At 34.9% G+C, this 57,950-nt stretch overlaps 1 protein-coding gene across 1 annotated transcript; it reads left to right on the forward strand.

Moving 5' to 3' along the window:
• Window positions 1–1,704: 1,704 nt before the first annotated feature.
• Window positions 1,705–55,766, forward strand: LOC123868858 (homeotic protein Sex combs reduced). Its single transcript, XM_045911499.1, has 3 exons — window positions 1,705–1,924; window positions 5,666–6,576; window positions 53,729–55,766. The coding sequence occupies exons 2-3, from the start codon at window positions 5,820–5,822 to the stop codon at window positions 54,031–54,033; spliced, it is 1,062 nt and encodes a 353-aa protein (XP_045767455.1). The 5' UTR covers window positions 1,705–1,924; window positions 5,666–5,819; the 3' UTR covers window positions 54,034–55,766.
• Window positions 55,767–57,950: the final 2,184 nt, after the last annotated feature.

The following is a 57,950-nucleotide window of genomic DNA, read 5'->3' on the forward strand; positions in this document are numbered from 1 at the left end:
CTGCTGGAGTCGAGAGCTGCTGGAGTCGAGAGCTGCTGGAGTCGAGAGCTGCTGGAGTCGAGAGCTGCTGGAGTCGAGAGCTGCTGGAGTCGAGAGCTGCTGGAGTCGAGAGCTGCTGGAGTCGAGAGCTGCTGGAGTCGAGAGCTGCTGGAGTCGAGAGCTGCTGGAGTCGAGAGCTGCTGGAGTCGAGAGCTGCTGGAGTCGAGAGCTGCTGGAGTCAAGAGCTGCTGGAATGGACAGCGCGTATTTAATTTCAGAAGCGTCATCTGACCACCAGCACTGGTGCGACGATATCGAAAAAGCAGCGGGAAAGAGGCGGTGCAGCTCGCCAAGAGCAGAAGTAGGTACTTTTTGGCTTGCTATTGAAAAGACCTTAGTCCTGCTGTAGAATGCAATAGGCTGTAGATGATGATGATGGATTATACGAATAAGTGGGTACGGATAATGTGTCTACCTAATACCTAGGTATACAAATCCATAGATATTTAGTACTTGTAAGAATGGGAACATCTGATTGTAGAGCTACTTTTAATACTAATGCATAATCCTTCATATTGTCTTTAGGGTGCATAAAAATAGGAATTCGTTCGTGTTATTTATTGTGAGTAGCGGTTGGCAATTTTTATGCTTCTCTCCTGTCATGTTCCGTCACTGATGCATGGAGTGTGTCCGTCCGTTTGGACTTAGATTAAACTCTTGTTGGATGTTTTAATACAGTTTTTAATGGATTTGCCTTTTAAATTGTTATGCAAAGGTGTATGAGTGTCCCTTATTTTTAACTTTGGTCTTATATTCAATATAAATAATATGTAAATGGTAGATAGAACTGTATGTTGTAGACAACGTATTTTGAATTTCAATTCCACACATTTTTAACTTTTGAAAGAGGTTTTTGAAAAAATGAAATAATTTATCTTACAGTAAATACCTAGGTATTTTTAAATTTAAATAAAATCCACTATTATGCCTGCTTACCACCAAAAAAAATTATATCTTATAACAAATCATATCTAAGTAAGTAGGTATGTACCTAAGTACCAATAGGTATACCTATTTTCATTATGAAGAATATTTTGGTTGGCACACCAGTCTTCAAGCTCATGCTGTTTTTTTATATAAGTATTTACCTAATAGTTTGGACATATCAAAATACTTAGCTAACTTACCAAATTCACCAAATCGCATCAGCCCGAGCACAGAACCCATGAAAATGAAAGAAAATCCAAAAAAAGTTGCAGTCAGTGCCCCAGTGCCAACAGAAGTGAAAACTTAAAACTAACTAAGTATGAAATAACAGTGGTTTCTTTCTTAATTTTCAAATCAATTTTATCACCTACTTATGAATCAAAAATTAAAATTTCATAAAGTAAATTAAAATCATTGAATTTAGTTTAATTTTTACATCTATCGGAACTCTGAGCACTATTTACATTAGCAAGTCGGTGATGCGACCTTGCTAGAAGTTTTTAGTCATCCCAAAATCGCCCACCGCGCCTAAAGATATTTTCACTTCAACAAAAATGAAACCAATAACACTCATCTAAAGCTACCAAACTATAACAGACTGTTCAGTATAGAAACGCTGTAATTACGTAGCTCATAAGCGGAGCGGGAGCGGTAGCGGGCACGTGTCCAGGTGCGCCCCGCCCCACCCCGCCCGCTTCGCTCGCCTCACCTCGAAACGCTGCACTCGACGCCCGATCGCCGGGAAATCATCAACGGTTTTCCGCCGCGCGAGCACGTACGTCGCGTCGTACAAGTTTCGGAGCGACGTTAATCTCGTCCGTCTTGCGTCTTCGAACACGATTTTTAAAAAAGTTTCTCAACCTGTGTGCAGTGAACATTAAGAATTTACTTGTTTTGTGGGATGTTTGTGATTTTTTTGTGTTTCTCAAAAGTTTTGTTGACACTTATACTTATTGGAGTAAGTATTTTTCTTTTCGCGCTACCTGAACCTATTTACGCAAAAATAAAATAAAACTCTATCCTTTATTATATTTTCTTATAGGGAGTTTATTATTACTGCAATAAGCAAATAATAAAAGGCAATGCACCTATAAAAAATAAGTTTGGGACTAAAAGCCTTCGGAGTTCTGACCTAACAAACCTTGAAGCAATTTACGGTGCACTTACGAGTAAGCTGTGCGAGAAAATTTTCTTCATAGTCATTTATTGGAAAAAATGTACAATTTCATACAATCTTTTACTGTTAAAAGATCCTATGAACCTACCTTGGTCTCATACTTATGTACTGGTATAAAGTTTCTTGTGTACACATATTTTCAAGTCAAAATAAAACATTATTCTATACCGACGCTATTATAGTATTATTAGCCTGTATAATAGACAGTTCTAATAGAATCAAAGCGTGACGGAGTTAATCTTCTGAGATGCAGTGGATTTGATTGTCCATTTCGAGAGCTTAAAAGTTTATGCTAGTCCAAGAGCTTTTCATATCAAAGAGGTGTGATACTTCAATTGATTGGGCTTTTCATCTTAATATTTCAATTAGTTTAATAGTTATTTAGCAAAATTAGTTAGGTAATAGGTAGGTGATAGCACCTATGAGCAATTTTCACTATTTAACTTTATGAAAAGTTGGATTATATTGGTTCTTTTTCACTTAGGGTAGAAGCCCTTTTTTTACTTTAGCGAAGATCGTATACCTAGTTGTTAATAAGTAATTCTACTAAGTACTTAATTGGTAGAATTTATTATAACTAATCTTGGTATTTAAAATTTTAAATTAAATATACCTATACATTATACCATTTTTATAAACATGAACATTTTGCACCATTAGGTATTTATCATATAGGTACATGAAGTTAAATTTTTTAATGTTATGAAAAGTTATTCTGTTACAAAACTTTCTAACAAAATTTCAACAAATTTTACCACGTTTAGGTAGGTACCTATGTGATGGAATAAAATCCTGCGTGCTATGTGTTAGTTTTCTTTGATGTTTAAACCTATGTATGTACGAGGTACCTACCTAGTTGTTATTTCAAGTTTTCAAATAAGAGCATTACCTACTTATTCCCATAAAGAAAAGTTTTAACACTTCTAGTCTGCCTACTCAATAGATATCTGTACTTAGGTATCTATTTAACATATTTTGTACTCTGGGTAGAATTTTGACTGCGTTATATGCAAAACCTAGGTATCTAGTCATGTGGCTATACCTACCTAGTTATAATGCAATCAAAATTCCACCCGCGGAGGATATAGGGAAATATTGATAAATACTAGGTAGGTATAATATAAGCCTTATACCTACTTACATAATATTATTAAGTAAATCTTCATCTTCACATTTTAATATGAAAAATAAATTCAATAGATCATGATAAACTATTTAATGAAATGGAATACCTAAATATCACAATAAAAATATTAACTTTAGAAACAAAACTATTATTTCTCAAAACTTCATCAAAGGATGTCGAGGTTAAAGCACGGGGAACAAATAAAATATAAAACACAAAAAAACATTGAAATCGTTCGGGCCATTTAATGTGGACCGGACGGGAGTGACAAAAATTCTATACTGAAATAAACTAACCACATGTTGTCTGGATGTCACAAGAATAAGGGGATTAGCTACTCAGCATTAGATAATGTAGGTGTACATTATTGGAATATAATTTACATATTTTCTTAAATGATTTTTAAGCACTGAAAAAGGTTTTGCTTCATATATTTTATCTAAATAATGCTAGTTCAATACCTAGTTACCTATATTAAAGTGTTTGTGGTACTTATAGCAAATGTTTAGATATAATTTAAAGGAATTATTATATTGTTTGACCATCATAATCATAATGTTACTGATGATACTACACGATCCTTTGTGGATCCTGATGTTCTTCATAATTTTTTCCTTATTCTTTAACTTTTATTTTTACTTGTTTTTTCTTTGACTCTATTTTCTTTCTTCTTACTCTTCTTCGACACATTAGGTAGGAAATATGTTAGGATATGTAGGAAAATTCAAGAAGTCTCTTGCAGAAAATCTTTGGCAACAATAATATTATAATTTTTATGTAATTAATTGAACGCATCATCATGTAATGTAGAGAGTAGATTAGAGATCCATAATAGGTAGTCTAGGAATGTTAACTGGTATAAAGTAAATTAATTCCAAAGGATGTATAAATTACAATGACTTTTACGACTTTTACCATTGTTTTTAAAGCCCTATGAAGTAAAAATTATATTGTAGGTAAGTATATACCGATTCCAAAACATTATGTAACACTACTAAAGTGTGTTGAATTTAAGCTTTAATTTAAATTAAATAAATTTACACTTTTAATATAAAATAATCAAATTGGATGGCTCCAGGAACGTATCAAATAATGGATGTTATCAATTTATTATAGAGCTCAGTATCGTATCAAAAATTATCCAACAATTCCCATAAATCTACGATAAAAACAACTTTTCAGTGCGAAAACAGAAATTATGCAGCGTGAAAAATCGTCTGAATGCACAAAATTGCGACGAAATTCACACATTTGTCATTCGTTTCGCATACGACAAATAAATCGGATACACAATGACTGCTAATTTGCTCATAAAGATGTATGCACCGAGCCACGTACATAAATCCGGCGAAGTCAGATTCGGCCTACCGCTTACACCCATAAACCTCCGTGGACACTTTTATAGCCCGACCACGTGTTCGCCGAGATTTTTTCCTCACTTGACATGTGCACTCCGGTTTAGAATGTCGTGTATCAATTTATTGTTTTGTAATAGACCCCCTGTTGAAACTTTTGTGCCTAATTGTGCAACATTTTTGATAATGCACTTTGTCTACTGTTCATAATTACCGACGGTTCTCGTTTCATAGGGAAAAATTGGCAGCCAGTGAGAATGCCGACAGAGGTGAAAACTTAAAACTACTTAAGTATAAATATTAGTCATGCTAATCATGACTAATACTCCCCTTTCCCCTCCAATTAAGCTTAAAGCTTGTGTTAGGAGTAGGTACGACAATAATGCAACGGGTGGGGTTTGAACCGACTTTTCGGAATTCAGTCCGCTCCTCAACCGTTGAGCTATCGAGGCTCTGGCATTAGTAATTAACATTAGTTTACTTTTTACATCCATCGGAACTCCAAGCACAAATAACATGACCTTAAAGTATTTATTTATCCCAAAAAATCAGCGCTTAGGTATTAGGCTTGTTAATACTCAGATGATGATGATGATGGAGTCCTACAATTCCCTCGTGGAACTCAAGGATGCATCAGAACTTGTTTTCCATACCTACCTCCCTACCTTGGCTACTGCCTTGACATGGTTCCACGAGAGTCCACTCTTTTGAAATCTGCTTCGATGGACCTCGTCCAGGCGTTGGTTCGTCGACCAGGTCTGCTTCAACCGGCATATACTCTGATAAATACTTAAATACTTGATAAATAATTCATAAATACTTGTAACAAAATCAATTGATACTCCTACTTACTATTGATCGTACTTACTTAGACACTTACGTACATACACATCAGCTGTCTCGTGGTTTTAATTAGATCACGGTTACAGTATTATTTTCATTTCTGGTTTTTAGTTCGGATACACGATCCTTATAAAACACATTCGTCACCAGTAACAAGGCGTCCTACTTGACCAACTAATGTGTTTCATTCTATCACAGGTCCATCAATCAAGCCCCACTCTACGAGGACAATTGAGACAGGCCGCGAACATCTGTAGCACTTATCATGTCCAACTAGACTATTCAATGTCCATCTAAGAATGACAATCCCGGAGTAAACTTCAGGACAGAGATAGAAATAAATCTGTTATCAATGAACGACCTAAATTACAACGCAGGAATGAGTTCCTACCAATTCGTGAACTCCCTGGCGTCCTGCTATGGGAACCAGGTTCCTGGACGCACGGGTACGCCTGTGGAACAGTCAGGGCACCCTGGATTGCCAACGCCTGGAGCGGACTATTACAATCCAAATGCCAGCGCGTCATATCCAAACACTTGTTATTCACCACCGCAAGTTGGCCACCATTATCCTCAACATCCATATGCGACGCCAGCAGCAGGAGCTCATATGCAGCCACAAACTATGATTGATTACACACAACTACATCCACAAAGACTGGGTACGACAGCGAGCCATGTGCACCAACATTCAAATCCGAGCCCTGGAGCACTGTCTCCGAATCTTATGTCGACGCCACCCAGTCAAGCTACGAGTGCTAGTTGTAAATTCGCCGATTCAACCTCCACAACAGGAATAGCATCACCACAGGACCTTTCCACATCCTCGGGCCCTGGTAGAACATCACCGGGCTTTGGAAATGTTGGCAATGCAGCCGGCACTACGAGTACTAAGCTTGGTTTGACTACTCCAATCGCTTCTCCGGTTGAGCATAAAGCGAATATAAACCAAAACATTTCGAGCCCTGCATCTAGTACTTCTAGCAATGAGAGCAATGAAGCAAACAATTCTAGTTCAAGTAATACGAAGAACGCGAAATCTTCTGGCAGTACGCAAGCGAATCCTCCGCAGATTTACCCTTGGATGAAACGAGTTCACCTAGGCCAAAGTGAGTAATAATTTAAATAATAATTCTTATCGTTATAATCAATTAGGTACGGACTGTCAAGTTAATAGCACTTACATAAAGTATTGATTAAAGTATTGATAAAATTTAAAAGCAAGTTTCACACTTTTTTATTAGCCGCGTGAAATCGTAAATGGGCCTGCTTCCTTTTCAAATTGACGTGACCACGCCTTCATTAAAAACCAACATTTCCTTCTAACAAGAAACTATTCATCAACTAGATGCCAAAGTGGAGACAAAATAAATTATATATCTATCTGTTTATAAAACATTAGTATGCATTAATGTTGGATCAATATGGCAGTCTGATGGATGATGTCCATAATAAGGCATAATGGTTTGTTGGCGGGCGCTTACGACTGAACGGTCGAAGATTTTTTCTTCCTAGTTTCTAATGATGGGGAAAGCGCATCGTCAGTGTGACGTGTGATTTGACGGCTCCTTCTGGTATTAACAGGGCTCTCTCCGTCACTCGTTTTATACCATTTCATACAATCGTAGTTCCAATTTCATTTGAATATTAAGCAACCAACGTCCATGAAATTTTGCAGACATATTCTAGAAACTAATATCTGTGTCTGTGGTGTTTTAGATTTTTCTAAAAATATGTAGTTTTAAAATTACAGGGGCTCAAAGATTTGAATGAAAATTTTAAGACCGCGTAACTTTGAAACCGAATATTTTAACAGAAATCTGGAAAACCACAGACATAGATATTAGTTTCTAGAATATGTCTGCAAAATTTCATGGACTTTGGTTGCTTAGTATTCAAATGAAATTGGAACTACAATTGTATGAAATGGTATGAAACGAGTGACGGAGAGAGCCCTCTTAAGCATGAATTAGATTATATGATTGTAATAATTTTTAAATGGAATCTTACCCGTTTTACATTTTTTAAAGTAAGTGACCAGGCTCGGCTTCGTTTGGGTATGATTTCTGAAAATATTTCTTAATGGGGATCTACGTCGGATAGAGAAAACCCATGTACCTACTTACAAGCAAAATTTTAAGATTCTAGACCAGCCGGCTTACGTTTGATATATAATATTATGTCAGTCATTATGTATGTCATAGTCAAACAGGCCTAACATAGTTTTTTTAATTTGTAATAACCGTAAAAACAAACAGTATGAATTAAATTAATGTAGATTGTAGGATATTGCGAAATACGCTTTTAGGTCACGCGACAGAATTAATGGCTTAATTCACATTTCTGAATATAAGCACTAAATAAACTAATATTAATTATCTACGTAATAAACGTGGTAGTTAGATAGATACTAAAATAAATATTATATAAGTTGTGATATTAGAAAACAGTTTCAAAACAGGTAGGTTAGGTGCCTGGTTTCTTCCTAACTATCAAAAAGGTTTTTGAGGATATTACCACCGACATCTAAGTAAATAAGTAAAAAAAAAAACACCTAACGTCGCGAAATACGTCGGCTAAGCAACTTTATTCTACTCTAGATACCAGAATTTTTAACTTCGCCGTATTTTTGTAACAACAAATAAATTAAGTGTTGATTTTTTTGCTATAGTTATGACTAGGTATTATATGTTAATAAAACAATCTTTATTAACAACGAAACACTACCTCTTACACAGAACTAACTACTTTGAGCAATAATAAAAAACCTAATTTAATCCCTAATCGCTTATGTATAAGCAAGGAGGGCTGATGACCAATGATCATAATATTATTGTAGATTCTACTAAGATTTTTGTAAGGATTTATAAATGTATGTATTTTAATACTGAATCATCACAAACTCTATTGCACATATTCCGTGTCACATACCTATCTACATTCTAGCCCAATATTTTAATGTAGACGCCTCGAGATAAAGACAAGCCTGTATGTTAACGGTTCCTGGTATTATTGTATTGTTTTCTCAAAATCTCATCCCTCGACAAGGTTTCCACTACTTATTTGATTTTAATAAGAAACAAGAAAGTACTAAATTGATAATGAATAGAGATTTATAACTTTTCAACAAGAAATTAGATTATTATGTTGAGCTTGAAACTGTTTAAATTCATGCGCTAGATTTTTTAAGAGGGGTCTCTCCGTCACTCGCTCCATACAAACGTAGTTCGTCTCTCGTTGGAATACTAACCAATCATACTCAATGGAATTTTGTAGAAACGTTCCGAGAGTAATATCTAAGCCTGTGGTTTTCCAGATTTCCGTTAAAATATTCGGTTTTAAAGTTTCGCGCTCTTAAAAATTCACATACAAAACTTTGAGCCCCTGTAATTTTAAAACTACTTACATATGTTTAGAAAAATCTAAAAGGCACAGATATTAGTTTCAAGAATATGTCTGCAAAATTTCATGGACTTTGGTTGCTTAATATTCAAATGAAATTGGAGCTACGATTGTATGGAGTAAGTGACGGAGAGAGCCCTGTTAATGACAGTCGAATTGGCGTGAGAAAAAGAGAGGAGGTTTTCCATTCAATTAATCAAGCTGAAAGATGTCCACAGCTGGACATAGAGATTTCAACAATCCGCGGCCTTGTGAATAGTGATTGACAATATTATGAAGAATTTGTATAGGATAGTTTGAATTTATAGAGTCTCAGTCTTATTCATAAAAATTTGTAGAAGCTTTATTAGCTTGTTATAAGCAAAGTTCTCAAAAACATGATTCATAAACGTTCAATAGTGCTAAAAGTGTTCAATAACGGCTCCATAACTTATAACAGGCTGAACCCTACTATAAACCCTTATTAAAGAATAAGATGGCCGCCGTCTTGTCTTAACAGCTGATAATTTGTTTGGAAGTGAGGTTATTTTGTTTTGGTTGATTCTAGTGTCATTACATTGTCATTATTATTTATACGTTATTTATTCTGGATTCGAGAGGCTGTGGTAATTAACTAGAGTTGCAAGTTTTAATTGCCATAAGATGCTAGGGACGGACGTCGTGAAGTAGGTACCTAAAAGTTTCTACCTAATTTCGAAGTTTCTTTTCATGTAATCATTCTTTTACATAGGTATGTGATTTCTTCTAACGTAAGAAATATGGCGGTGATGCAGCTCAGTACCTAACTACATAAACCGAGAAGGATTTGGGTAAAAAAAGGGCTGGCTCATTTTTTGCGCAACGGATCAGCCTGGCTGTCAAGCGTGGAAATGCAGCCAGTATTCTTGGCACCATTCCACACGGGCATGATTTGTATAGTAATTAGATAAGGCTAGCTTTAAGTTTTATTGTAATATTTTCAATTAAAAAAAAAAAGGATTTTATTCCATGAATGTCCAGGTACTGTATCTAAATTCTAATACATACTTTTACCTAATACATCTTTTTTTTTAAAATAGTATAATAAAATCTAACGCTAATTTCTAAATTCCTTCCTGTTTCCATTTTTATAATTAAATAAATCGGAACAAAACTCCGAACGATAATACCTAACTATCCTCCAGAACTCAGACAATTGACCGAAATTCGAAAACAAATGTCACACCTGCCTCACTTTTCTGTGTAGAGCCCAGTTTTTTTGCAATTTTGTCTATGAATTCATCAGAACGACAACATAACAAAGCGAAACTAGCCTATAGCGAGAATTTAGTTGTGAGAGGTTTATTGAACCTTTATGAATAAAGAAAGTTATGAAACGTTTAATAGGCCTAATGAGCATTTTAGCTAATGAACGTTTTAAACCTATATTAAGGGATTTTTATGAATAAGACTGTAAGAGTAGAGTGAAATAATAAAAGAAAAGTAGGTATCTACTTATGTAAGTAAATAAAATGTGTGAAACTAGTTTCGTGAAAAATTGCTTTTAATAAGCTCTAGGTAATAAAGATTTTTATCAAATACACCTTCGTACGACATTTACTGACATTCATTCTTTCAAAGGTTAAAAGTTTAATTAAAGCTTTTAGATAAAAGCTAAAAAATAAAAAATATATTGCTATAAGTAGGTACCTACCTACCTTAGGTACGTGAGATGGACAATATTTTCATCTGTTTTCGAGGGTTTTCTTTGTATTTATTTTAATTTTTAATTATTAATTAATACAAGAGATTGTACTATTATATCTACCTAAGCAATTTATTAATTTTATTATTACGACCAAAGATAAGCAGTGAAAAGACTCAAATGAATGATGATAGTAAATTATTTATACAATATATAATTCATTTATTCTTTTTTCATTCATTCATTCATTGTCATCATCATCGTCAATTCATCACCCGGCTCACTTCTGACTACGGGTCTCCTCTCAAAATGAAAAGGATTTAGGTCATAGTTTACTAGGTATGCCGGCCAAGTACAAACTTTCCCACGCCTTTGAGAACATTATGGAAAATAGAATCGAGTAGAAAATATTTTTATCCAAATGAACTTTTACAAGTAAGTTTCAAAGGAACACTCTCAGGCATGCAGGTTTAATCATATTGTTTTCCTTCATCGTTAAAGCAAGATCACACTATGCACATAAGTTAGATGTGCGTGCCAGGAATCGTACCCCGGCCCCATGGCTGACGTCTTAACCACAAGACTATATCACCTATATTTCTATTCATCTTGGCCCAATTGGGCCATACAAATAAATAAGGCAAAAATAGGCCTTATAAGCTTTCAGTAATTAAGTAAGCATATCCTCTATGGATTCTCAGGCCAAGATACAGCAATATCGGCCTATCATACAAAATGCAAAAAACCGGCCAAGTGCGAATCAGACTCGCGCACCAAGAGTTCCGTACTCGGGTATTTTTTCCGACATTTTGCACCATAAATCAAAAACTATTATGCATTAAAATAAATAAAAATCTGTTTAAGAATGTGCGGGTAAAGCCCTTCCATAATAATATGATACCTCTCTTGACTTGGTATAGTTATCTTACTTTGAAAATTGAAACACATTTAAAAAAAAAAATTTATGATGTTACCACAAATCTACGATTTTTGGATTTTATCCTTTACTTGTGCTATAAGACCTACCTACAGACCTTCATAATTGTAGGTTAACGGGAAGTACCCTATAGGTTTTCTTGACAGACACAACGGCCGGACGGACGGACGGACAGACAGACAGACAACAAAGTGATCCTATAAGGGTCCCGGTTTTCCTTTTGAGGTACGAAAATTGATTTGGAAGTGGATATCCTGATAGTGTTTACTAGAGAGTTTAGTATATGTAAATAAAGTTATACACTTAGGTCGCAATTTCATGTTTGAAAGCAATAACTCAGTTTGGAGCAGCAGTATTCGTGCCGACTGCAGACTTCTTAGATTTCAATAGTTCTAATAGGTACGTACCTGCTTATTTTATGAATTTACAAAATATTATGGCAAGCTATGGTAGGTATTGTAAAAGGATATTTATTGTAAAGATTGACCTAGAATTATGAAATTCGGCAGGTAGGTAGGTCTTATAGCACAAGTACAGGAATAAATCTGATTTTTTTTAATAATTAATAAATAATAATTTTTTCACAAAATGGTACTCGGATACTTAATAATATAATATGCATATAATTGCACAAAAATAAACAAATAATTTTAATAATTTATAAGTTAATTAATAAAGTTATGTAGGTACCTATATAGAACTTACAGCAATACCTACTCTTAAAAGGGCTCTCTCCGTCACTCGTTTCCACTCGTTTCATACAATCGTAGTTCCAATTTCATTTGAATATTAAGCAAGCAAAGTCCATGAAATTTTGCAGACATATTCTAGAAACTAATATCTGTGTCTGTGGTGTTTTAGATTTTTCTAAAAATATGTAGTTTTAAAATTACAGGGGCTCCAAGATTTGTATGAAAATTTTAAGACCGCGTAACTTTGAAACCGAATATTTTAACAGAAATCTGGAAAACCACAGACATAGATATTAGTTTCTAGAATATGTCTGCAAAATTTCATGGACTTAGGTTGCTTAGTATTCAAATGAAATTGGAACTACGATTGTATGAAACGAGTGGAAACGAGTGACGGAGAGAGCCCTCTTAATGAGAAAAATGGTTAGTGGATGGGTCCGGTGTACCAACTTACAATTACAACTTATAATTAAGTACAACGAATAAGTACTTACCTCATTTCTAGGCACTAAGTAATTATACTGTGCAGTCAATACATATGTACATATTTTATTATCAACATCAAAGATTTCATCGATATTACACTCACTGGGTGTACCGTACCACCCATAGGTAATAATGAGACCCCACATCAAGCAATTAATACATAGATAATTGAGTATCTACCTACTTAGGTACTTACCTGTAGTACCGTACCTACCTAAGTAATTACTTACATTTTTTCGTAAAAAATTATAATTTTGCAATATTTTTCTTTCGATTAGGTATCTATCATATTTAAAGTTGATTGTTTCTTGCTCATTTTTGAGTAATATAATAAATATTTTTATAATATAGGTACTAGGACCTAGGTATAAGTTTCTATTTAACAGGAAAATGGGCAACTTTCAATAGGTAAGGAGTATAAAAATTACAGGAAGTTTTGATATTCTATCACCTCTAGAGTATATACCTAGGTAACTTCCTACATAGGTAGGTATAGCAGCTATACTCTAGATGTGCAACCCACATTTATAGAGCAGCTTAAGTTAATTGAGCATGATTATCCTTTATTTTGTCTTTACGGGAAACGTTATCTCAGAATATTGCTAAGGCACGGAGTATTTTGCATATTTATTGAAATTATAGTCACAAAAATTATAGTCCGCCATAAGTGATTCGATTATAATCGATGCAAATTGCGATCGCCATTTTGAAATGGCGAGACTGGCGCGGAAAATTACAGTTATAGTGATAGACTACAGGCCCATGTTTAAAAATGGGTGGGTCATATGAACCACCAGGTGACGTATACAGGACGATATAAGAGCATAAAATAATAAGTTTCAGCACTATGCCGTCACTTGTAAGCTGTCCAACAGAGTGCTGGTGAGAATTGAAAAGTGCAGGTAGAGTGAGTACATTTTGGTCATATATTTTTGTACGGCATTTTTACCATCGATAGATCCATGAAAAATAATAAGAAAGCGCGCAGTGCCGTAAAAAAATGGTGCGCCACAAAGTCAGTAAATGTTTTGATTTTCTGACAATTTCCGGGGTAAATTTGGTCATTTAATTCTTTACGGCACTAGTTTCATACTGTTTCAATACAGCCTCTAATCCATTATTCCGCAACGCCGTACAAAAATCATGCGACAAGGGGAAAAAATTGAGGGTAGCAACCCCCTCTCTTTCCGTGGTCCGGGGGGTGATTTGAGAAAGTACGGCTTTGGTTCCAAAACATTATCTAGCACTCAAAAGTACTATTAAAAATAATGCCGTAAAAAAATTAGTGTTCATTTGAATGTGTATCAATAATTATCTTAATTTCATGGTATACTTAATTTTTAAAGCTGTAAAATCATTTGACTCTGTACGGCAACTTTTTTTTTAACATGATAGTGTAAAATACTATTGTTATATAGTATTGCCGTTCAAAAGAAACTGTTCTAAAAAAAATTATAGATAAATACAAAACTGAAATTTTTCAAATTATTGCAAAAGTTTAAATATTCATAGATTAATAAAATATAGCAATTTTCTACGCTTTTCCCTTGTTTTAAATAGTATTAAGATAAATAAATTAGGAAAAAATTATGCCGTACATTTTAATGCAGACCATATCTTTTAGGCTGATGAAAATGACGCTACCATTTTAAGGGTAGTACTTTATGGCCATCTGATACTGTACGGCATTAACATATTTTTGAAGAGAACAATTGATAATATGATAAAATCACTATGCCGTCTAACTGAAGTGAACGGGTGTGTATATAATATCCACATCCCCTACAAACCTTTGGACCAACGAAAATGTACGGCATGTAAAAAAATATTATCTATGCATAAAACACTTTCAAAATAAATTAATTTTATGTTGTTTCAAATCACCCCCCGGACCACGGAAAGAGAGGGGGTTGCTACCCTCAATTTTTTCCCCTTGTCGCATGATTTTTGTACGGCGTTGCGGAATAATGGATTAGAGGCTGTATTGAAACAGTATGAAACTAGTGCCGTACAAAATTAAATGACCAAATTTACCCCGGAAATTGTCAGAAAATCAAAACATTTACTGACTTTGTGGCGCACCATTTTTTTACGGCACTGCGCGCTTTCTTATTATTTTTCATGGATCTATCGATGGTAAAAATGCCGTACAAAAATATATGACCAAAATGTACTCACTCTACCTGCACTTTTCAATTCTCACCAGCACTCTGTTGGACAGCTTACAAGTGACGGCATAGTGCTGAAACTTATTATTTTATGCTCTTATATCGTCCTGTATACGTCACCTGGTGGTTCATATGACCCACCCATTTTTAAACATGGGCCTGTAGTCTATGAAGGAGTGGAATTAATCTGCCGCACTAAGCTATGCTACCTAATATTATTATTGGTAATTTTACTGCCTGTAATTTATCAAAGTGTGCTTAATAGCTGGTATAGAAAATGTTTCGAAAGAATTAATTAGTATGATAAACACTTAAGGTAAACATTATTAATTTATTTAGTAATTCATTAAAAATTAATATGCATAGGGAATATTTCATAAATACATACCTAATGGAAAAAGTAGATAATTTTTTTTTAATTACTTTTTATACTTTTTGAGAGGTCGGGGGTTCGACTCGCATCTAACTTTCGGATTACTTATACGCGCGATTTAAGCAATTAAAATAATATTACTTGTTTTATCGGTGAAGGAAAATATCTATAAACTGGACTGGGCCAGCAGACTATGGCCTAGGCCCTAGACCCAATGCCTAAACCGTTCTCATTCCGAGAGGCGGCCCATGCTCAGCCGTGGGCTGACAATAGGTTGCCAATGACATTACCTTCATTGATGATGAAGGATTTTTAAGTCTCCTCGATATTACAGTTAGGTACCTATACCTAAACAGAGTTAGACAGCAACCCCTTTTCAGCATATTTTTTGCCTCTGACAAAGCAGTAGCAGTAGAGAATATTTTTACAAAATTGCACCCCCAAGGGAGTCCCCTATGGCTTCAATCGTTCTCGATTGATGTTTTTTTGGGAAACCCCTAAGTCTTCATCGTAAAACTGTAGTCTTTTCTAGTGCGACAAATTATTATTATTATAATGTTAGGCAATGACAGAAGGAAGTTATACAGTATACCTACATATTACGTTCACATTACATGGTATATAAATAAAAATCGTACTTGCTGTAGAATAAGACAGAAGATGAAGAAGATAACAAAACGCATGAGAGTAGAAGAGATACTTTCTTTACGAATAAGTACCTAGGTACCTACTCTACGTAGGTATAACCTAAAACAGCTCTCTACCTACTACTAGACTCGTACCTATGTAAAGTTTCTCCTTCTTTTTTTATAAGTAGGTATATCTACAATATCACATTTTAGCTATTTTTATGGTAATCAGAGAATATACAATTTATCGGTTTCAAGTTTCAAAATTAAAAAGGTGCATATTATTTAGATTGTTCTATCGCAAAACGTTAATTTGAGACCATTTTATAGTCAGGATATCTGAGTAAGTAGTAATATAAAATCACGAACAGATCAATACTAACGATAAAATCACTTTATAATAAAAAAAATGACTAAGATCGAACCACGCGACTACCAAAAATTATTATAATATAATTTGTAAAGCAACTTTACATTAACAGGGCTCTCTCCGTCACTCGTTTCCACTCGTTTCATACAATCGTAGTTCCAATTTCATTTGAATACTAAGCAACCAAAGTCCATGAAATTTTGCAGACATATTCTAGAAACTAATATCTGTGTCTGTGGTGTTTTAGATTTTTCTAAAAATATGTAGTTTTAAAATTACAGGGGCTCCAAGATTTGTATGAAAATTTTAAGACCGCGTAACTTTGAAACCGAATATTTTAACAGAAATCTGGAAAACCACAGACATAGATATTAGTTTCTAGAATATGTCTGCAAAATTTCATGGACTTAGGTTGCTTTATATTCAAATGAAATTGGAACTACGATTGTATGAAACGAGTGGAAACGAGTGACGGAGAGAGCCCTCTTAAAGGTTTCAAAGAATTAAAAAATTATTGAAAACTATATTGATCTGGAAATAAAGATAAAAATATATTTGAAAAACCGAATCATGCAATCCCGCAACAAGTTCTGCTTAAATTAAAAGGCACCTAATATGCAAAAAATGTTAAACACCAGACTGGTTGAAATGAACGAAGGGTTAAATAAAATGCTAAAAGTTGAATGGTTAGAAATAAATAAAAAAACTTGGGATTAGTGAGCAGGCCGCGCGTGGTTGGCTGGTGTGGCATGGCGGCCATGACGTTGCAAAACTTCCTGCGAAACTGGTATCACTGGCATGTATTATGTGTACGTGTACCTATGTATCTCCTTTTCAGGGTAATAAGTACCTTAGGAACTTATAAGTTACTAGCCGATGCCCGCGACTTCGCCCGCGTGGATTTAGGTTTTTCGAAATCCCGTGGGAACTCTTTGATTTTCTGGGATAAAAAGTAGCCTATGTGCTAATCCAGGATATTATCTATCTTCATTCTAAATTTCAGCCAAATCCGTCCAGTAGTTTTTGCGTGAAGGAGTAACAAACATACACACACACACACACACACACACACATACAAACTTTCGCCTTTATAATATTATATAGTGTGATAGTTACGTCCAGTAGGTAATTCTGTCCGTCAATCAGCTATTTTAAAGATAAATTACTTACTTACCTATTAAAACTGTAAGATTGAAATCTTTTAATGAAATTTAAAAAAAATATCAATTATTGGAATCTGTTACCGCTACTAATCGTATAAATTGTAGCATTTTGGATACAAGCAATTTCCAGGAAGGAGGATAGGAAAAATTCCTGAACATGCAAAGCGTGAGTTGAAAAAGATTTACCCCCTCGAGTGATAAGTACCTTGTTAAATTGGTACCTACCTTACTTTTCTACAGAACCCTATGCGTTTTCTGACACGCACTTGACTTGGCAACAATCTTGCCTAAAAAAGTCTAGCTCTCTCTAGTAATGCGCTTAGTTTCAATTCAAGATAACTAATCGCTCTAATCAACCTACGAGTATGAAGCATATTTTGTGTTCAGATATCGTCAATCGACATAGGTAAATCTAATTAATTAGGTATATACATATTATAATATTCAGATTCTTACTTATACATCAAATACCTAATATTATAATTGATTTTATTAACCCCCGACCCAAAAAGAGGGGTGTTATAAGTTCGACGTGTGTATCTGTGTATCTATCTGTGGCATCGTAGCTCCTAAACGAATGAACCGAATTTAATTTAGTTTTTTTTGTTTGAAAGGTGGCTTGATCGAGAGTGTCTTAGCTATAATTGCAGAAAATCGGTTCAGCCATTTGAAAGTTATAATAGTTTTCTTATAGAGGTTTTTGTGTCGGGGGTTATCTTTGTTTGTTTAAAAGTAGATCCTTTTTGCTCCAAAGTTATTGATAGTTATGAATTAAGTATAATTCACTGAAGTTGGTTGATACGAAATGTCAAATTCATCAATTCACTATACTCTGTAGGTAGGCATTTAATATACCTAAAGGACTAGGCATATAATTAAACGCTACTTGTCGTACGCTACCTCTATGATTATTCTACATCTGATATAATATCCAATACTTCGATAAACATAATATGAACACTCTTTCACTTTGAAAATTATACCTGCAGCACTTATGCAGAATTACCGGCAAATTACCTGTTTAGTTCTAAGGATACTTGAATATCAAACCATTTCGAAACTTATGCCAATAACTTTAAGGTGCAAGTTTTGATGAATTGCAAAAGTACAGTCGGATCAAAATTCAAGTAAGCCCTTTTACTCCCCAGGGACTTTGCAACTTCAATTATTGATGGCAAGTTTAGCCTCTATAAAGTATAAGGGGAAAACCGCTATTTTTCATGGTGTTTACTTTTAAATAGCACGTAGCCTCAGCTTCGTCTGCATTTTATCGAAAACATGTAATTTATTAGTTAATTTTTGTACAAAAATTATCCGTGTTTAAAGGTAGGTGGTATGTGCAATTTAAATGCACTTGCATTTATAATGAGCTTATATGAAAGCTGGGGCGTATATGAATTTTTAAACAGCAGGTGTTATGGATTTAATATTTAAACACATACCTACGTGCTGTGTATAATGATCCTTTGTTTAAACATGCTAGGCAATAATTCTACCTATCTATAATCCTATATCCAGAGTTGATATTGTAGGAGTCACTAGCTAATCAGTTGCGTTCTATGAAACAAAGCCTCAGAGCTCAGAGCCTCAATAGCTCAACGGTTGAGGAGCGGACTGAATTCCGGAAGGTCGGCGGTTCAGACCCCACCCGTTGCACTATTGTCGTACCCACTCCTGGCACAAGCTTTACGCTTAATTGGAGGGGAAAGGGGAGTATTAGTCATGATTAGCATGGCTAATATTCTTTATAGGATAAAAAAAAATACTTTGGTATAATTAATACTTATACTTTCAAGTAAGTAGTTAGGTACCTAGGTGCTTACATTAAAGAAGAAAATTTAAGAAACTTGTCTCACCTTGTAGTCTCACCCAATGGACCAATGGATGTCCACTGATGGACAGAGGTCTACGAAGGGACTTCCATCATGCAAGCTTTTCGTGGGGAACTGATGCCTACTTTGTACCATAGCATGTAGCCATACTTACTCACGATAGGCCCTAAAGTTAATTGGTCTTCAGAACTAGTTACTACTCTACAATCATAAAAATAAACAAGAACTACAAAACAGAACTCCCTATAGTTATTAATGGTTAGATATTTGAGACATAGATTCAAGTTAGATAAACCGTAGCTTAGATCTTAATCTTTGAAAGGCATCTTATCGTATCAACCTACTCAGGCCTTAAGCGGATACAATAGCATCGCTCATACTTGTAGATACTAAAATAAGTACATAATTGTTTACTGAGTAAACAGTTGTACAACTAGAGGTACAAATTGTAGGTCAGGGATCAAATAAATTCGGTTTCATCCTATATCAAAGCGTATACAAATAATTATTTTGTTAATATATTAGTCATACAAGTGTAAATTAAAAATTTATAACACCCCCGACAAGTGAAGGTTACAGTAACTAGAAAATACCGAAAAGACCTGATAATTTTCAAACGGCTGAACTGATTTTCTTGGACTATTCCGCGCCTACGATCTAAAGTATCTGAGTTTTCCAAAACATCATTTTCAAATAAATAATTATGTATTTAGGCAACGTCCATCTTGACAGCTTGACATTTGTCAATTGACATAATATTATAAACCTAACGGTTATCTAACCTTCTTTTCGACAAGAAAACTAGAAAAGAGCTGATAACTCTTAAACGGCTGAACCAATTTTTTTGAATTATAGCTAAGAACACTCTCGATCAAGCCACCTTTCAAACAAAAAAAAGTAAATTAAAATCGGTTCATTCGTTTCGGCGCTACGATGCCACAGACAGATACACAGATACACAGATACACACGTCAAACTTATAACTCCCCTCTTTTTGGGTCGGGGGTTAGAAAGGGATATGATTAAAATTAATTAATTTATATCTATACGTACGCACCTAAAATGTTAATATTGTTTTAAAAGAACACATTTTTAAAGAATGATAATTAATTTTATTCTTTGAATGCAACAGTTCCCGGAATATAATCTCAAGCGTGCATCAGTTTATGAAAAACTTATGACCAATCTATATTATTGCAATCAGTCATTAGTGTTCCTACCTAGTAATTTGCAAGACAAGTACCTAAGTTTTGCCAATCACTAGCAATAAAACTTGCAGAAATTAGTTATCGGCAAGTAACTTGCACTATTTAAACTGCACTCACTCAAGAAATTGATTATTATTGAGTTAGATACTTTATATTTCAATGGGAAGAGTTGCAGAAAATGTCTTCTTGTCGATAGGAAAAGCATTCCGAATCAGTGGTTAGATCCTTTTGACGATTCAAAAGCTTTTTATAAAAGATTATTATTGAAATAAATGTTTCTATTTTTATATCTAGATAACTAACTTCGGCAAAAAATACCAGTGGACACTTACCTTTAACCAATTGACTTTACTCCATTCATGTTATATATATCACTATACAGATATTAGTGTAATGTATGTATATAAATAAATAAATAAATCTTTATTATCTGAACAGAACATTATTTACAGACTTTGGTGTGAGGCCCTGCCTCCTGATGAAGTGAAAACTGTGTTTCAGGAGGTAGTGTCTTCCCATAAATAGTGTACAGCACAATATAATATAACCACTTATAATAATTAAATTAAGTTTAAATTGAAAACACGTAATTAAAGGTATACTTAATATTTAAAGATAGATTGTTACAATTCTAAGAGATTTGTGTAGTGTGTGTGTGTGTGTGTGTGTGTGTGTGAGTGTGTGTGTGTGTGCGAGTTTGAGTGCGTTTGCGCGTGAAAAGAAATATAAAATACTAGCTGATGCCCGCAGCTTCGCCCGCGTGGATTGGTCAGATCCCCTGCAGCATCAGGATTGAGGAGTTGGACTCCAAATTTTTTATGAAACAATGTCGCAAAGTTCCTCTATCGATTAAAAAAGAAATGACGCAAATCGGTTCAGAAATCTCGGAGATTTCGGTGTACATAGGTAGAAAAACACAACTCCCTTTTTGAAAGTCGGTTAAAAAAGTAGCCTATTTTACGCCCTGGTCAATCCTCTACTTGCCTGTGAAAGTCCCGTCAAAATCGGTTCAGCCGTTCCAAAGATTAGCCTTTTCAAACAGACAGACAGACAGACAGACAGACAGACAGACAGACAGACAGACAGACAGACAAAAATTTTAAAAACGTGTGATTCAGTTATGGTATCGTTCAAATAACCATATGAGCTTAATATGAGGTAGTTATTTCGAAATTACAGACAGACACTCCAATTTTATTTATTAGTATAGATAATAATTACATTTATTTAATTTGTTAATCCTTTTTGCAGAATAATTTCTCGACATTCTCATAGTCGTATTTCTTCAGCCATGTTTTGACATAGCTTTTTAAGTCTCTATTCGTCATATCTTTCAATGTTCTTTTTTTTAGTAGGTTATATAAGAAGGGTGCAAGAAAGTCGTACTATATATATACCACTATACAAATTATAGCGAATTCAATTAACGTACATACAAGAAACATAATGGCCGCCGCATTCGCGTTTTAATTTCGTTTCAATAACCCATGTCGTCGTACAGCCACAGACACTGATTAACTTCCCCATAAGGGTTCGCGTATACACGCATACATTCATACATGCATCCTTTTCCTTACATTCATATTTCATACATACGTGGTACCTACCTACATAATATACTCGTACGTGCAAATGTTGCTTTCTCGGAATTAGCATAGGCATCTTACATCGTTTCTGCGAAACCGGGTGCATTTCATGAATTTTATTTTGTAATTATCACCAATCCATAGTTACCTACTTGGTAATATTATACAAATACGAAAGTATGGATATCTGTTACCATGCATTTTGCACTCTGTAGATGGGCATAGGCTACTTTTTATTACGGAAAATCAAAAACTTCCCACGGAATTAAAACAGCTAAATTTTTGAAAACTTAAGATGAATTCGTGGACGTCATTCATCTGAAACTAACTGACTGACATATTAAATTACCTATAGTTCAAACCATTAGGGCTAATTCGCACGAGAGCTTTTTAACGTCCGTTAAAAAAGCGTTCAAATAGAACAAACGCATTCCCAAGTATCTGTTCACACGTCAACGCTTTTTTATCGCGCATTTATTGTATTGTCCGCGCAACGCCGGGTTTTAACTCAATGCTTTTTTAATGCTCGTTTAGGGCTTAGACCGTCCTCAAACTTGAGATATTAGTAGTAGGTACTTTGATTATTTCTAGGTATATCTATAATATAGGCTACCACGGAAGGATTTGAGAGGTCCCATCGGTATCTTTTAAAATCCAAAATCCTCGTGGATGTAGTCGTGGAAAAACTAGATAAAATATGTTAGATATAAATGTATTATACAATGCGTTTCAAAATAGTGGAGCAGACTATAATTATTTGCCGATTATTATTTTACGCTAATTCGACATTTGCATGATAGTTATTAAATTATTCAATCCCCGTATTAGTATGCAAAATTTAATGTAGGCAAGTAAATTATACGTAAGCTAACCTTTAACGTCTATATCTACCTATACGCCAAAAGCTACGAAGGCAAAGAAATAAATCTCGAATATTTTGTAAACCTAGCTGCCTACCATATTATACCTAATAATTATTGTAATTATATACTTAAAGTACCTGCCTATATCACGGCTCAACTCACGTTTTTTGATGGAGTACGAAGATACCCGACTTTACCTTATAATTTAACAAGTGTAAATTAAAAATTTATAACATCCCCAACAAGTGAAGGTTACAGTAACTAGAAAAGAGCTGGTAACATTCAAACGGCTGAACCGATTTTCTTGGATTATTGCTAAAACACTCTCTATCAAGCCACCTTTTAAACAAAAAAAAAAAACAAAATTAAAATCGGTTCATTAGTTTAGGAGCTACGATGCCACAGACAGATACACAGATACACACGTCAAACTTATAACACCCCTCTTTTGGGTCGGGGGTTAAAACACGATCAAAACTTTTCGACTATCTTTGAAGCCATCCATACGTTCGGATCCGACACATAGACATCGTAAATTAGGCGGAACAGCGCGATGCTTACAAGTCTACAATGCATAAGTCTCGAGCACGGATGCAAAGGTCATCATAGTATTTTTAACACCAATGTACCTACCCGTACTATAGCTATTTAAAGACTAATCTAAAATAGAGACTTGTATTGACTTTGTATTAAATGAGATGCATGAGAATGCAAAAATACTGTAGGTATATATAGCACAGAAAAATGCGTACCTAATAGTTATCTGTGGAGCAGGACCTCTCCCAAAGGGGTGGCTCTCAATGATCGAGGTTTTAAACCGTTAGTTAAAGGGAGAAAATTATTAACTTTACCATGTCGGTACATTTTATAATTAGGGATTTTCGTTAAAAAAAACGATTGGGCTGCATATTGAATTTTTCAAAAAAATTATAGCCATGTCACTTGGGTTGATGTAAGGAGTCTAACAATACCCGATATTAATATACATCCAATCTGTTCAGCATTTAGAAGTTATGGTAGAATGAAGAATCTCACATGAACTCTGAGAAAATATTACACTCCTTTTTTAGGCAATCGTGTAGAAATAATTCCCAATTTTTGAAAACTTAGGAGAAAAAAGCAAGCACAAAAAAGAATGATAGGATCTAGTAGGTATAACACTACGCAGGAAAATCAATAAAATTAATTATTATTATATAATACAATAAAATTCCAAAAGTGGATTTCAACAATAAGCTACATTTAATTTGTTAACTTTGGAATGACAGATGAATTTTTAACAATTAAGTCATTTTGCATGCCTGATTATGTAAGGTAAATATTTCTACTGAAAAGATTGAAACGGGTTCAGCTTTCTGTATACCTATTCATAACGATTTAAAAATCTTAAATATTAAAATACTTAAAAACACGTGAGAAAAGTTCCCGAACGTTGCTAAGACAGCCCCATACATCAAGATGCGGTACATTGATATCGTAAATTAGCCGCAACAGCCGCGAAGCTCACAAGAAACCAATGCACAACTCTTGAGATGCAAAGGTTATTGATAGTCATTTTAAAACACTTATTGAGCTACTACGTACTAAATATAAATAAATAAGTCTTCTATTTACTGAATACATAGGTACAAGTGTACAAAAAGGATGATGCCTGCGACTTCGCCCGGGGGGATACACTTAGGTAATTTTTTTTAAATCCAGAGGTAACTCTCTGACTTTCCGGGTTAAAAAATAACCTATATCCATCTCCAGGATGCAAGCTGTCTCTATATTAGAAGATGTACTTACACGATAAGTCCACGTGGATTTATGTTTTTTTTAGTCTCTTGGGAACTTTTTGGTTTTCTGGTACAAAAATTTGCTGTCCCTGGGATGATAGTTGCTGTACGGAATTTCGTGAAAATCAATTAAACGAATGGCTCGTGAAAAGCTGGCAGACAGACAGACATACTTTCGCATTTATGGGTGTGATTGCACTCAATTCGCGCGACGGCAAAGTATTTTAGATATTATTATTAAGATTTAGTGACTAGGAAATGGGTCCTTGTATCATACAATACTTACTTAATCATAGCAGGAGCACCAGCATCTCTTGCTATTTTTAAATAGTGCATTGCTTATAGTACCAAATTTTAAAAGAAATTTTTAAAAGAAATTTTAAAAACTTTTTCCAAAAAAAAGTTTTTACACACAAAATAGTAAGTCCATTGAATTGCATTGAAGTTAACATCTTCATTTCGAGCCACAAAAACCCAATAATACAGCTATCGCTGTCACACATTGATATAATAGTAACAGTGCAATTGTTTTCAACTCCATAAATATCTCTTAACAAAGGATTTGCGGTTTACTCAAAAGCTGAACTGTCTGATAAACATTTTTTTTCATCTCAAGACCGCCTTTCCTGCGGCGATTCGATAGCTATAAATATTAATACAATCAAATGTTTTGACGTGGACCTTTTTTAAGCTTTTATCTTCTTTCGCTTATTTTTTGTGAGCATCGATTTCGTTTTTATTTCGTGTTAATTTGGGCAGCGAAGTTGTTCTTTTAACAGATCGTAAAGTAGAGTCTGTAGGGGCCTGGCGCCAGGTGCGTATCGGGGGTTTTGGCAAATTGTTACTCGGTATTGCATAAAATTGCGTCTAAACTGGAGATTTAAAAATACTATATTAATAATACAATTCAAAAGCTAGCTACTCAGTTCTTATTAGTACCTACCTACGAAAAATCAATCTGACTATTAATTTGATAAATAAGTACCTTTACCTTTTTATTCTAAAACGTCCAGCCAAAACTTTTAGTACTAAGTATATTATGAGTATGAACTAAGAAAAAACTAAAAACCTAATCTTTAGCGTCTAGTCTCTACAAATGACTTTTGTTTTTGCAGATTCACTCACGTTTTTTATTTTTATAACAACTTTTAGTTATAATAGATACAAAATACTTATTTTATTTTTATTTATTTTTACTTTTTACTTATCTTTACTTGATTTAAAATATAGATGAAATATAAGATCTAGAAACTCCAATGTGCAACCCTACAACAGATTTTACCTTATTCATATTTACGAGCTCAGATTATTTCAAATTAGCATAACGGCGATTACTCACACTATATCATTAATTCTTAAATAAAAACATAAATCTCTACCACGACTCTAAAGACTATAGAACAAACACCCACAATTTAGAGACAAATACAATCAAAATTGAACTTTAATTCATTAAAAATAGATATTAGATGAGCTTATTTTTGTTTCTGTAGGTTCGGTTTCGACAAGATCTGATCAAAGTATCTAAAATGGTCACAGTTAGTGGGTTAACCACTTTAAATTGTCATCTGTCTGATTTATTTCTGTATCTTTTGCGGTCAACATATTTTTGTGTGCGTCCTGTCTTTAATTTCGAATTTCTTTTCCGTTGTTTTTGTTTTAGTTAAGCATTTGATTTTTTCCAGTAATGTAAGGTTGTAGACTATTTTGTTCATATCGCGACCACGTTTTGCATTAAAGAAAAATTATGATTCGTATCGTTTCACCTTCTTCCTTCGGGCTTGTTTTCGCACTTGCACGATTTGCCGTCCATTGTGCGTCGATTTGTGCGTCGATTATTATCTTTTTGAAAACAACAACCAACGAAGCGGTGCAATGTGTTTTGCTTAGTTATAAAAGTTGATTGTTCAGATAATAAGTATAAATAACAGGAAACATAATACTCACGCACAATAATATTGTAGGTTGGTTGGTATGACGTGGTATCTACTACACATAGGTCTACCCATTGATTTTGAAAGAGCCACCCCTGGTCTACCTATATGAAAATTCGCAATAAGTACGAGACATATTTTGGCCACTAACTAGCTATTATCGCCAGGGGCGGATCCAGTCAAACGCTCGTAAACTATAATCATTTGCGGACCATAAATAATTGCCTGGTCCGGACCAGCTTTTTGTCGGTCGCGATGCGCGCACGCAGGTAATATAGTCATAAATTTCCATAACCGCCACTCGATCTTATCAAACACGATTTTAATTTGATTTCGGAACCACACGTGTTGAGGCCGCTTTACGAGTTACGATGGTAGGTATAAAATAAACATTCACTTTAGTAGCACATAATAAATTTGTGGAAATATCACATAAAACATCGTTATGGTTGTTGTATACTAATTTTATGGCTGCTTTATTGTTTTTAAAATGTCATTTAGATCTTTACTCTTTATTTTGTAAGACTTGATTGTATGTTTGCTATTATGAGTAGGTATTCTCGTAGTAAGTTACGCTTTTTAAGAAGGAAAATACATTTGATTTTACGCCACATTACCTCAACAAAATCAGATACATCTTGATTGTCAAGAATCAAGAATAATTAATAAACACCACGAAAATTAAAGGTGAAAGTTAAAGATCATCATTAGCACAGTTCACACGATATCATGAGTGAACTACAATTTATTGTCAAACGTAATCAATAATAACGTGAAATCGGTCTGTAATGACGTGTCGTAACAAACTACATCGCGCCTTAATGTACCGACAGACAATATATCATTTCAATGATAAGACTTGATATAAAATTAAAAACGTTTTAAAACTATTTTTGTTTTTGGATTCACTGAGTAATTGCTACCATAAGCTTAAAGTACGGTCACCATTAGTCTGACTTTCCACGGATTTGTCCTCTTTTTAAAAAGGTATGTCAGAGCATACTAGATTCTTTTTCCCCATGCCTAATGTTCTCAAAGTTGCGTGAAGTCTGCCAATCCGCACATAGCCAGCGTAAACTAACTATGGCCAAACCTAATTCACTTTTGATTTTGGGCAACCAGGGGTTTTGAATGACAAACTCATAGTACATATCCCAGATAGGGGCAAAATAAATTTAGTGCCCCACCATGACATATCCGGGGATATTTTATTTTCATTATGGTTACTAAACATAGCATTATCATATTTGTTTTTTTCATTGCACATGTTTTAGCTGTTATCGTACCATCGACAGACTAAAAAAATATCATAAGCGGCTCTTCCTACGGTTACGCTTACTTAAGTTTACTTGAGCTAGGACATTCCTAGAGTTTGTCGAAGTCTATGTACTTAAGTAGAAAAAACACGCGTCGAATTGAGAACCGCCTTCTTTTTGGAAGTCGGTTAGTAAAAACAAAAAAAAATGATTTGTATTTTGTGAAAGTGTGTTTGCTACGTCATTTTTGCTTAAGCAATCCTTTAATCCATACAGAATCTCTTACTCAATCCTAACGACAAGCATAACCTTGGTTATCAGTGTATGTTACATGTCAAGGTATGTGGGTGTTCATAATTAATACTGCCTGGTAATAGTGAAATTTATTCAGATGAACAAAATTAATACAAAATAACAATTTGCCTAGGTATTCAAGTGACTTCAATAATTTTTACATCATCATCTAGAACCTAGATTCTAGATGGTCCAGCTGGACTTCGTCCGCGTGGATTTAGTTTTTTTTAATCCAGTGAGAACTCTTTGATTTTTCTGGATAAAAAGTAACTTTAGTCTGTTTTGAGGATCCAAGCTATTTCTGTGCCGTAAAAATCTGTTAAAAGGATATACCTACCGTAAATAGCTAGCAGACAGACAGACATATTACCTACTTTCGCATGATATTATAAAAATCCAAGAACATGGGTATATTTTGTATCTACCTAATATTATATATTTTTTAATAAATGTAAAAGAAAGCAAATTATTTAGCACATGGCCTACTCATGACCAGGTCAGCCTGATTTGATAATCATTATTAATTCCGACTGAAAATTCCGGCTACTAGAATTCACGACGACAAACCAACTACTATTTCGATACGAATCGGTCACTAGCCGAAAATAAAGCACGTATCTACTGACCGCTTACGAAACGACGATTTACAACCCACAGTGCCTATTATCTAGTATCAGACTATAATCCATTTATCACCGCTTTTGTTTACGATCCTCGCGTATCATCGACTATTAATTATAATGCGTTCTTCACTTTCGAACTTTGACGTTCTCGCTGTGTGACAGACCTCAGATAAGAATGTTAATGTTATTTGATACTGACTGTACTCTTTCACAGAAGGTATTATCAAAAATGTGACCTATCTTTAAGCAATAAAAGTTCATTTTCATTTACCACGGAAACATTTGGTCTGTTAACTGATTATGAATTATAAGACCATGGTATAGAGTTCATTGTTGAATGATGGAGTACAAATTTCGAACACCTTCCTCGCGGATAGAATTGAGAATTTTGATGGATGCGGTTATAATTGTTTCTGTATCGATTATGCCATTGATAAATATTCCTTCTATTGCTCATTTTATTAATGATGTGGAAACGGAAGAGCTGGGCGATGCTCTAACGACACAAACGTCACAATTAATATTATGGCTGTCAAAACAGCTGTCGGCGATCATGGAGCGTCTGCTTTGCGGCTTGCTGTAATTAAATTTTCTACTAATTCAATCCTCTCCCTTTTGTTTTGAATCAATTAACCATTATCTGTATGCTCTTATTTAGGTATAATTCGAGCAAAATTCTTTTTTTATTCCCTGCAAATTGCAATATAATTATTTATTATATGAAGGTATATAAACTATTGATCTAAATGTAGATAAACATAGGTAACATAAATCATATTACGGTACTTACGATATAAAGTGTATTTATATCTGTCTGGCAGTGTATCTGCTAGATTACAGAGATAGCTTGCATCCCAGGGGTGGACATAGTTTTTAGAAAACCCAATTCCACGTTGATGAAACCCGGACTTAGCGTCGCATAAAAATTTGTAAACATTTTTATTTCACCCTGAATGCTCGCAAAGTTTGTGCGTCTCCAGAGACTTAGAAAATAATATCTAAAAGGGCAATCATTCCAATAGCTGATGCCGTATCAACAAAAGTTAATTCAATAAAACTTCAGACAGTTGAAACTAAGTTTTTTAACACAAACCCAAAGGACGAGCCACAAAGAAAATCAATAGCAGCCCCTAGTTCAATTTCTCTAAAATTAACGGCTCTGTATAAACCATCGAAGCAACGAACCGAACTGGAATTTAAATAGTCTGAAGACGACTTTAGCCCGCAGAGTCGATCAGCTGGAATCTTTCTATAGTCTACAATAACGAAATCAAAGTTTAAAACTTATGCTGTTTTAAAATGAAGGAGTCCTAGCTCGACGGAATTTTGGTTTACTGGTACTAAAAGTCGTACTTAATCAGTTTGTTTGTTTTAAACTCTTTATTTCACATTAGAGGATGTCTGTGATTTTGTCCGCTGGATTTAGGTTTTTAAAGATCCCGTGGGAACTGTTAATTTTCAGGGATGAAAAGTTGCGTATGTCAATTACCTGGACGCAAGCTACCTCGGTACATTTCATACAAATCGGTTTAGTGGATGGGTCTTTAGGAGTCCCGTGGGAACTCTTCTATTTTCCGGGATAAGAAGTAGCCTATATCCGTCCCCGGGATATGAGCTAACTCTGTACCTTTCGTCAGAATCGGTTAAACTAAACTATTGGGCCGTGAAAAGGTAGCAGACAGACAGACAGACAGACAGACAGACAGACAGACAAACAAACAGAAAGACAGACAGACAGATAGACAGACAGACAGACAGACACACCTTCGCATTTATAATATTAAAAGTATGGATGGATGGATAAGAAATAGAATCTACACAGGTAGAGGTATCTCTTTCAGTTAACCTTGGTATTAATCAGTGATGGTTTCAGTGACGATTTCGTAATTTTAAATTTTTCTTATTTTCTCTGATAGAGACCAGTAAGACGTAGGTATTTTATGAAAATTTCAACTGGCTAGCTATTATGGCTGACGATATAGATCCTGAGACCTGTGACAAGACGGACATATGGACGGACAGACAGGCAGACAGCGGAGGTTTCTTGTACCTGAAGAATAGAACCCTGAAAGTGATAAAAAGTTAATTTTAAATATTAATTTTGAAGGTCGTAGGTAAGGTAATTGACTGAAAATCAAGTAGCTAGGTAGGTAGATGGCTATGTGGGCACATTAGTATTAAATGCGTAAACGTTTGAGCATGTAGGCGCTGAACATCGTAGCTACAAGTTGGTTCTAAAATGGCAATATTAGAAAAGCCCACACGTTTTGCAGACATTCCTGCGAAAGGTCGTGGAGTCAGTCGACAGCGTGTGACGGAGGTCGACGTGGCCACTTCATTAATTCTTAAACGTTCAATACGTAGGTATTATTCCAGTATCGATTACGAGGAGAAACAAATTTTTAGCGCTTAAGTACCTATTAGTTTATTATGAGGGAGTGTCATTTACTTGTATTTATTATGATGTACCTACCTACTTTACTATGTAAAAAAATTCTATTACATAAGCTGTTCCAATCTCAATAGTAAAAGCTTAAAAAGAAGAGATGTTTAAGCCCCGTTGACACACCAGAAAGCTGTAAGCTAAAAACTTTTAGAGAATAAAGTTTAGACCCAAGTTAGAAAGAAAGTTTTTGAAAATAAAATGTGTCTGTTTGGTCAAGAGGAATAGACCGCGTTCCGTAGGGAAAAAATGTTTTGGATGATAATATTAATAACTAGCCGATGCCCGCGACTTCGCCCGCGTGAATTTAGGTTTTTTGAAATCCCGTGGGAACTCTTTGATTTTCCGGGATAAAAAGTAGCCTATGTGCTAATCCAGGAATTATCTATCTCCATTCTAAATTTCAGCCAAATCCGTTCAGCAGTTTTTGCGTGAAGGAGTAACAAACATACACACACACACACACATACAAACTTTCGCCTTTATAATATTAGTGTGAAGTGTGATATGTGAGTCAGCTTGGCTTAGGTTGGTGGAGAGGTAATAGTTGATAGGTACCTAATTCACTTCATAATACCTATGTACATAGGTATTATGAAGTGAAAGTTTGGATGTTTGTTGCTCATTCATACCAGAAAGACTGAACGGATTCAACTGTTTCTAATAGAGATAGATTATATGCTGAATTTGCATATAGGTTATTTTCTATCCCGGAAATCTAGCATACAGGCGATTTTTAAGTCAATTTCTCCTTTACTTAAGTATATAAAGATGAAGATTTATTTTTTAATCTTCACCCTTCGCTAGCTTATTATTGAGCACGGGTCTACTCTCAGAATGAGAAGGGTTTAGACTTTAGACCATAGATCGCCATTCAAACGTAGGTCAAGTGTTGATTGGCAGATTGGCAGACCTTTGAAAACATTATGGAGAAACTTCCGACACGTAGGTTTCGTAATGACGTTTTCCTTCACCATATTTAAAGGACTTAAAAGAAATGTAAGAAGTTTATTTTGAACTAGCCGATGCCCGCGACTTCGGCCGCATGGATTTAGGTTTTCAAAATCCTGTGGAAACTCTTTGATTTTCGGGGATAAAAAGTAGCCTATGTGCTAATCCAGGATATTATCTATCTCCATTCACCACACTCCACACACACACACACACACACGCATACACACAAACTTTCGCCTTTATAATATTAGTGTGATCGTGTGATTAACTAAACACCCATGGCAATTCTGTTACAAGTTACAACTACCCCAGACCTCGCAGTGGGGCGAACATCTCGACGGAACAAACGACAGTTATTAATGGTTATATGGAAAAAGTATCGTTGCGTTTTGTTTCCCTAGCCTTTAAAGCGTAATAAACAATGTGCAATTAAACGCCAATATCAGATTGATGGTTTTGATTAATAGCGGACTTAGTGGTTAGAATGGGTGCGGTTGTTGACTATCAACGTCAAATCTGTACAATACAAATTATATGTCACTAATGTATTAGTCAAATCAGTTTCATAATCGTAATTTTTTTCAATAATTCTTAATCTGAGTCAAAAAGGAAAAGAAGGAAGAAAATCGATAAAGTAGAGCTTAAAAAAGTTTTTTCGTTTAAAAATGTTGGTTGTAGGTACGTAGTCCTTCGAGCCGGATAACTGGACTTGAGATTGATAATTTTGTATTTATTAATCATATAGACCAGACGTTTGACTAATTGTTACAGTTTTTAACAGTTGACATCATATTTTTTTGGTTGAAATAATAGGTATGATGAATATAATGACGCTTTTCACTAGAGTTAAACACAACTCTTAATGATTTATTGAGAGTTATGTTTTGCATCCTGAAAAGTGTCGATTTAGAGTTGTTCCCTTCTTTACTGAACGATTAGAGTATCTATCAATTTTTATCGCAGAGCAGTAGTACCTAATTAAATCATGCTGTAGCTATTAAAGTGTAACAGAACAGGTATAGCTCCTTTAAGAAATCTTTAGATATAAAATTATATTACATATTTGTCAGCAAGGCGCACCGCTCATGGTAAACCCATAAATTTAGTATGTACTAGATCAACAATGACAGATTACCGGTGTTACAAAAAATGAAACGTAAATGTGTGCGTGAAATAGAGTTGTCCTGACTTTAGCATTTGTATTATCGATAGTCTTACTGGCGAAATCATAGGACACTAATGAGTTAGTTTAACGAAGTGAAGTAAAAAGCATCTTATAATTTTAAAAAAGTCAAATACATTTCAAATACTATATATAGCTCGATTACCACTCACTCACTGACTCATTGACATAATTGTTCTCCTAGAAAGAGAAGGAAAATGATATAATGATGTAGGGGAGATGTGTTCGGATTCGGGAACCCTCTGGGGAAAAATTATGACATTTCGGAAAAACAAGATGGCGGCCGACGTGATTTTTGCAACTCCGTTGTTTTCCAACTGATTTTATCGAATTTTACAATCTTTAAAGAAAGTAGTAAACGGTTAATAGAAAATGTGAAAAAAAATGGAAAAACAAGATGGCGGCCGAACCGTAGCGTTTTGAAAATTTTGAATTTTCGACCCCGAACCGCGGCGCCACAGATCCGAGACGGGATAGTCGAGAATAATTATTTTTTCACGTTTCGCCCACGATTATCCTGTATTTTGACAGAACGGGAGTGGTTTTTAAAAATTCAAGATGGCGGCTGTCATGGCGGCCGTTTTGTTCGAGGTATGAAAAAACGCAATTTTAAAAGTTAAATATCTCAAAGTTGGCAACATCGGAGCGATTCGGCTTCTATCAAGTGATTGTACGTATGAAATTGAGGTATAGATTGGTGGGGAAAAATTACCCCATTTTTCGGGAAATTTCAAGATTTTTGCGAAATTGTAAAAAATCGAAATACGGACTTTTCGCAAAATCCGAGTATGAGCGATTATGTGTTTTGATTGTACAAATGACATTTGGGTATTTTTGTCGCCGGAGACTGGCAACACTGGAATTTATCAAAGAAAAAGTGATTTTCGACATGGTCTTTTTTAGGGGCGATCGGTTCGCCTGGGTGCGAGCGAGATGAGAGATTGAAACGTCATCGGGAGCGGTATATCCTGTAGTTAATAGGAAAATTATGAAACCGTGTAAAATCTTTCTGTGAAACGAGCTGGCGGCCATTTTGTATTTTTTTTAACTTTTCGAAATTTTGATCACGTTTTTGAGGCAGTTGGCAACATTTTGGAAAGTCAATATGTATGAATCGATTGTGTATCTCGGCTGGCAGTATCGAGATGTGCAACCGGTGTTGCCACTTTTGGGGAGATTTTCGAGGTTTTCAACTAAGAAACTCCTGTAAAATTTTGTATGAAAAATTTTTTTTTCACTGATGGTGTCGTATAGAAAACAAAAAGTTAGTAAGCCAAAATTATGGAGAGAGCTGATGATTGAGGATATCGGAGACGGGTGAAGGGCCCGCTTAAGGTATTGAAGATAGGTGGGGGGTGCTCGAGCAAATGTCATTCATGACGTCATCCAATTGCCAAAAAGCTGAAAAAAAATTCAAAATGGCGAAGAAAAGATGGCCGCCATACAAATTTCGCCGGTGTCAAGCTCGGAGGGTATAAAAGATGGAGGTGTGGTTTCTTGGCAAAAGAGAATCAGGATCCGAAGGTCTACTCGATGAATAGAAAAAAAATTCAATATGGCGGAATTTATTTTTCCATACATTTTGTATGGCGATTATGAATGTCTCATTCTCCTAGAAAGAGACGGATAACGATACATTGATGTATGGGAGATATGTTCGGATGCGCAATATGAGTAGGGGAAAATTATGACATTTCAGAAAAACAAGATGGCGACCTATATGATTTTTACAACTCTTTTGTTTTCCAACTGATTTCGTTGAAACTCACAATCTTTGAAGAATGTAGTAAACGATTAATAGAAAAAGTGGAAAATTTTGGAAAAACAATATGGCCGCCGTACAAATTACGTCGGTGTCTATCTCGGAGGCTATAAAAGATGGAAGAGTGGTTTCTTGGCAAAAGATGATCAGGGTCCGAAGGTCTACTCAGTGAAACCAACTCTGCATGCTCGCGGACCACTTTAGTGGTCCGCGCACCCACGCACCCTACTAAATTATTTTCCTCAACTACTCTGTTTTTACAAATAATAATATGGATGTCGTTTTCAGGGTTTTCCAGGGTGCTCATTTTGATAACGACATTTATTTTGAAATCCAAGATGGCGGACATGCATTTTTTAAGAAAAAAATCGATATGGGTGTCGTTTTATGGTGTTTTCGCGGTGAATTTTGTATCTTAATAACTCGATTCGGTTTAATACAATAAAGCTAAACATTACCACGTCACGCGAGCTGCTTTAGCAGCTCGCGCACCGAGCGAAACACTAGTTTTATTATATGTATAGATAATCACTTTCTTATGCTATTGACTATTTCCGCAGTATTCTACTTACAGGTACATCTAAGGTTGGTATTGAGTCTTTCATTAGGACACGTCTATGTTTCCTTTGTATGAAACATTTGGGTTCAAAATGTTTACTACAAACAGTAGAGTTCTTATATGGAGTCCAGGAGCCCCTATTTATAACCCGTAACCATTTATCCCGTAAAAAAGAATTGGTTGGAAACCTGTAAGAACATAACATTATAAATATTCTGAGATACTTATAGTTATTTTAACCCCTTATAATATTTTTTATTGATATTTCGTTAGAAAACTATTAAAAGACGTTTTAAAAAAATCTTTTTTGAGAAATAAAGCAATTTTTGGGATTTTCATATAAATTACCGGAATTTGTTGGTTTTCCACCTTTATTTTTTTAAAGGGTGCAAGTAAATTTAATTTGATTAATTACAATAACACTGTGATATAATGTCTAAGTGACAAGTTAATAAAAATAAATAGTATATATGGCGCTCAATTCATAGCTAATGACCTCCCCGATAAGCACTTAAATACAGTAAGTAATGTACGGGGTTACCCTTAACCCTGTATATGAAATCTAAGTCACGCTAAATAAAATAAAAATTAGTATAAATATTTATTTCGTTCTTTTCTTTTATTGGAAAGTAGTGTTTTATATTGTATTTTACATACATCACATGAAACCTATCACATCAAACCTACCGGTAGACACGATTATCGACTATCGATACTTGTGACGTCATTACTTTGTCAATCCCTATCGTAAACAAACGTTTTTAAATTTTACACAAAATATCCAAAAATTCTTCATTTAGCAATGTAATTTGATGATAAGTCTTAAGGGAAACCTATTATCTAAGCTTCCAATAGCTATTTTGTCTAATTTTCAAACAACAAATGATGAAATAATGATTATAAACAATAAGTATAAATAATCAGTAATTACCTGTGAAACGTGTATTTACGCGGATTATAACGTCTTGTAACGTCACATTCGCTCACTGAACAAGACACCATGGTGGCAGAACATAGATTTTACGTTTTAATCGTAAAATTATTTAGTAAATGCAAAAAATCACCTCGACTTGGAACAGGCCGAACTCATAAGGACCGACACTCACGTAAATAATGACTTATCGGCATCTTGTTTCGCTATCTCGCTTTCGCTCGCGGCAGTGGGTCTTATCTAACTACTCTCGCTCCCTCGCTTTGTCAGTCTTTGAGCGAAGCGAAAAATCTTAGGTCTATGGGTAAACCAATTAAAATAGCAGCGATAGCTTGTCATCCTGTAATTGGTTAATTATTATCTTCGAATAGGCGGGGCAAATCGTGAGTATAATCTAGATCAAGATTCAAGACCATAATATTGCTGATTTAGCATACCTACGACTTAGAATTATAATCAAAATATTTCTTATCACTGATAAATAAGATTGTGATTATCAATACAAATATGTACCTACCGAATGTATTATCAATGATATAATTTGATAATTCTGCATAACATGTTAACAATTTCACCTGAATGCAGCTTTGTAAATATGTAGCTACTTACCTATTAGGTATCCCATAGGTAGGTACTTAAAATTATAAATGCGAAATATGTAGGTATGTCTGTCTGTTACCTCTACACAGCTTAGTAGCTGAACCAATCTTGGCGGGGCATAATTAAAAATAGCTTGCATCCCGGAGGCTGACATGGGCTACTTTTTATCCCGGCAAATTAAATTTCCCACGGGATTATAAAAGACCTAAACCCACGCGGACAAAGTCACGGGTATTATCTGATGTTGGAATAAAGAGAAAATTATTTGCTGCAAAATAGAAATACTTACTTAGTATAAGTAGCATTTGTTGTGCTACTAAAATTATGATTCGCCAAAGTCACAAGTTATATCATATCAATGTACACTAACTCTAGGAAGATGGTGTCTAGATCAGGGATCTATTTACAAACTGAAATAAGAGGTAGTTACCCAGATACAAACTTGTTGCCAAGCTTCTATGAACTTGTAATTAAACCTCAGAGTATATTTAATGCATAGTTTATCTACCGATTTAGCTAGTCAAAACATGTTCAAATAGTGAGATTCTGCGAGAAACATGTCTAAATACTGACGGCCGAAGATCAGTTTGTTTTGAAATGTCGTGAGCGACGATTGCAGGCCGCGCGCTTCATCTCACGTTGAAAACGCCCTCGGTTATACGAAATACTCGCTCGCTATATTCGACTAAAGGTATGGGCAGGCACAGCGCGTGACGGCAGCGATACGATAGCAACAGCCTGAATACTGTGACACATCTGCCCCGCGGTTAATGCATAATCAGAGAATATTAGATATTATATTGCAACAACGTTGATAGAATTGAAGCTCCAAACACAATAAAGTCTGAGTAAAATTGGCTTAAACTTCTCTGAATTAAAATCTTAAATTCAGTACCAACGATTATAAAATTGCAAAGTTTCTGCTTGGTGTACTAGCTATAGATGTATGGACGAACTTGAACTTTAAAGCAAGGCGACTAAAATCCATTTTACTTTAACGCTCAAGTGCTTCGACGCTCGAATTCTATCAACGTTGGTAAGATGTTGAATCTCATACTAAGCATACTGAGCTGGCCCAAGGCTACTTTAAAAATGGACTGAAATCTAACTAATGACGCCTGTATAAGGCATAGTTCGATGAAACTCGGTGAAAGCGTAACGGTATGTACAGAAAATCACCATCCAGTTATCGAACAATACCGCGATCACGATTACCTATCTTGCAAATTTTGTAAAGCAATGCCATTTCTGAGACCATAATAAATGGTTACAAGATTCTAAAAAGATTAAAAAAATATTTCGAAAAATTAGAAAAGATAAAAAATCTATTTTTCCCACCGAGGCGCCCTTGGGAATGGAATTCTTTGCCTGAAGTGGTGGCGACTCCTATAGTCTTGCTCCAGAGTTCTTCATACAGTTCCTTTTATTACAAATTCTATGAACAGAGATTGGACACGCTGCCATAGCGCGCGTTGTATCCGGCCAAGCCTTTACTCACTCGCTATATTATGCGACTAATGTTGGAGATAATTTAGACCACTTTCACAATGCTAAATCAACCGTGCGATATTACGCGTTTTTCATATTTTCGATTTTCATTTGACTCTTTCTCATGAGTATGAAATTCTGTTTTACAGCTTTAATAGGAGAGTTTGTGTTTTTAACAATCATGGGAGTAAAAAGTTACCTAGCTTGTATTAAACAAGATAACTATTTGAGCGTAATGAAATCTGCTAGGTTATGTATATATCTACAGATACACGATTAATTTATGTTTTATTTTAGGATAGGGTTCAATCTTGTATCAGTTTGTAGTCAAAAAATATAAAAAGAAAGGTCTGTCTCACTGACTGACTCTTCAGTGCCTTGCTAAAACTTGGAATGAAAGCTAAAATTTGCACAGAGATTTCCTGTATAATGTAGACAAGGAGTAAGGCCGAGTTTATTGGATTTCCCACGAGATAAGAAGATTTATATTTCTGTCAACGGAAGCCAAATAACTCGCAAGACACTTAGTTCATAATAATTAATTATTAATCTGATGTGACTTTTTAAAAGTTTCCGCAAAACATATGATTTGTTACTCTAATCCCTGTTTATTCACCGTAATCGGTAAGTATTAAAATTTTTGTGAATCTGAATTCAATTTATTCTCAGAAATGTATCAAGTCGTTTTTATTGTAACGGTGCATGTTCTGTCTACGTCTGAAACGAAACGCGGGTGCGTCCCGTCACTCGCGATGTCTGCCAGCGCTCTCAAACGCTTCGGACGAATAAACCTAATGATCCACTCTTAGATATAAAATCATAATTCATTATTATAGAAAAAAAATTAAGCGATAGGTATTATGAGTCCTAATTTATAGGATTTCAATGTTTGAGGTATACAGTGTGTTTTTTTTGACTGGAAACTGAAGAAATCCAAAACCATAGTAAATATAGAGAATCTGTCTTGGGCACCATTAGATCTTTTGTTTGTGAAACAATTTTCAAATTTTGCAAGACGTTTCGAAACATATATAATACCCTGTACCCTGTATACGGTACCCTGTAAGTAGGTACCTAGATACATTATATCTCATTAGACATTTCCTACTATATAACGAATATAATCGCATGGATCTACTTAAATACAATTTGTTCTATAACCTACAGTGTGCTTGTTTTAAATGGGATAGTATAAGGAAATCCTAAACAATACACATAAACATAACCAGGGAAACTATCTTGGCAATTATTACTCAGATCTTTTGTTTGTTAAACCAATTTTGCCATAGTCAATATTTTGGTCAAGCGTGAGTTGTCCATAAAATACCTAAACAAAATTGACATTTTTTAAACTTTGATTGACTCAATTTTATGTTAAAGATCATTTAATTGCATAGAAAGAAAAGAAAAATCGATGATGATAATACAAGTTCATTTTTGACGTATTGACAAGTTTTTTATAAGTTTTGTTAAAAAACTAGTATCATAACTTGTATTGTGCGAACCTGGCATATCACGCTGTGTCTAGGACCTAGGTACTTAGGTAGGTATATGAAAAGAGGCGCGGGTGCGTTCTGTCATTCCCGACCGCCTCTTTACGCTCTGAAGCGGAGATTAAATTAATGCACTACGCTAAGATGATAGGCCCTTTAGAGCCAACATATACACTGCGAATGCTTTATTAATCGCTTTTGTTATTCAATTTAAATCGTACAATATAGTTAGACATTTGCATTTAATATCAATTGTAGAGACGGCTAATCTATATCAAATGCGGGACATAGATGATATGTACATGCACCGGATATTGACATGGACAGGGGTTGAACTGTCGTCATTAGTGAGAATAAAACTATATACCTACCTACTTACCGACTTACAAAGTTACAATACGTTGTAATAAAAAACCGATTAAGTCCGAATCGGACTCACACACGAAGGGCTCCGTATCATCGTACAGATAATGTACCTACTTTTTAATTTTATTTTAATTTACATGGTAGTCATTTTTAAATTTTTATTATTTGTTGATAGCAGCAATAGATATAAGTAGGTAGGTACACACTACATTTTTTAGTTATTTAGAAAGTTGAAATTTTCACAATGTGAAAATTTCAACTTTCTACCTATTACGGTAGAAACCTGCAGACCGGCAAACAGACAGACGGACAGACGGAGAGACGGATGGATAGACAAATGGACAGCGGAGGTTTAGTAATGGGGCCCTAAAAAGCGAGTAGAAATCGACGCTAAACTTTGACATACTCGTAGATACATATACTTACCTAATATTTTTTTAGTTTGTAGTGGCTTTGGAAGTTGGTTAAAAAAAATCCTAATATCCTACTGCAGATAACTGTGGTAAATTACACAGTCATGCACAAAAATCCAAAATTAAAATATGCGGTTACGTGGGTGTTATTAAAAACTTGGCTTCCCCGTTTCTGTTAGTTAATATACGTGATCTCGGAACATAAACCATCTCTTTCCCCGCAGTAGCCTCATCAGTCGGCCAACAAATTAGTCGGTGTCACTACAATAATATACAATAAGCGATGCTGTACACCGTGAGCCGGAGCCCGTCGTATAAATCGTTCAACACTGACGACTAATGTTTTGTATGGAGATTTCTTTCGACGGAACAGCCGTGTTGCCAGTGGCCTTTATCTAGCCGTAAATTAATCCATGAAATTGATAAACGCGAGCAGTTTCTTTCTTTCTCCAGCCGCCGACATATCGACATAATTATTCTATTTGAATTTATGGGTACACAAGTGCTAAAGGTAAGCTTTTACTATTATCAACACCGTCTCAACCGATGGATTGCTGATCCACTTGACTGGATTTAGGTCTGGTCTGGTTGGAGGCATCGGCTATGGCTAATTACCCTACCGACAAACCGTGCCGCGTCGAAAAAAGCCGAAAAGGTCAGGCTAAAGCCGAATGTCTGGCAACCCTGGCAACACTAGTCGCTTATGTCCAGAGAATCCCTGCGAGTTGTTTGATGTCTGTCCTATTAGGGGTCTACTGTGTGAAACTCGCTGTTCCCTGCAGTAAAAGCTAATAAAATCTGGATAAGCTGGACAAGTAAATATTTGGCCAGATACGATCACAAAAATAGGCCAGATAGGTCAGATTGAAGCCGATTGCCTTGTAAGTTGTAACCCTGGCCCTCGCTCATGTCCAGGCTCCAGAGACTCCCTCCGAACCGTTTCATGTCCGTCCAGTTCCACCTAGTGGAAGATCTACAACACTGCGATTTCCGCTTCTTTAGTCCAATTAAGTAATTGGACGATAAGCAAAACTTTGGAGGTTGAAGGTGTTAGGTACTTATTTCAAGTTTTTTTGTTTGCTAACCTGTTTACTAACTTGTAACCAGTTTACTTTGTCTGATTAAGATCATATAAGATAGGTGACCTACCTACTCAGTCGTCAAAACAGTCTTAAACCTAAGGCATTTTTTACGTTTTAATTTAAAAAATATTTCTGCCAACAATTTTGATCAAAAAAAAAACTGATTATAAATTTCAATACGTTGTAGGTATTGTATATTTGTTTGTATCTAGAGATTCTAGATGTATCTCGACGATTGATGAGTGATTTGTTGAACCTAGCACTATATAAAAATATAAAACACTCGGAAGTCGCGGGCATTTAGCTAGTTATAGCTGTAGGTAGGTACTAGGTATGTATCTATACAATACACATACCTACAATCTACATAGAATAGGTTCAACTGTAATTAGGACGTTCCAATTAATTCTGCAACATGTCTTCAAAGATTGGTCTGGTCTAGCATCTAAGTTCGTACCTATTATGAACCATATTCTATTTTCGGTCTGTAATAGCGAACATAATAAATACTATTTTACGTACGTAAACTTCAAGGTCTTTATACCTGACTTTATATTATCTACAAGATAATGTCTGCAGCTTTGTCCACGTTGATTTTGGTTGTTAAAAATACCGTGGGGACTCTTTGATTTTCCGGGATAAAAAATATTCTATGCCCGTCCCCGGGATGGAAGCTATCTTTGTATCAAATTTCTTCCAAACGTGGGAACTCTTTGACTTTTCGGGACAAAAGGTAGACCTTTTCTTCCTTGGTCCCTTCCCTGGGATGCAAGTTATCTAAGTACCAAACGTCAAAAAACAGTTAAAGAGATGAGTCATGAAAAGCTTGCAGACAGACAGATACATTCGCATTTAATATTTAAAAATATAGTATGCGTAGTAGATACAAGCGAATAAAAGACCAGACAAGCCAACTTATACTGGTCTCTTATAAGTTCCCAAAATGGCACATGGTCAAACATTTGCATCTTGCCCCAAAAAAAATGTACCTTCGTAGACAAAACAATTGCGTACCAACCTAATGTATTAAGCGTGGTATGCGAGACATTTACTTTTGCATGAATATTTTTGCGTTTCAACCCTGTTACAAATTCACCACAAGTGGTATTTTAAAACAACGCTACATTGTTCACAATGACAAAATGCCCACTATAAATCACACTATAGAGAATGGCCAAAATGTTGCAAATCTGTCTCGAAGGTCAACGCATTTGCAAAGAGTTTGGCGAAATTCATCTGAAAAAGGCCTTTCTTTCATTGTCAAAGTAATCGATCTACTAATGGGCATTGAAAGTGTCTATTATACTCTTACTTTCTTTAAAGGGAAGTAATAATGAGATGAAAAAGTTAAAGATTTGCATGGACCCACGAGGCAGGTAGTGTTCTTTAATCGGTCGATTTGTCTTATTGTCGGAGATGTCGTTTGTTGGTGCGCAGTGACCGCGACTGTGTTCGAGATAAAAGCAATAAATTACAAGGAACGGAAGGTGTTTGTAATGGCCGCCAGAGGTGTAAGCACCGCTAGCCGATGCACTTCACTTATGCAGTCGCCTACGTCGAAATTGGGTTATTTGGTTATCTATCTATACCTACTATTACTACTATCCTATAATATGTACCTACTTGGTACCTGCTAGGTATACCTACTTAATAAGATCTACTAAAAATTTCTACAAAAACGTATTTTTTATCTGGTGCTACCGTAAGTTATAATTCCTTTAACGTAATAATATCACCCAATTTGACAAAATATGTTGATTTATACCTAGCATTATTACTATATGTGTGCTATTACACTGAAGTGGGCATAATTAGTAGGCAGTTTTTACTATACATACCCACTTACCTTACCTACTTTATAATAATACCTATTAAATGTTGTTTATCTATATCAGTAATTTAATAGTTGTCTAAAATCTACCTGTCGCATATTATCTAGGTTCCTTGTATATCTACTAGGTAGGTAGATATGCAGCTAAGGTTAAGTTATAAATAATAGGCGATACAAAACTTGTTCAGCCAGATTTATTATAAAATTAATATTCAATTAGCTTTCCGCACATGCATGCTGGCTGGGCGTATATTATTAAATTTAATTTATGACATCATTTACCGCCGATATTTTTTAAATTATGACCGGTATACCGGTTCCATGTTCACGGTAATTGTGGATGTGGTCAATTTAGGAAGCTTTCGAATATTTCTTAGGTTTTTAATTAAACTTTTAAATTTTACGGATTTTAAATGCACCGAAATTGTTTTAACTAAAGATTATTATTGGACTAAATTGGTGGGTCTAGAAACTTGAAATTTCGCATGAAAATATTGTTCTCTCTCTAGTTAAAATATTTGACATTAAAATAGGCAGGAAGGTAATCACTACCCAAACCCATATTATAAATGCCAAAGTGTGTTTGTTTGTTGCTTTGTTGGTTTATACCTACTACACGTCCCAATGGAGTAACGGATCGACGTAATTTTTTGCATAAGCTACTTTTGTCCTGGGAAATCAAACAGTTCCTACGGGATTTTTAAAACCTAATCCACGCAAACGAAGTCGCAGACATTAGCTACTAGGTATAAGCTTATATTTTTATACTATTTAATAAACATACCTAATGTTATAAGCTTATAATTTATAGTCAGTGCTATACTATAAACACTTGTTATAAAAATGTAAAGATTCCACCATTCGATAAAGTTACATCTGCCGTTGTTTCCGCAACAAAATCCTTGTAAGCCAAATGTACAATTTAAATTGCAAAGTACAAAATGTGCCTTTGTGCACTATTCCAAATAGAATTCAAGTATGACAACAAACAGATTCAAGATCAATTTTTACAGGTACCTACCTACTTATCTATACCTACCTATCTATAATGATAGCTCATCTCTTGAGATGAGAACGGCTTGACCGATTTGGGTAATTTTTAGGGTTCCGTACCCAAAGGTTAAAAACGGATCCTATTAATGTCATTCTGCTGTCTGTCTGTCCGTCTGTCTATCCCCGTGTAACAGGTATCTAGCTCGTAGACGAAATGAGATACAAAGCTAAAATTTCGGTGCTTATTTGGTGTAAAACGTTAATGACCAGAAATCAAATGTTGAATTAGAATTCAATTAAATTATTTTTCGGGAGGCTCTCATACATGAAAAAGGAGCCGGAAACAACATTTTTTGGGTTTCGCTTTCACGGTTTATTGCGATGCTTGGGAAAAGAAATATTTTACACACCCAAAATATGATGTTCATAATTAATATGTACGAAACCCTAAACGAGCGAGTTTCGATTCGCACTTGACTGGATTTTTGTTTTGTTCGTAATTGTCAGGACCGGATTTTTATAAACGATTTTTTTAAATTTGAAAATTGCTCCTGTGCGAAGTCGGTGCGGGTTAGCTTATGATATTTGTCATTAATTTTGATGATAAAATGGGTATCGTTTGGAGCGTGCGAATGTGACTAGTGACGAAAAACAGTCTAGCGATATGTTGTATAGACAGTAAAATTATGTAGTTCGAAAAAACAATTCGAATTTACATATTAAGGATCTCTGAATAGCAGGTACCAAAGAGAAGATCCAAGTAAGTGGATACATTAGGTACCTACCTATATATTATAGCGATCTTAAAAGTGCTCCGGGGCATCTTAAGGCTACAAAGCCTCTACTCATTGTTAAAGAAAAAGAAAATATAGAATATCAAACAGCTAATTTATCGAAGTTCCATTGTTGTAAGAGATGGTGGGTTCAAAAAAAAATAACTTGCTATAAATTAAATTACATATCGATATAAAGTTACAGATAACAATAACAAACTTCGAAAAGCTATGCGCTCTTTTTGTTTACAATAAAAGTTAAAAAAAGTTTAAGTATGCAATGTTCTTAAAGATATCGAGAGTTACCATGGATTTTTATTGAATAGCAACAACTGAAAATTCAAGGCATAAGATACTTATATAATCTATTTAATGTAAATTCAATGTATAAGATATAGGTGATATAATTTAGCTGAAAGCTTTTTTTAAACTGACCTGGATCTTTTACATTTAAATCCATAAGTACTATACTTTATACCTACTAATGTTATAAATGCGAAATGGTGTCTCTGTTTCTGCGTGTTAGCTTAGTAATTACGGCGGCCCATCGTTTTAATCGATTTTGACGAATTAAGTACAGTAACTTGCATCCTGAGGATGGAGATAGGCTACTTATTGTTCCAAAAATTCGAAAGTTCAAACGGCACTTTATAAAAACTAAATTCACATGAACCAAGTCGTTGGTATTATCTACTTATTTAGTACTCAGATGGCTTAATCTCGTATACCGATGTATCTAAGCTAATTTTTATCTCAAAAAATTGGAAACTTCTCTTGGGATTTTAAAAAACCTGAATCAACGCGGAGGAAGTCACGGGCATCAGCTAGTTAGCCATAAATATTTAAAGAAAATGCACAATGTCCTTAGAGATATCGCGGGAATTCTCATGAAAATACAGAAAATCGAATCGATCAATAAAATAAAATACCTATCTAATTCCAGCTTAAAAATTTCACTTATTAATCTAGATTCTAGTTTACATAGTTACTAGGAATACAATGTAAGGTTATAGCTTTTTCTTGATCATAAAAATTATATTAGTGATATCAAAAGAGTCGCCATGGTTTGGAAATAGCCCATCGAAAAGCACCAATAGGAATTTATCAACGGCGCCGTCTCCCGCGCACTAATTTATTGCGCGCTATGTAAATGTGTACAAGATATTAGCGTCCATAATATCTCTACGTCGTGATTAGTCCACGAAATGAGAAATTCGCTCTTAATACCGTGTTCTGTACGGGGCCCCAATCAGATATCGGAACCCTTTTATGTATTCTGAACTGTAGGGGTATTGCCTCATACCTGGTCATAAATTTTGCCAGCAACTTTGTAAACGTTTATTCACTTAATATTATGACGCCCGCGACTTCGTCCACATGGATGTAGGGTTTTTAAAAGTTCAGTGGGAACTCTAATTTTCCACGATTAAGTCCTATGTCCGTCTCCGGGATGCAAGCTATCTTCTTTAATCAAAATTATTATTGAAACTCATGGGTCGTTTAAAGGTAATTATACAGACTTTGGAATTTATTATTAGTGATTCTGATTTGTGGAACTAGGAAATCGGACACAATTTTTTACCATTGATATCGTAGGTAATCCTGAGTAATTTAAGACGCCAAATATGTATATTATGGTAGATATAGGTAACGTTTTCATATAGGCCACTCAGGTCGGCGAGGACTTTAGGCATTATTACTGGGAGCCTAATGCAGGTTTTGCTTTGCCCATGATTCGGAATGTTACGGTGTATAGTATAACCACACAAAATATATCAAATCTTCTTAGTTTAGATTTCTAACGTTTGAAAAGAGATCAATGTTTTTTTTTTTTGAAACGCCTAAATTAATAAACGTGAGGCAACGAGCCAAACAACAAGGAGTGGTGACTAGGAAATGACGTATGAATTTACACCTAGTCGCAACATTCTACGGGATGATGACATAATTTAGGACACGCACGTTTTGAAGACGTAGTGAGTAGATGCAGAAGACTGTAGCGTATATATAAATAATAAAACTGCTTGTCCTGACTGACTGACTGATTGATCTATCAATGCAGAACCTATATAACTACAACTAGGGTTAGAAAATTGAAATTTTGACATTAGCAGGTACTCAGGCTTTTCGAGCAAAACTAAAGAGGTAGATATTTCAAGACTTTTGCTTTCACCACCTCACAGATATTCAAAAATTTCACTGGAGCGAACCAGGAGTGAGTCAGATAGTGCTAGTATAAAAACTGAAAGCCTATAATACAATGTAGATTTAAAATAAATAATGAGCAGTTCTATGTGAGATGTGGGGAATATTATAATAGGCCTAAAACAAGTACAATTAGAGGTACATGCAAAATATATACTGAACACTGAACATACCTATTTAGGTATAGAACAATGATACTACTATAATACCAACTGTATAATATTATAAAGCAGATAAAACAACGTCCAATCGCATATTCGATTCAACAAATAAAATAAAGAGATTGGACGAATAAAACCCGAAGCACGACGCGGGTAGCGTTTTAAGTAGACTCCTGATAGGTAGGCGACAAGTAAAAATAATTAGTGGTGGTCAAGCCGAGTTAATACAGTGGCATTTAAAATTAAACTTTATTGTGAATTCAGTAGATTCCACTTTGTATTTTACTTGAAGGGTATCTTCGCGATTATTCACGGGAGGGATTAGTAGCTTGACGGCATGACCTTTACGGAATTAGTGAGGAGCTATGATTAATACTGCAATATACTTAGGCTCAAAGCGGCCGCACCTTCTGAATTCTTGTAAGTATAAAAGAATAAATACAATAATAAATTGCATTAAATGATTGCCCACAACATAATATGTAATTTAAGGCAATAGGTGTTCTTACAAGTAGCCTCTTGATATATTTACAATAAAAGTATAATTTTTGGAAGACAAACTATACTTACTTACCAGAAAATCGGTGATCTAAATAGACAAACTCGTAAACAGAAGAAATCGTAATGTGCTCGCGACTCCTGCGCGCCCGTCTCAAAAAATCCGAAAGTCTTTTACGGAAATTAGTGTAGGTAATCTTTTATTTCACAACCAATTATAGACTTGCCTTTAAGCAAGTTTAAAAATATACTCTGAAAAAAGCATTTTAAACAATCGAAGATTATGTAAATGATAAAAGAGTGTAGGATTACTACCGGCTCAGTCTAGCAAAACGCGTGTAGATAGGTTACATGGCTTGGAATTGTAAATTAAAAATTTTGAAATAAGCAACTGCCAAGATTCTTGTTGGTTCATATCAAGGCCATTCCAAACCAGTGCAGTGGTCGATTCATTTGACTATTCAAAACTACTTGTACAAAAATATTTTATTAAAACATCTTTTTACATTAACATAAAAGTAAAAGTTAAGATGGTTACAATTTTCATTTGCCAGAAAGTGATAAATCCTCGTTCAAACAAGAACTACTTAGATACATAAGTGCACCTAATTATAAACGTGTAGTAGGTATATTGAATCAAAAAGTTTTCAAGATATCTGAACACCTCTAAAACGAGCCTGAATATTACAAAATAGGTACCACATCCCAGCTCAAAATTCAGAATACTAGACTGGATCTAAATTTAAAAATTCACCCGCTATTCATGATTAATGTGTCTGTTTGTATTGAATATTATAGGATGACCTGTTTGTGGATGCACCGACTACTTGTAATGGGCAGATGGTATAAACATTTGCTCCTAGCAACCAGTTTTTATGACGTCTCCACCGTTTCCTAGTTTTCAGGTGTTCATACAATCTGAATAATATTTAAGGTATCACCCAAGTATTTCTTTAACTTTGGACAAAATACATTTAAGAGGGCTCTCTCCGTCACTCGTTTCATACAATCGTAGTTCCAATTTTATTTGAATATTTTGCTAGAAACTAATATCTATGTCTGTGGTTTTCCAGATTTCTGTTAAAATATTCGGTTTCAAAGTTACGCGGTCTTAAAAAATTTCATACAAATCTTTGAGCCCCTGTAGTTTTAAACTACATATTTTTAGAAAAATCTAAACACCACAGACACAGATATTAGTTTCTAGAATATGTCTGCAAAATTTCATGGACTTTGGTTGCTTAATATTCAAATGAAATTGGAACTACGATTGTATGAAACGAGTGACGGAGAAAGCCCTGTTAACTACAAATACATCTAACTTACATAACTCAAAATTTAAGAAATCCCCGACACAAAAACCTCTATAAGAAAACTAGAAAAGGGCTCATAACTTTCAAACGGCTGAACCGATTTTCTTCGATTATAGCTAAGAACACTCTCAATCAAGCCACCTTTCAAACAAAAAAACTAAATTAAAATCGGTTCATTCGTTTAGGAGCTACGATGCCACAGACAGATACACAGATACACACGTCAAACTTGTAACACCCCTCTTTTTGGGTTGGGGGTTAAAAATGTAGATGTAGACGACGTACTTTGAAATTACTATCTAGCCCTAGATAGGTATTTACTGTAGCCCTAGATGTTACCTGGGGTTAAATTTCTGAAAAAAGATTATTTTTAATTTTTTTTATTGCAGGATAGGCTTGCGCTTGGCTACAATCATGCCTTAAGAAAGCAATGATGAGGTCTAAGTTAGAGCGCGCTTGACTAATCGAATCTTTGCAAAGAGCAGCCGCCGAATTTCTGAACAGTTGCAGTGGTATCTACCACCATTTGACTATTCAAAAGTACTTGTCAAAATTTATTAAAAAAAATATTTCTGTATTATATTCTATTCAATGATGGTGAAAATAGCACCTACTCGTGTCATAAACATCTATTTTTTACTTTTAATTTAGATTTTAGATGAATACATTTTTTGTCCAATTTATTAAAGCCATTCAATAAACAGCCTTTGGTGATGTGAATCATATTAATATTATGTTATTCTCCATTCGAACTTCACACACGGTACCTATCCATTATTTCTATTAAAATTTACAAAAAACGGTCAAGTGCGAGTTGGACCCGCATGCGAAGGGTTCTGTTCCATTGTATGAAATTATGTACCTATTCTATAATATTTTTTCATTGACAACATGGTGGCCAATTTAATTTTTTTAGCACTAGAGGATGCCCGCAACTTCGTCCGCGTGGATTAAGGTTTTTAAAGATCCCGTGGGAACTGTTTGATTTTCCGGGATAAAATGCCTATGTCAATTACAGGGACGCAAGCTACCTTGGTACCTTTCATACAAATCAGTTATTGCGTTATAATACAAAGCGGATGGGTTTTTAGGAATCCCGTGGGAACTCTGTGATTTTGCGGGATAAAAAGTTGCCGAGGTCCGTTCCCAGGATTTACCAAATTTCCTCAGAATCGGTTAAACTGTTGGGCCGTAAAAAGGTAGCAGACAGACAGACAGACACTTTTGCATTTATAATATTAGTATGGATTTGTTGTTATAGCAGCAATAAAAATATACACTTTGTGAAAATTTCAACTCTCTTTACTATTATGATTTATGAGGTACATTCCGCTGACAGTCACAGATTGACAGATTGATAGACAGCGGAGGCTTAGTTATGGGTTTCATAGGGTACGGAACCCTAAAACGATTATGGCATGCAGAAGTCTCGTCTGCTTATCAGTCCAAACATCATAGGATTGACCACATAAAAATACACACGACACTTTTATTACATGTATTCTGTTTTCATCTTGATGTCATTAGTCATGCCCTCTTTGATGTTTTATCGCTAAACATTTTTATGTTGGCATATCTAGCCCGTTATTAAGTACCCATGTTGATGGAAAGATGTAAGAAAAATATTCCGAATGGCTTGTGATCATTTTTCTTATAGATCCAGTTGGAATGGAATAAGTGATTAAAATATATAATAAACAAGCGGCCTAAATACATGGAAATAACGAAAACTATTTATATTAAAATGGGTACATCTGTAGATTTTTTCGGGCGATATTAAAGCGAGCAGAAAAAAATAAGCTACTTTTTAGCTGAACGGCTAGACTATAAATTATTTAAGCAATCTAGCATATTATGAGTTTCAAAAAATCCAAAAGCGGTGCCCAAACAATAACTGCGATACCTATTTAATTATTTTTCTGTTTCATAATGTTTGTTTAATATCTATCTATCTATATATGTTGAGAGAGAATATTTATTTGCAACTCTCAGCTTTATCAAGGAAAAAACGAATATGCTAGCTATGTTGAATTTTGAAATTGTGACTGTCCAAAACTTAATTTAAAAAATGTTCAAAATAATATCTAAATATCCCCGAAATCGTCTCCAGATTCAGACTGTTTTAGTTTTCAAATTTTAGACTCATCCATAGGTATTACTAGATGTCATTCGTTTAAAATTCGACCATGCAATATGTCTAGACTCAGACGGAATATAAAATGGTCTGTGACCTAGAATCACCGACTTTAGAAAAAAGGGAATGAAATTTTTGCTATATGTTTAGCAGATACAAAAATGTTTAACCAGCCTATTTTTTTTTGCTTTGTTACAAGTTGAACTTTACTTTTTATAAAACCGTAATCATGGTGATTACTGTTTTATTATTGATTTCAATCAAAACACCGGCTATTCCTACTTATTTCTGTAATAAACATTGACCTAATGATTTATCTAACTTTTATTACAATCTATTTCTATTACATTAATTACAACCCACCACCTCACGAAATGGGTTCATAATAAATTATAACTCAACACTATTATCTCATTAAAACTAACACTAAAAATAGTCGCTACCTCGGTGTCACCAGCAGTAGACGCGAAGCTTTAGGATCACAAATATCTAAACGACGTCTCAAACCTTGATGTATTGCAAAATAATGTAGCAGGCAGCTCTTTTGTCACCGTGACATATCGCCTATACCTGTTCTGAGGTTTTTATCCTCCTATATTCATCTGCACTTCCTAATCATACCTACTTGGAATCAGAATTTTAATATAAGCATTTCATCAAAATCACCATATTTGTGAATTCACATTGAAATTCATATGCCCTCGTATTGTGTCCATTCGTTTCGTCTCTGTACAAGGATTATGGTAAAATAATGCTGCCAGTCAGTTGTTTGTGCATCGGCCTGTCACTAACATTTCAATCTCATAGGGTTTTTGCTGCAACATCACTTGTAGTACTTCGGAGGGCATCAATATTTATAGTTTTTAAACATCTTTATCGACGCGGGCTTGACATCTCGGACGGAATAAGGGAGAATATCGAACGCTTGTGCTGTATTTATTACCGTCGCATTTCTTTTATGTGTTGATCGTTCCGTTTGTATTAATATTTTCAGTTGCGTTACTTTATAAGCTGCACTTATGATTCATCATTCCGAGGAGACCGAAGTTGTCAATAAAGTTGATAAACAAACGTTAATAGTCGGTTATTTCGAAAACGATTCATTAGTGGTCGAGGCTGCTTAAAGAAATGTAACAAATGACACAGTTTAATTTGGAAGACAGAGTCGGACAGGTCGCATATCGATCACAAGTGGACTGGCGAGCATCCAAGCCGACCAAGTGGTGGGCTGCACCGGCGACGTGGCGTGACAGGTGTGCGCGCGGCATGCAACCCGTGACACGCCACTCGCCAGTCGCCATCGCCAGACTGTTCGCACCACTGTCGAGCCCTTCTTTCATCCGCCTAGTCAATTCCGTTCGGACTCTATCATGTCTCTTTCCTAAAACTATTTATATCCATGCTAATTTTATTACGTTTAACGCAACTTAACAAAAAATCTTCTTATAAGACGTTCGTTCACTTTACCTTGAAATACTTTCCTTTATTTAACTCGTATTTAAAATTAATTCATATTTACTAGTGTAATAAATCATTTCGGAGACGTATATGATAATAAATTGAAGTGCGCTTTATAAATGCTTAACAGAAATCTCGTCTTGAATCGTGCGCATTGCCGCAAGCTGTACATCACAATCGAGCAAGCGTGGCAAGGCACGAGACGATCGAGCCAACTATTCATTGGCGCTCAAACGGGCATTCAGTTCTAAATATTAACGTGCCTTCTCTTATAACTAGTATAGTGCGTAATTAACTTCTGTCGTGAACGTACGAAAATTATTACATATGCAACGTTATTAATTGTCTCTTGTAACTGTTTCAGGTACAGTCAATGCGAATGGAGAGACGAAACGCCAAAGGACGTCATACACCCGGTACCAGACGCTCGAGCTCGAGAAAGAGTTTCACTTCAACCGGTACCTGACGAGGAGGAGACGGATCGAGATCGCGCACGCGCTCTGTCTAACCGAGCGCCAAATCAAGATCTGGTTCCAGAACCGGCGCATGAAGTGGAAGAAAGAACACAAAATGGCATCGATGAATATCGTTCCATACCATATGAATCCGTACGGCCATCCTTACCAATTCGACCTTCACCCGAGTCAATTTGCGCACTTGTCAGCATAGGATCAGTGGAATTTTTCGAATAGTGGATAACTGATTTACTAACCCTATTAGTCTGCCGTTTTAAGACGGAGTTGTATGTAACATCACACTAGCATAATGTGATGTTACAGCAACTAGACTAGATCAGTTATTCGCTGTTCGAAAAATTTATTTAAACTAATTTGTTGAAAGTTGTTGTTGTGACATTCAGTGACACTCAAAAACAAAATGTGTTCGTGCTGAAATACATAAGTGTAAAAGAGTAAGGAAGAAGACAAAGGACATCCAATAGTGAAACATTTTAATTACAATCTGTACATAATCCATATTTTTAAATACTTAACTTGCAGCTAGCTATGTTAAACAAATAACTTAGAATCAACATGAACGTGTCAAATTGTTGATTTAGAAAGAAATTTGCCTAGTCATAAGCTATAAATTGATGCGCATTTTATTCCTAAAATTGTAATATATAAACAAAGTATGAATAATAGTGTAAATTGTGATGGCTAGTTAGAATATAGGATAGGAGTGTTTGTTAGATTTCAAATATTAAAAGTATCAAGCAACATACAAACATAACGACATAGTTAAAAGTAATTGTGTATAGAATAGCTGTCGCGCAAAGTAACAAATTCGGAAATGTACAGGGATAAGATAAACTTTTGGCGAATTCAAAACGAAATTATAACTATTGAAATAACGAATCATTTTTACTGAAACCATTTAATTACTTAACGATATAATGATGTTATAGATTAGCAAGGGCTTGTAAGACGCTGTGAACTTAATTACAGGATATAAGCTCAGTTAATTTAGAAAACTGTGAATAATTACTTATTTCTTCCTAATTTGTAAATATGAAATAAAATAGCATTAAAATATCTGAAAAAGTTTAATATATATCAACATGATGTCAACTTTTTCGATGAACTGTTTTATGTTCCTGTTCTTAGTTGTAAATAACAAATATGTAATATGAATATGATTATAAAATCATGGTTAATAGCATTATAATTTAGAATAATATCTACAAATAGTTTTAAAATATGTCCACCAATGATACCAACTTATTGATTCATATGACTAATGCGTACTTTAAAATCTTTAATGTCGTATTTGTAAAATGTACTTAAAATATAAAATTAGTGGGTAAAGATTTTTTAATTTCTTCTCTTAAAAAGTATTTTAGTGTACATCTATTAAATTTTTATTATTCTTCCATTAGTTCTGCAGTTTCATATAAAATTAAAGCTTAAAGTTTTGTTAGAATCTCTTCAATGTCGTGGTCAGCTGTGATATTTTGTTAAAATTTATTCTTAAGTGAAACATATTTTTGAGTTTCATATTTAAAATCTGATGGTGTGGTTGTATGATTTTCGATTTAATTACGACTTTTACCTGGTTTCATTTGTTGCTTTATTTATTGTTTGTAAATAGTAGGTTTTGTCACATAGTGTTAAACAAATAATTTCCGAATACCCATTAATGAGATGCTCATGTTTTTGTTCAAGAACATTTTCTACATTGTAAATTATGTTGTGCAATAGGATGTGGCCTATTATTCGAACTGTCTCTATTATTTCCTATTTTGTATAATATTGTTTATTTACTTGTGTTATTTCTTTCTAATTAATAAATATAAATATCTTTATCGTTCATTCCAGTTAAATGAGAGCTCTAGTGAAGTATGCTACATGATCATTTAAATTATTATATTGTATGAATAAAATGTATTATTAAATTTGAGAAAATTGGTGAAAATGATAAAATAAATTATGAATATAGACATGGTTTTTATTTTCATTTTGTGTGTTTAATTAAGGATAGAGAACAGTAAGGTAGAGTAGCTTGACAAAATAATAAAACATGATTTTAATATTTGCGAGATACAGCCTAATCAAAACGTCATATAAATAGACTTGTACTGACTGATTGATACAGCCTAAGCCACTGGGGCTAGAAACTTGAATTTTGTACAGTAGCATCCTGAACACTAACAAATGATTTCGGAATTTTATGCCTAAGTGGGATTAAATAGGGAGATGAAAGTTTTTATAAAAGTCCGTCATTTTTCTCATATCTATATAAATTAATCTATGAAAATTGGCATTTGAGTTTTAGGATGAAAATGAAGAAGTAGATACGTGTTTCAGGATTTTCGGAATTTGCATCTCCTCTTCGATTTTCAAAAACTCCGGCGAACCAGGGCAGATCAGGGCGGATCAGTTAGTATTCCTAAAAAATCTCGCAAAAGCAAACGGTTATCCAAGTTCATTTCAAACATTCGCTGCAACCGCCAGTTCGACGCCTCCGCTCGTATTGAGTGATGATAAATGATAGTACCAATGACAACCTGCGAGGGGGCGCCGGGGTACCACGTGCCAACAAAGAGTCGAAAAATGTGAAGGTTGCTTTAGTTTGTAGGTCGCGGGCGCGTATCGGAGCCTGAACCTATAAATCATCCTGTCGGAATATTTTGCTTTATACTTTTACTGTGGCTGTATCCGGTGAAAGCTGTATCTATACCAAAAGGTATAGTTAGATAGATATCTAAATATAAAGTAACAAATCATTTCAATGATTCTTTTCAAAATTTTTCCGTATATTTTTTATTTTTTGTCATTCAATTTTACTCTAAAGCCAAGCACTTCACTTAGGTGTAGTACATGGCCTAAGCCAAGAATGGATTTTGAAGGAGACCAGCAGGGAGAATTTTGCCCGGCTTTGAAGGATCAATTCGACAGTAGGTCAGAACTTCCCTTTATAATGAGAAGGTATGGTGAGATCACATCTACATCGATGCCTACCATAGTAGCTATACAAACGATAGTGTGGCAGATGTTTTTATTAATAAAACGTCCTAAAGTGACTGGAGATGGACATCGGTTCCCACGGGATCTAAAAAAAATTTAAATTCAAATTCAAAATATTTTTATTCAATTAAACTTTTACAAGTGCTTTTGAATCGTCAAAATAATATACCACTGGTTCGGAATGCCGTTCCTACCGAGAAGAACCAGCAAGAAACTCGGCGGTTGCTCTTTTCAAGTATTCAATTTACAATAATATGCCATACTGTATACAAGCAATTGCAGCGCCGTGTATTGCTGGAGCGAGTCAAATCCAAGCTTTTTTGTCATCTTAGATCCACGCGAGGTTGAATCCTCAAACCCCTCTATCTACGGCCATAGTGGCCATACATGCTACATGATGATATTGAACTTAGTTGATTCGAAAAGAGTGCTAAGTTTCTTGCTAGCTCTTCTCATTGGAATCTGCTTTTCGAACTAATGATATTCATACACGAGAGACACTAGTTCTACATTAAATAAATACATTTCGAAGTTATAGCGCCAACCAAGTAGGTATGCACATACATAATTTCATGCCTTTACATTCTAGATTGTTCTTTTACAAAACCGATACCAAACATACCACGAGTCCAGATACACATCGTATTCTGTGTCACATTATGACTAATATTATTAATGTTGTCCTGTCGAGCCGATCGCGGCTGGATTTTGAGATACCTTACATTAAGGTGCGCTCTGTGTTGCGAATCATTTTTCATCCCGTGCCCACTGTGTCGCGTGTGTCTTGTACGACATTGGTTTGACGACTGATAAGATACCGTTTACGGCTAGGAATATACAGAGGCCAGCTACACTCCGGATCTGTTCCTAGGGCTCTTTACGCACTATCAATGTTCATGGGCGGCGGTAATACTTAATATCAGGTGACCCGACTGCTTGTTTTCTCGCTATTTTTCATTAAAACAAACCTCCAATCCGAATTCGAGTCTCAATTACAAGTAGGTACACATACCTAGTAGGTACATACGTAGGTACAGGTTCTATAAGAAGTCGCGCACTAGATCCGAATTTCGTTTTCCGAAGCCAATAATTTTTTCAAATTTGGAGCATTTTCTCGGATCG

This window comes from Maniola jurtina, chromosome 10 (genome assembly GCF_905333055.1).
Source record: "Maniola jurtina chromosome 10, ilManJurt1.1, whole genome shotgun sequence".
NCBI classification, from domain to species: Eukaryota; Metazoa; Arthropoda; class Insecta; order Lepidoptera; family Nymphalidae; genus Maniola; species Maniola jurtina.

What these genes read in the sequence shown, in the direction of transcription:
- LOC123868858 (XM_045911499.1), top strand. Translation starts at nt 5,820, where the DNA reads ATGAACGACCTAAATTACAACGCAGGAATGAGTTCCTACCAATTCGTG. An exon ending in ACGAGTTCACCTAGGCCAAA is followed by an intron (nt 6,577 to 53,728) that starts GTGAGTAATAAT and finishes TAACTGTTTCAG; the next exon opens with GTACAGTCAATGCGAATGGA.